Source organism: Pongo abelii, chromosome 14, assembly GCF_028885655.2.
Source record: "Pongo abelii isolate AG06213 chromosome 14, NHGRI_mPonAbe1-v2.0_pri, whole genome shotgun sequence".
NCBI classification, from domain to species: domain Eukaryota; kingdom Metazoa; phylum Chordata; class Mammalia; order Primates; family Hominidae; genus Pongo; species Pongo abelii.
The window spans coordinates 39138164-39210252 of record NC_071999.2 but is presented as its reverse complement, the minus strand read 5'-3'; the positions used below and the strand labels follow the sequence as shown (position 1 = coordinate 39210252).

The following is a 72089-nucleotide window of genomic DNA, read 5'->3' as shown; positions in this document are numbered from 1 at the left end:
GTTTGAATTAAACACACACACACAAAGAGAACATAAAGAAACATTCAACTAACCTGACATGGTAAATTCTGAATTTCATATTGTGACAAAACCAGTCCATTATCATGGGAAAGAGAGTGAGGTCAATGTCCAAGATTTTGATCAATTTCTCACAATTAAAAGACTGACAAAAAGGAGGAAATTGTTAAATTTAATTTGGCTTACAGCTGCCTCCTTTTGTAACAAACAAATTGCAAATGCTCTCTCTCTTTTATTTATTTATTTATTTATTTATTGAAATGCAGTTTCACTCTGTTTCCCAGGCTGGAGTGCAGTGGTATGTTCTCGGCTCACTGCAACCTCTGCATCCCAGGTTCAAGTGATCCTCCTGCCTCAGCCTCCCGAGTAACTGGGTTACAGGTGCATGCCACCATGCCCAGCTGATTTTTGTATTTTTAGTAGAGATGGGGTTTCACCATGTTGGCCAGGCTTGTCTTGAAGTCCTGGCCTCAAGTTCTCCACCTCCCCTCAGTCCCCCAAAGTGCTGGGATTACAGGCATGAACAAACTTTGTTAAGAGTATATTTTCATAAGAGAAAGCTGAGTCTCAGCCAATCACAGGCTGCCAACTGACCACGTCCAAGGCAAATGCTTCATCACACCATGTATAAATAAGGCACATGCTGAGCTGTAACGAATCAAGCTGTTTCTGCATGCCACTTCTTTTGCTCTCAGCCTGCCCACATTGCTGTGTGGAGCTCTCCAAACCTCTTCTGGTTCTGAGTGCTGCCTGATTCATGAATTGTTCTTTGCTCAAGTAAACTTTGCTAAATTTAATTGGTGTAAAGTTTTTCTTTTAACATGGCAAAGCCAGGATCTCAATTAGAATCAAACACTTGCACTCTAGTCAGGGACCGACTTCAATGGCCTGTGGGTTGGCATTTCTTAAGTTGGGTGAAAAAATAAAGGAGATGATTTAGACACCTTGCCTTTATTTATTTTAAAACTGTGGACCAGTACTAAGAATTTATATTGTTAGTATTGTAAATGGCTAAAATTGTGGGATGAAATAGAGCAGGAGGAGAGGATAGAGCAAAGGAGGCATACAGAACAGAAGTGATGCTCCTGTGATTCTGTGAGGAAAGAGCTAAATAGAATAAAATACACAATACTGTGACCTTGGAAATTCTGTTCTGGGAGCAGGAAAAACTCACATGTGGGTGATGGAATCATTTGGCTCCTCTGACTGCCATATTGCATTTGTACAATTAATTGGTTTCAATTCTACCTCTGAATTCTCTCCCTTACTTCTTTTCTCCTGTTCATCTCCCCTGCCTCCAGTCTAGTTCAGCACTATGTCCTTATTGTAATAGACTCTGTAATAGACCCAAATCAAAGCTTCTTAAGAAATGCTCACTTCTTAGTCCATTTTTCCCACAGTTGTCATCGTGTGCCTTCTTCACAAGCCTTCAATAGCAGGCTTACCTTCTGAATGAAGTAGTAACTCCTCACAGCTCTATTTTAGATCCTCAATAACATTCCTAACATAATTTTTGCTTTGTCTCTTGCTATTCGTATGTTTATTTTTGTGCTCCTAATTAAACATGAGTAATGCCACTATTATTATTACCATCACCACTAACCTCTATTAGTACTATTACTTATTTTGATGCTACCACAACTGCTGCAGTACCACTATGTATCTTAATGGTGAACATTTATTGAATGGTTAATATGTGCCAAGTACAGTGCTTAGGCACTTTCATTCAATCCAGTCACCAAATAATCACTGATCACCTGCAGTGTGCTCTGTGCTACAGTGGTTAGCACAATAAAATAGACGGGGATTTACCCCTCACGTTCATGGAGCTTACAGCTCCACACTTCTTATGTACATTAATCCTTTCCATAAACTTCTGCAGGTAGGTATGCTTGTAATCAACATTATTTTGCAGATGAGAAAACTGAGGCTGAATTTACATAACTCACGCAAGGACTTAAGGATAAGAGGTGAAGCTTCCAGATCTCTCTGGTTCCAGACCCACAAGCCATCTACTCTGCCCTTCTCAACATTGTTCCTTCACCTTTCTCTTCAAGCCCACTCTTTGGCCACAGATCCTTGCGGGTAGGGATTGAGTCATATTCTTCTGTGTGCAATGAGTAGCATCTTTAAAGCTTAATACATGTTTTGTGGTTAAATGAAATAGAAATAAAAAGCCTAGTAACATCAGCCCCTAAGGACCTTAATTACTTGTCAGGGTTGCTTTGTACTGAGCAAGAGCCTCTCCAGGAGTGATCAATGTCTCCTCACTGTTTAAAATAGAAGACAATCTGCCTCACCCACAGCGTCTAGTAAAATATTTCATTGATTCATCTGTTCCTGTGCCAGAGAAGCAAGATTAATATTCATTTTAAATTCAACTGATAAGATACTGTTACGAAATTTCATGTTCATTCTTTTTCCAAATGTGCACTACTGCACTCTACTAATGTTCCATCATGTCCTGCCGTAATGCATTAAGGGCAAGATCGGTGACATTTGTTTGGAATCAGACACCTGCTATCAATTTGGAGAGTGGCTTATACATCCTGCTTCAAAATGTCCAGGGGGACAATGGAGATGAATGAGGCTTGGTTAATGTCACTGCTGCTTATTATACAGCTTCCCTTTACTTAGAAAACCATGGAGAAATACCGTGCTAAATATAGTCTTAACACAACCATCATGGAAAGAATCATCTTTAACACAGTCTGAGTTTTCTCATTGTCACCTCTCATAGCACTTTCACGACACTTCTTTCATCTTGCAGCCTGGCCATCATAGAAATCCCAGTCTCCCCAGTTAAGAGATAGAGAGGCTGAGGATGAGTTCTAACAGTATCAAATAACACACAAAAGTCAATGATAATTCCAGAGCATTCCAAGAAAGCAAAAATGTGAGGCAGAATGTTAATTAAACATTCAACAAATATGTATTGAGTGTCTACTGACCAGGAGCAATCTTCTGTGCTGGGGATACCAGATGAACAAGATTTCCTGCCTTCAGGGGCCGTGCAGTCTAGAAGGAAAGTCAGACTAGCAGTCAGCTTCCAATATGCTGTGATAAGTCTTCTGATAAGGAGCACCCCAAAACTATAGAGGTGCCCAGAAGGGGTACTTTGTTCAGCTTGAGAGCTCAAGAGAGCATTCCAGAGTGTTGGTAGCCAGGATATAAGAGTGAGGAGGGTATTCACAGTGAGAGTAAAAGAGCACAGCACTTGAGAAATGCAAATCAGAGGTAAATGATAGACTCAGTATACACAGAGGTTGTACGGAGACTACAAAAAAATCTATTTAAACTATATTTATAATCTTCAATTATTAGCCAGTTGTGCAATTTAATGTATTACTCTTGAACTCAGAGATGCCAAGCAAAGTGCCCTTCATTCAGAATGTGTAATTTAATCTGCTGTCGTGTGCTACGACGGATTAAATTTGGCCACCCGGTCTTTGACACTCCTTCCCTGGAAAAATGTGGTCTACATCTTATCCCTTTGAATCTGGGTAAGCTCTGTGACTGCTCTGAGTTATAAATATAAGAGGAAGTGACCCTATGAGAACTCATAGACCCGAGCCTCAAGAGACTTGTAACTTCCACTTTCTATCTCTTGGAACTTTTGCTTTTGGAATCAAGTGTCCCTGCTGTAAGAAAGCCCAAGCCAACTGCTCATGAAGAGACCAACTGGACCTTTGACAACAGCTTCAGCTGGTATCCCATCAGACAGCCAGAACCTACTTGCCAGCCATGTGAGAGAGTCATCTTGGAAGGTCATCCTCTAGCCCCAGCCAAGCCATCTCAGCTAACACCACCTGGAGTGGATACAAGCCAAACTGTAGATTAATAATTTAAGCCACTGGATTTGGAGATGATTTGTCATGGAACAATAGATAAATGGAGCTAGCACCTACTTTAAGAACCTGTACATGGCGCTTGGCTAGCAAGATAGAGATTGCATTGATGAGCCCATAGAAACATTAGCACTGGTGCACATCTCCCTCTTCTTGGTGGCTCACTCATGAATAAAAGCAGTCATGAAGGAAGGTGGGATTGAGAGGTGGATGTCAGAAAATAACTCTGCCAGATGCTGCCTTTCATGTTCCCCATTGTGATCAGCCGGACAATAATCCCAGCTGAAATGAACACATGTTCTCAATTAGAACCTATTGATAATAATTGGGAACATAGTACATGCCAAGCTTGATCTCTACTAATTGCCATTGAGAGTCTAAGAGATTGTAGTGAGAATGAGAGAGATGCTCAAGAATTTTTAAAATTTTTTTGAAAAGCCATCTTCTATATATTTGGTCCTGAAAACCAGTGCCACCCACCTCACAAAGCTTGCAGGAGGATTAATCGGACTGTGCTTATGAAGTCCTTGGAATCTAGAGATATAAAAATTACAAACTAATAGAAAATGTTGTTAATATTAACTGACAGTACCACTATTTTTTTGTTTTTTTAGATGGAGTCTCACTCTGTCACCCAGGCCGGAGTGCAGTGGCGAGATCTCGGTTCACCACAACCTCCGCCTCCTGGGCTCAAGTGATTCTCCTGCCTCAGCCTCCAGAGTAGTTGGGATTACAGGCGCCCACCATCACACCTAGCTAATTTTTGTATTTTTAGTAGAGATGAGGTTCCACCATGTTGGGCAGGCTGGTCTTGAACTCCTAATCTCGGGTGATCCACCCACCTCAGCCTCCCAAAGTGCTGGGATTACAGGCATGAGCCACCGCGCCCAGCCAGTACTACTATTTTTAAGTGAATAAAAGCAAATATAAAAATGTAATAAGCAAACAAACACATATTGCTAGTAATTTGGTTTGTTTCTGTAACAATCATTATCCTAGTCACCCTGACTTGAAATCCAGGACTCCTTTTAAAAACAGTTGCAAAAATTGCAGATTCACGCTTCACATTTTTTTTTGCCTATGCTCTCATCTCTCCTTCACCACTGCCACTTACCTACTTCAGTATCTCAACACTTATCCTATTGTAAACACCCCAAATTGATCTCCCTGACTTCAATTTCTATCCTTCCCAGGTCAACTTCAACAGTTTCTAGAATCGTTTTATTTAATGTCACTCCCCTGCTTAAAAACTTTCAACTGTTTCCTATTGCCTTATAATAAAGTCAAACTCAGAAAAGCATGTCAGGGTTTCTAGGGCAAATCCAGAAATGTGAGGCCTAAAGCAAAGCCAAATGCAAGCTGAATGCCACAGGGCAAGCAAAGGGTGCCCCTGGACCAGGGCAGATTGGCTCTGTGCTGCAATGATCCGATCTGGTGAGAAAAGCAGAACTAACCACCCTCCTCCACACACACACACACACCCCCCAGAGACTGAGAAGGAGTGTAGCATCTTGTCCAAGAATTTAATCAGGCTTTTACAGGTGGCAAGTCCACAGCTTCTGCTAGGATCTTTTTAGCTGAAGGAGAGGCCATAAGACGTATATAACTGGAAATCTATCCTGTTCATCACTTTAAGTCAAGTAGATGCAATTTAAAAGAAGGGAAATGAAGGTAGAAATGCACATTGCTCTGGAAGATAATGCAAAATACTCACTGAAATGCTAATGGTATTTAGTGGTATGAAGGCCAGGTCAGCCCAAGAAATGTTTCTCTCCTGTGCCTACCACAGAAGTTTCCAACTGGAAACTTCTCCTGGGTTGGATTTGGGCTGGACACTCCTTTAGATCTGCTATGTAGCATTTACTTTTTACATGGGTGTCATATTGAAAGTCTGGACTTGTCATCTGAAAAATCCCCAAATTTTTAACTTCCTCATTAGAAGCAACTCAGGAGATAAAGACATGAGACCCACATGATCAAAATCCACCAGAGCTGAGTGCTGGCTTCCCCATTAGGACAGGGCTCGTTACACTCATCGTCTAGTCTGCTTCACTCTTGGTGTGCTTCCCTCAGGAAGCACTGAAGTTTGTGATTCTCAGTGTAGGCTATTTAGTCTTTAAGAGTTCAGGTTTGTCCTTGGAAGAATTGTGAGAGAGGGAGAGAAAAAGAGAGAGAGTGTGTGTGTGTGAGAGAGAGAATGAGCCATTAGGTGGACACTCAAATGTGTCACATTGAGGCAATGTGTCACACTTGGTCATGGACACCCCCAAGGTGTGCCAATGGCTACTCTGTTTCTCCTTTTTGAGCACCATCTCCACCAGCACCCTCTCTAATTCAGACTCAGTGAAACGTGGTTCTTGGACTAGAGTGTCCTATTACATTGTCTGCACAGGTAAAGTGATACGCCCAGAGAGGAATGAGATGACCAGATTGATTCCTGTGCTGGAGGAGCAGAGCTTCCCAAAAGATAGGAAGGAGATCTTCCCTGTAGTGGCATCTTCTCTGCAAGGGAGGTGGGCAGGGAGCAGCAGAACAAGGTGAGCAGCTGGAAGGCATTTGGGAAGGGCTTAAAATCTTGTGTGTTGGCCAGGCATGGTGGCTCACGCCTGTAATCCCAGCACTTTGGGAGGCTTAGAAGGGTGGATCACCAGAGGTCAGGAGTTTGAGACTAGCCTGGCCAATATGGCGAAACCCCGTCTCTACTAAAAATACAAAAATTAGCCAGGTGTGGTGGTGGGTGCCTGTAATCCCAGCTATTTGGGAGGCTGAGGCAGCAGAATCACTTGAACCTGGGAGGCGGAGGTTGCAGTGAGCAGAGATCATGCCATTGTACTCCAGCCTGAGTGACAAGAGCAAAACTGTCTCAAAAAAATAATGGCTTTTTGTGGCTGTTGTTATTTTTTACTGAGCTTTAGGGAAAGTCAGATGTAGTAAGCACTTTAATATATTTTCTGCTGTGTGTTGTAGAGACTGCTACTGGCTCCTCTTGTTCAGTAAGGGAACCCTGATCTTTGGCTGGGCACATGGTGTCCCTACTCTTCCAGCCTCCCTTGCAGCTAGGCATGGCCATGGGATTCTATTATGGTAAGTGAATTGTGAGCATAAGTTGTGTGTTCAGTTTCCTAGATGTGTTCTGCAATGGACAATGCTGTTCCTTTCCTTCTCTTTTCATCCTGCTATGTACAATGTGACATAATTTAACCTCCAAGTGATGGTGGTAAGTTAGCATACAGGAATCCTAGCTTCCCAGGTGACTCATGGAGCAGAACTGTCATTTCAACTCTGGATTGTCTAGCTCCAACTATTGCATAAAAACAAGTAAGTTTCTGACTTGCTTATACATGAACCTACATCCCAACTAATATACCCTCTTCCAAAATACCCCATGTTGAGGGATTGAAAACTGAGACTGGGTTACAAATGTTGGTGTCCCCTGCCAAGGGGGCAGGTCCTTGAAGGAAATGACTGTGTTTTCTGTGCAGTTGTATTGTCTTCCCTTAGCACCTTGTTTGGCAAGTAGTAGTTGACTAATAAATGCTGCTGGAATTAATGCATGAATAAATAAATGAATAATATACCCTTTATTCTATGAAGCTGGGATTCCAACTCTTTAATTACTATGCTGAGCAAGTGGCTTTAATATGGGAGGATTATATGAGAGCCAGCCCTAAACCTTTTCCCTAATTCCAGATTGAGTGCAGATTCTTTATGAAAGTTAATCAACATTGAACCTTAAATGAAGCTTAAATAATCTTTGACCTGCCACAGCTCAGTTCCCTCCTTCTCTTCCATTCCATTCCCTTCCCTTTCCTTCCTCCCTCCCTCCCTCCCTTCCCCTCTCTCTTTTTTCCTTTCTTTCCTCTCTCACTCTCTTTCTCTTATTTTTTTTTTTTCTGAGACAGAGTCTTGCTCTGTCACCAGGCTGGAGTGCAGTGGCGTGATCTCGGCTCACTGCAACCTCCGTCTCCTGGGTTCAAGTGATTCCCCTGCCTCAGCCTCCTGAGTAGCTGGGACTACAGGTGCGCACCACCACACCTGGCTAATTTTTTTTTATTTTAGTAGAGTCGGGGTTTCACCATGTTGGCCAGGATGGTCTTGATCTCCTGACCTCATGATCTGCCCGCCTCGGCTTCTCAAAGTGCTGGGATTACAGGTGTGAGCCAATGCGCCCGACCTTTTTTTGTTTGTTTGTTTTTTGTTTGTTTGAGATAAAGTTTTGTTCTGTCTCCAAGACTTGAGTACAGTGGCAGGATCATAGCTCACTGCAGCCTTGATCTCCTGGGCTCAAGAAATTCTCCCCCCTCAGTCTCCTGAGTAGCTAGGATACAAGGGCACACCACCACAGCTGGCTAATCCATAGCTCCTTAACCCTCACCTCTCACCCCTGTAATAACTGTTCAATCAGCCTAGCTCCAAGCCCATTTTTTCCCCACTTCTCCTCCTTTCACATGTACAATGCCTTTAGTTGGTGTACCTAAATTGCTGTTAAATAGACTCTTTCCTATTCTCCAGCAGAATTCTGGCTATCCCAGTGTTCCTCCAGCACGGCCTTTACTCATTCTGATTCAATGAGGAATGGGAAAGTTATGCTTTTCATTCTTTCCAGATATTTCTGGACCATTGTGTCATGAGTTACTTTTATGTATTAATTCTCCAAATATTTCATCTGTTAAAATGCAAATTATCCTTTTATACCATGCTATCCACAAATATCTGGGTGAACTTATGCAATAATTAAAATTTATTGTGACTATATGCTAGCCACTTTACACACTTAAATACATTAAATCCTCATGATGATATTATAAGTTACTTATTATTATGCTTTTACCATAGCTGAGTAAACTGAGGCTTGAAAAGGTTAGACAGATTTTCAGTGAAGAGTACCCTAGCCCAGGTACTCTCAGGGTCAAGATTTTCTTACAAATAAAATGAGAGGGTTGTATTGGGAAGTCTTTAAAGTCAGAGGAAACTCTGACTCCATGTCAGTTGGCTGGAACGCACTCTGCACCCCCATAGGAACTGCAGTGGAAACAGCAGAGGCAATACCTAGAACAAGCCAGCCCAGAGAGGCCTCCAGAGCACAGCTTCTTCTCTTCACTTCTAATCTGCAGCCTCTTGGTAACATTCTCTTTTGCTTCTTTCTGTTTCTCCCTAGCCCTTGGAGTCACCCATCTTTGTTGATACCTCCTTTGATTTTCCTCTGCCATCTCTTATGCTGTCTTTCAAAATGAAAGCAGATTCTCACCCACATAGCCAGTTAGAAAATGAATAAGAACTTTTCATTAAAGAAGGATGTATTTGCACATGTAAATTTCTTCCTGTTATGCCAAAGAATAGAAAAATAATGGCTCTATCTAGTATCATCAGTTCCTGGGAGGAGTGGCTGTTTGTTTTGGTTAAATCAACGTGTATTGGTCAGCTAGGGCTGCCATAATGGAATGCCGCAGAACTACTATGTTCTCGCAGTTCTTCGTTGGAAGTACAAGATCAAGATGTTGACAGGGCTGGGTTCTAGTGGGGCCTCTCTCCTTGGCTTACAGATGGCCATCATCTCACTGTGTCCGCATATGGCCTCTCCCCTGCAGGCACATGCTCCTGCCTCTTCCTCTTCTTGTAAAGACAGCAGCTCTATTGAATTAGGGCTCTACCCTTATGACCTCATTTAACCTTAATTACCTCCTAATGGCCCTATGTCCAAACTGAGTCACATTAAGGGTTAGGGCTTCAGCATAAGAACTGGGGACAGAGGAGTGTGCACCTTTCAGTCTACAACACAAAGTATAATACTTAGCTCAATGTTTGCTAAATAAAGATAAAATGCTGTCTTCGAAGCTTTCATAGACAGGGCTAGAGAAGAGAATAGTAAACTGTAGCAATATTAAAAAATAAGAGATTTCAACATGTTTCAAAGTCTCAACTTTTAAATTATACAATATTTTCTATAACCTCTGCAAGTAAATTTTGTAGGTTTCCTAAAAACTTAGTCTGTGTACACTGTTTAAATTTATGATGCCTAAATTGCCTTAAGGTGAATAAAATTTTAAAATGTGTATATAGGAAGAATTATTGATTCTGAAAGAAATTTAATATCTTACAACTGTTACTAAGCTCATTTCCCAGCAAACACATTTATACTTAGATTCCCTACTGATACATGCAAAGAGGCCATTTCCAAGGCTCCTTAATTAAAATATTCCATCAAAGGTATTTTTTATCATATGAAATTTTCATTTTATTTCAATAAAGTGTATTTTTTATTAGAAAAACAAAAAGCTCACTTCAAACATTTTACTTAAGCTTAACATACCTATTTTAAAAGAAGTCTATTTATAAGGGTGGGTCCTGCAATCTCACCACGGAACAGATAGATCTTTCCTGAGACCAAAGGAGGATACACATATTTAAGCACAGAAATGTGGCCTCTTTTGTCTACCTTCAGCTGCCAGTGGATTTTTGCAATGACCCTTGCTTCTCCCAGATGTTCGCACTGTGTATCTGCCTCCTTGCCCTTTGCTCCTTTCATCTTTTCTGCTGTCCATGGAAAGCTGAATGCACCTTTGGCTTCGTTTTTCATCCACCTTTCCTCCCATCTCATTGTCTTTTTTTCTTTCCTTGTTGTTCTTTGACTCCTCTCTCACAGGCTCTGGTGCTCAGTGCAATATGGCAGGGACCCCATTTGGTCAGAACAGTCACTTTCCAATAGGCTATACCAATGCATGTCAGTGCTGTACGTTACCAGAGGGCAGAATTCACTTCTGGAATGAGGGCAAATCTATTCTTTTCATGGGTCTCAATTTTTGGGTAGCTTCACCAACAAGACCCTTATCTTTTCTGGGTCACAAGGATTCCACTTTTGTGTAAACCTTCAGATGAAAATGCTTTTTATCAATACAGACATGATTGGAAGCTGCCGTATTGCTTTGAGATGAAGTTAAAGAAATATAAATAATTTTAAATAGAAAAAAATGACGTTGGTGTAGAAAACAGTCCCCACCAATTAGTAGCATAGTAATTCTTCTTTCCTCTTTGTACTCAAAGAAATGACAGCTCAATACAACCTGCTAGCCATAAGCCAATGAGGCTGTTATCTTTAATAATAAAAGTGTCATAGTTTATTTGTGAGTGTAGTGAGAGTTTTCTGTTTTATCCTACTAGATTTAGCAAATAGGCTGTTACTGATGTGGTGTTTCTTTGCACAGATTTATCTGAGATTTTGCCCAATCCTACTTTCTCAGAATTCTTTAAAAAAAAAAAAAAGGTCAGTGGGGTTTTTATACTGGGATAAAAAAAATTTTATAACAAAACCCTATATTATGTTAGCACATTCTCTACTTTACTGAGACGTAAGAACAAAGTCTTTCTTGTAAAACCGCTATGGGAAAGTATTAGGTTTAACATGTTTAAGGGACTTACTATCTGCATGACACAGCTCCAAACACTTCACATAAATTAACTCTAATCCACACAATAATCACAGGAGTTAAGTACTATTATGCCTACTTGATAGACGAGAAAACAGAGGGCAATTTATATATAGTACATTCCAGAGCCAATATTCACACTTGGGTAGTCTGGCTCTAAATTCTGTGTTTCAAATAGTGGTTTCTAGATTGCTTCAGACACATACATACTCATATATTAAAAGAAAGGCGAGGGGGAGTAATTCACTCACATATTGAAAGAAAGGTAACGGGGAGTAATTCTGAAGGCTGGAAAGTGTAAAGTATATAAGCTTTTGAAAGTTTAAAGAGACATCATTTTGATTAAGACTTCTGCCTTCAAAACAGTGAGTGCTTTAAGGTTCACGGCTATTAAATGTTGTAAGATATATTTATCTTCAATATAAGAAAAGAAATGCAAATTAAGGCTGTGAAATTCCATTTCTTCCTTAGTAAGCTGGCAAAGAATCAGAAGGCTGAGGAACAATGTTTTGCCACAGGCTTGAGGACACAAACACTCTCACTGTGGGTGGGAATGTAAATATATTAATAGAAGGAAGATTGATGCCGGGAAACAGAAGAGCTTTTAGAATGTCCAGCTCCTTTACTCAGTTAATTTCAGAAACTTCCTAAATCGGATTATCACATGAGGACCAAAAGATATATGCCTAAGCATATTTATCCCTGGGATTCTCAGAAATTATCACACAGCTGAAGCAACCTAAATATCTCTCAGTGTGGGACTGGTTGAATAAATGATGGCACGTCCACCAAAGCAACCACGTAGCCGATAGAAATCATGCTATTAGTCTATGCTTATGCTGAGGAGTTCTGTCCATGTCATACGGGTGAGTAAGAGCTGCTGTATGGTATGTATGATATTAGTCGATGTATGTCACTTTGTACACATAGATCTATATGTGTGAATATGCATGAAGCAAGAACTAGAAGGCTGTCCACTAATAGGGGAAGAGAAAATATTTCTTTGTACAGTACTTTTTACAACAGTACTTTTAAGAATAAAATTACATCCCCACAAAGAAGGAAACAAACAAATAACTGGCAAATATTTGGGAAGTTAAGGGGGCAAATGTCTGTCCGGTTGCTGGGACTTGCTCACCGTGGTCCTCTCTCTCCTCTGATTACCTCCCCATTGCCATCAGATCTGGGCTCTGAAATCTCCTCCATTGCGTCCTTAGCCTATTGTCGTCAGCTGGCTAAGCTCGTGGACTTGATTATTTACCCAGTTCTGTCTGAGACAACCTCTAGGGCCCCAGACCCAGCAGCCTCCCAGGCCTCAGACCCCAGTGGGACTCCAATTTACTTCCCAACAGCTCGTAGAACGTTTACTGGAGACTGTGGGGTATGAGTTGAAAACGTAGAAGAAATTGCTCTTTCCTTAAAGAAAAATGAGTCAAATCAAAGATCCAGTTTCTGTGCAGTGCCTAGAATGGTGCCTACAGAGAGATGCATGATTAATTCCAGTGCACTGTATCTCAGCAGAGCTCCACTCACCTGGGCTGTCTCACCTTGATGCATTTCCTTCATCCTCCTTGGCACATGCATATTTATCTGTCTCTCACGTAGTGCTTAATATGTGCTAGGACCAGGAACTTAATTTTTAAATAATTCTTTATTTTGATATAACTTCAGATGTGCAGGCAAGTTGTGAGAATAGCACAAAGTATCTCTAGATGTCCCTCATCCAGACTTCCCAAATGTTCATATTTTACTATAGTTGCTTTGCTTTCTCTGCCTGTGTCTCTCAGAATAAGTTGCAGATAGAATATTCCTTTATTTCTAAATGCTTCAGGCATATTTCCTAAAAACAAGAATTAATTTACATAAGCATAGTACAATTATCAAAATCAGGGAATTAAAATTATGATAACACTATTATCTAATGCAGACTTTATTTAGAAATTGCTAATTATCACAATAATATCTTTAATAGCAAAAGAAAATTCAAGAACATTTATTGCATTCAGTTGTTATGTATCTTTAGTTCTCCTTAATCTTAGATATTTCCTGTATCTTTCTATTTTATTTCATGATATTGACATTTATGAAGAGTACACATGTGGTATCTTGTAGGGCGTTTTACCTGATGTTTCCTTATGATTAGATGAGGGCTATGTGTTTTTTAGCCAGACACATATAACCCTCAGTTTTATAGATCCTCGTAATAACTACTGCTACCATTTTACAGATGAGGACTTGGAGATACAGGGAAGCAACTTCCCCAAGGTCATGTAACTTACAATTGGCAGAACGAAGATTCACACCTTGAGCATCATTCCAGAGTCCAGGGTCTTGACCCTTCACCGTTGCTCTTTCACATGGGCAGGAGACTGAAGTTATTGTATAATTAATATATAATTATTATGTGCCAGAACCTCTCTTTGTGGCTTTCACATGTGGTGTATTATTTAATCTGAATACCACCCCACAAGAAGGTAACATCCACTCCACTATAATGGAGTGAATATTTATATTTATAGTGGAGTGGATATTACCTTATTGTGGGGTGGTATTTAAGATTTAGAGCCAAGGCCGCACCCCAGGCCAATCAAATAAAAGTCTCTGGGCTGAGTTCCAATATCTATGCCTCGCTTGATTTTTTAAGCACCCAGGTGAGTCTAATATGCATCAAGATTGTGAGTAACTTACAGGATTATAAACCTTCTGTGGCTCCTGGTAACTTCTTAGGAAGTTGGCTAAAAAAAAGATTGTTACTATGGTTTTCCTTTTCAGAAAATGGCCACGTGGAAATGTTATTTTAAATCAGCCCTTCCGGTAACAACATGAATATTCTGTTTCATAATCTTTACATTGGCTCTTTCCACATGCAGTCTACAGTCAAATCAGTCCAAAATTCCAGCAATATCACTAAGCTCTTCATTCACTCTCAGAATTTCTTGTGTATAGATTTATGTCCACTAGCAGATTGTGACCCTCTATGAGATCAGAGACTATATCTTATCTCCTAGTGCCCCCAAATCAACTTTAGCAATACTTCATAAATAATAGGCACTCAATAAGTGCTTGCTAAATGACTTCATTTTAATTTTCCCTTTTGCCCATTTAAACCCTTGAAGGATTTTGTTGTAATTACCTTGAAATCAGTATTTAACCTTGAAAGTTTTAGTATCAAATGCAAGGTTGAAGATTTCACTGTGCACTTTCTTTCTGTATTATTTTTAGCAATAGAACATATGATATGTCCTGCATGAATCCCTGGAGGCCTCAATGTCAATGAATCTTTCTCCTAAAATATATGTGTTTATCCCTGATCTTTGTCTTGTTTCTAAACAATGTCTTCCTAAAATGTGTAAAGAACAAATTTAAAGATCTTGTTGTATACAACCTTGGAAAAAGCTCATAATGGGACTTTAAGACTTCTATCTGTCAGGTCTATTTTGTCCACATATTCATCTGCCCCTCTACCTCTGTAACACTCTAATGGGTTGACCAGTTATCATTTCTCCTTAAATTACCTTGCCTTTTTTTTTGTCTCCATGTTAGACAAATTGCCCACTCACCAGGCTAGAATGACCAAAGAGGTCTACTAGGATGTTTCTAGTGATGAAACTTACATTGGCTAATCCCCTGCCCTGTAATAAAGAGGGTTTTCCATTGACTTGTAGGTCCTCACCTTGCCCTTGAGTGCCTTCTAGTTCTCAGGATGTGGTTAGCTAGCTCTGATGATTCACGTGTAGTCTGTCAGTCAGGTCTAGAGTGTGCTGTTTCATTTTGTTTTTTTTTTTTTTAAAAAAAAAAAAAACCTTTCTGATCTAATCACTTATAAGACCTCCGCTTTGAAAGACAATTTTGTAGCAGGAATATCCCCAAAATTGTCCTTACTAGGGAGAAAATAATACATTAAGCCCTCTCACCACATTTCCCCCTTGAGTTTACTTCTTTAACAGTGAATATCAAGAGGTAGCCTTGATTCTCTAGCCAGAGTGCTAACATTGATTACCTTAACAAACTTTTTATTTTTGTTTTGGAAGTTCATAAATTCCTTAAAGTATTTCTTAGTTTATTTTTGCCTGATGACTTTTCGTCCTTAGAAATGGCTTACTTTGGGGGTCCCTTCTCTTCATGGAAGACATCTTTCCATTTTTCCAGTGATGCAAGGAAGCATTTCCAGAACTGGAATGTTGAAAGATACTTTGTTTTTTAATAAATGCAACATTCAAATAGGCTCGGGAAAAAATATATCTGGTGGCTACATAAAATTCAACTTTCTTGAGGGAGGCTTCCTGGGGCCTTTGAGGTACAAACCTGCTTTGTGAGTCTCTGAAAAATAGAATTGATTTCACATGCCCCAAACTTGTTTGATTTTGAAACCCTTTTTCCTCCTGTCTTGCTCTGCCACAAAGAAGTGATAAGCACCACTGAAGAAGGAACTATCATTGTAAGAGACTGATAACAGAATTTTGGTTAGAGCTCATGAATCCTCTGATCTTTGACACTTATCTGAGGTTCCCAATGAGGTATTCTTTTAAAGCTGCCAAGATTTGTGTTTATTATTGGCTCTTAAAAACGTCCTTTGCATTTTTGACCTAAATAATGCTAAAGAAGTTTTGGTATTAAGTGGTAGGCAGAATTATACCCCTTCCTCAAAAGACGTCCATGTTCTGATTTCTGGAACCTATGAATATGTTAGGTTACAGGGCAAAGAGGAATTAAGGTTACAGACGGAATTAAAGTTGCTAATCAGCTGACCTTAAGGTAGGAATATTATCCTAGATTATTCAGGTGAGCCAATGCAACAACAGGGATCCTTACAGGTGAAAAAGAAAGTCAGAGAGAGACTGGAGGACCATGTGAGTATGGAAAAATGGTCAGAGAGATGCACATTGCTGGCTTCAAAGATGGAGGGAAGGAGCCAAGAGCCGAGAGATCTGGGCAGCCTCTAGAAGCCAGAAAAGGCAAGAAAATGAATTCTTCTCTAGAACTTCCAAAACGGAAGGTGGCTCTGCTGACTCAATTGTAGCCCAGTGAAGTCCTTTTCAGACTTCTCTAGAATCATGAAATTATAAATTTGTATTGGTTAAACCCCTAAGTTTGTGGAAATTTGTTGTAGCAGCAATAGAATACTAATAAAGTAGTAAACATGAGTGCAACCCAATAAGCTTTTTTATTTTTAATCAGAAAATTAAATACTCTAGTCCCAGCTACTCATGAAGCTGAGGCAGGAGGATCGCTTGAGCCTAGGAGTTCGAGGCTAGCTTGGGCAACATAGCAAAACCCTGTCTCTAAACAAACAAACAAAAACCAAAGAAACAAAGAAAAGAATAAAATTCAATAGAAATTGTCATTTTGGAATTCTTCTCTGGTACTTGTTACATGGCTCTATGAGTTGGGGCAGGTTACTTAAACTTTGTGAGCCTTAAGTTGTTGTTTTTAATGTAAAATGAGAATGAAAGTAATTCCTGCATGGAGTTACCCTACAGATTATGTAAGGTCATCTCTGTAAACCAACATGGAGCAAATTTTATTCTCTTAACAGATAGTACAATATTTCTTATGAGGAAGAGATTGACTTTGTTTTGGAAATGCTTTTATAGGGAAGAGAAAAGGAAAGCATTCAGGAGTGAGAGGGAGACAAAAAAAACGTGATGGAGAGAAAGATAGAAAGATACTGTATAGTGGGTTAAAAAAATCTTAGTGAAGTTTACAGAATTCTAAAATGGATGATGAGAGTTGATGTTTTGTGAAAATTGGTAAACAGGCAGATTTCTGTGTGGTTGATGCTGAGTTGGGCGAAGCAAAGACAGCACAGGTGCCTGCAGGAGTATGGGCAGAGAGGCCCCTGAGACTGTTAGGCCACAGGACTTCCCAAAATTTTGAGAGGATATTAACTATGCTTAAGCTGTGTGGGACTTAAAGTGGATGGAGTATCAAAGAAATTTCAACTGCAGTTTAAGGAGCAGGCTCAGCACAGTTGACATCTGAGTGAAGCATATGAAGTTATTTGTAGAGTGCCAACCACAGATTATTACTTTTTTTTTTTTTTTTTTTTTTGGAGGTGGAGTCTCACTCTGTCACCCAGACTGGAGTGCAGTGGCATGATCTCACTCTCTGCAACATCTGCCTCCCGGGTTCAAGCGATTCTCCTGCCTTAGCCTCCTGAGTAGCTGGGATTACAGGTGCGTGCCACCACGCCTGGCTAATTTTTGTATTTTTGGTAGAGACGGGGTTTCACTATGTTGGCCAGGCATGTCTTGAACTCCTGGCCTCAGGTGATCCACCCGCCTCGGCCTCCCAAAGTGCTGGAATTACAGGCATGAGCCACCACACTCGGCCAGATTATTACTGTTACAGCATTCATTGATATACAGTAGCCTGTCCACTTATGTATCAATTAACCATATACCACTTCTGGTCCATTCCTCAGCATCACGTCCAGTAGACTTTCTTTCCCAGTGAGCTCAAAAGTCACTTTAACAGGAAGGAGCCATATGTAAAATCCATTTGTTTATGTAAAGCCTGTTTGATGTACCTTCACAACCCCTTGGATGATTGAAAGCCCCTGTTATCACTAACAGACCAAGCTGGTGTTTTTGAAAGGTAATAAACTTCATTCTGTTGACATAAAGCCATGAAAAGAAGGTCCTAGGAAATCAAACTCTCCGGAACCTGGACAGGTTGTGAGCAGTGTTTGCTTCTGTGACTGCACCTTGGCTCTAATGATTGGAAGACAGTTCCAGAGCTACTTAATGGCCATGTCAGGCTGGGTATGCCCGGAGCAGCCCTGGCACCTCCCTCCAGCCTCTAATGAACAGTGCTGCTGGCAGGCACTGGTGATTCTTTGGGCTCCTGTCTCATTAGAATGTCAACCAAAGCTCAGCTGTCTCAAGCCCCCTGTGGAAGTAGGCAGGTTGAAATTATAAATAAATACAATTGCAAAAGGTTTGTGCATACAAACTAACTCTTCTTTCTCTGAATGAAAGGGGCTTTACTCTTTCTAATATATATGTCATTTAGTACCAACTTCAAGTATGCAAGAAATCTGACAATTTTTTTCTATAACTGAACTTAATTTCTATTTTGAGCCCACATTATTTCAAGTTCTAAACATTTTCCCTAGAGTTGCATCTAAATGATGAAGTGTCTAGAATAGTAGTGACACATGGAGAGAAGTGTCTGCTTATCAAATGTTGCCACTGCTCCACACTGGGTCATCCTCTGAGGTGTTTTCATTCCTGTCTTGTCTTCAGGCATTGACCTATGCAAGTCCTTGTCCCAATAGCAAGGCTTTGAAGTGTGCCAATAATCTGAGCTATGAATGTCTGTCTTCATAAATATGCTACTGCTCTCCTCACCCCCATCCAAGGCACATATATAATGAGACAATCTGAAATTGATCCAACCCATCTGCCTAGGTACTTCGTGCAACAGACACTGTTCACCCTGTTCTATAATAGTTTGGATTATAGATTAATTGAAACTGATCCTGGCTATTGAAAAGAAAAGGGATATACAGGTTGAGCGTCCCTAATTTGAAAATCCAACATCTCAACTGTTCCAAAATACAAAACTCTGTGAGCACTGACAGGATGCCAGAGGTAGAAAATTCCATACATAAGTATTTAATACAAACTTTGCTTCATGCAAAAAATAATTTAAAATGTTCTATAAAATTACCTTCAGGCTATGTGTGTAAGGTATATATGAAACATAAATGAATTTCATGTTAAGAGTTGGGTTCCATCCCCAAGATGTCTCATTATATATGTGCAAATATTCCAAAATCAAAAAATCCCCAATCTGAAACCCTTCTGGTCTCAAATATTTCATAAATCTGTATCAGAAGTTTAGCAGGTGGCACACTAAATTAATGGATAACAGGAAGAATCACATGAAGGAAAATTGGGCGAATTTGGGGAGGTGAGGCAGAAAGCCCCACAACCACAGAGACTTGCTGGGGAAGGATCAGACTGGCTATGGCTAGGTCATGCGCTCTTGTATGCTCTTGTATTGTCAGCCAAATGGGATTATCTCCCACTTTACCTTCTGTAAAGGGAGAGAAGGAACTACTACTCTCCAAATGTACACAGTCTAGGGTATTTCCCCCAAAGCGGAAGGAAGTTGAGATGCTGGACTGAAAAAATATGGTCCATTCTATACACCAGCTATGGATGGGATAACTCCAGGGATCACATGGTTCCACCCAGGTTTTGAGCCCTGGGCCCTGGCTCTCAGGCCATAAACTTGAGGGCAGAATCTGGACTAATAATCATGAGATGACCTTGAAGAATCTACATAAACCCTTATGGAAAGTGAGGAGCGTGATTACTGGTAAAACCAAAAACAGCATGCATATGACACATATGACACAGAAAACTGGTGGCCATTTAAAAGTCATGAATAGGACAAGAAAGCAACACCAGTGACCTGCTGAGACAGATGGCTAAGAAATGGATAAGTATGCAGACATCTTATCACATGCCAGTAATGATTTGAAACAAAGATAACCAGAGGCCTTCCTTACCCCAGCACCTCAGTACCATTGAAGTCCTACCCTAGGAACCTAGAAGTAACACTAAGGAAAGGAGAGAGACCCTGGAATGACTGAGATGTTTCTGTTCCCCAGTGAGGTAGGGCATCAAAATAAAAATTAACTCTAGTTAAAAAAAAACAGAAAGAAAATTGAATCTATTTTACCCATAGAATTTATAACAGAATGTCAAAATTAATTATTAAATTGTGCAGATTTGAAAAGTAACTGCTAAAAAGAAAAGTAAAAGGTAGCAATTCTGTCTATCTATTGACTAGGAAAGGAGAGGGGCATGATTCATGAAATGTTGTCCTTATGGAACCCTGTGGGACTACAGAACCAAGAAAGGGAAGAGAATTTTCAGTCTCTGACAGAGGCAGGCCAGTTCTGATCAGGGAAGAGGGTTTGACTGACACCGACATAGCGTTAAAATGCAGATGATACAGGCAGAGCACTTCATCAAATCCAGAGTTATGAATTAACCTTTACAAAATGAATGGCTTTTTCAGTGCTGAATAAAAGTCCCAGCGAAACAGAAGAGAAAAATGCTGGAACCATGCTCTAAATCTGTGTAAGATGGTGACCTTTGAATTCTAATTGCTTGCAGCTACCTTAATATGACGTTTGGCATTTTTTAACCTTGCACATGATAAAATAACAAATTCTTAGAAAAAATGTTGAGGTTAATAAGCTTTCCCCCAACAAAACTAGACTCCCTCTAGCTGAATAATATAAAAATTAAGACTATACTTTGGCTGTTTGACTTCCACCATGATATAGATTTTAAACTGGTAAATGGTTCTGGACTATGAAAATGTCTTATTAAAAGGGCATTCATTACCATTTCTTTATTCATAAGACCAGAGTTATGACAGAGTAAATTTACCAGCTTTCTGTCATTACTAAAACCTTAAACAAGAAAGCATGAGAAACAGTGACACGTAGGAGAAGGAGCAAAGGACTAGGAGTCAGAGCTCCCAGGGCCAAGAGCTGAATATACTATTCATATCAGCATGTTCTTAATCTGTCTGAGTCTCCATTTCATGTTCTCTAAAATAAAATGCTTGCCCAGATTATCTCACAGGATTGTCTATGTTGATCAAACTAGACAATGCTTGTTTACATATTGGCTGTATCAACTCCATATAAGGAATTAAATTTATAATAGCTTAGAATTCATGGCTTAGTAAAAAGGGCACAGATTTAAAGTGCAGCTTTCCATCTTAGTAGCTGTGTGAGCTCTCTGACTCTCACTTTCCTTATTTACAGAATGGGAATAATAATCACTACACTATAGAGTTGTTGGTGAATGTTGGAAATATAAAGTGAGACTACTTCACAAGCTCACATTTACCAAATAAATGCATAAATATCCTTGAGTTGACCACATAATATTTTCCTGTTGTATGCAAGGTGTTTCTTCTAATGCATCATTATGTGCTTAGGGCTTGTTTGTGGGATAGACAAAGTATCATGCAAAGACTCTGGAGTAGACAATAACAAGTCAAACTGAAAAGATGGCTCTGTGAGGTGAGAAGGTGATGGGTAATCCTTGCATCCAAACTTGTCTTGTATTTTAGGGAAATATAGGGAAATAGCTTACAATGGAAACATACTTAAACCTACTTTTCATCTTAAAAACCTTTGGTTTGGGCCGGGCGTGGTGGCTCATGCCTGTAATCCCAGCACTTTGGGAGGTGGAGGTGGATAGGTCACGAGGTCAAGAGATCAAGACCATCCTGGCCAACATGGTGAAACCCTGTCTCTACTAAAAATACAAAAATTAGCTGGGCGTGGTGGCGCATGCCTATAGTCCCAGCTACTCGGGAGGCTGAGGCAGGAGAACCGCTTGAACCTGGGAGGCAGAGGTTGCAGCAAGCTGTGATCGCACCACTGTACTCCAACCTAGTGACAGAGCGAGACTCCATAAAAAAAAAACAACAACAAAAAAAACACCTTTGTTTGGGGAACTAGTGTGCTTTTTTTCTTAATTCATGTGTTCATCCACTCACTCATTTATTATTCAATCAAAAAATGTACTGCAAGCCATTGTCTTTTCTATGAAGAATAATCTCTTTCTATCTACCAGGAGGTTGTGGGTATTTTAAAAATTGGGATAACAACTAGAACAAGTAAGCTAATTTACAAAAACAGAGCTTTTAAAAAAATCACCAGATGGCTGAGCATGAAAAATTTAAAACTCCAAATGAACTATATTCTGTAAGGTGACAAACTCTCCATGGCTGCTTTCCTTGTTAGCAGAATGATGGAAGCAGAAAGAATGCTTTATAGAAGGGGATACAAATAAGTCAGTCTGGGGACTTTAACAAATTTTTAACGCCAGTTTGTGAAATACCATACTGATCAAAATTCCCAGGAGCCATAGATGTACTTTTCAACATACCCAAACTCTTTCTTCTGGATCTTCTCTGAGTTGATGGGGACTGTATGCCAAAAGCACAGGGCAGAGAAGGAGAAATGAGAGAGGCCCTCTCAGGCATTCCAGGTCTTACTAAGTGCTTTGCAGTGGCTCTACAAAGACAAAAGAGTACAGCAGGGTGGAGAAGTCTTGCAAGATACAGAAGGCTAGAGAGAAAAGAGCTCTCAGCGACCCAAAAAAGCTGATAGCCAGGCCACAAAGCAGAAATGATATTTTGAGTCTTTTCCAGTGCTCAGATATCAAGCCTTTATGAAAGTGAAGTCCTGATATCTCCTTAAAATATTTGAAGATGTAGTCAACTGTATTAAACTAAAGCTGCAGCAGAGCCCAGAAGCAACTCAATTACAGACTACATTGATATAGCACAACCCCCTCCCAACACATTCTGGTACCCTATCAGGACTTTTCCTGCTCTTTTCTGGGGTTAAATATTATTATAGCATTTCTTTTATACACAAAGTCAAATATACAATAAAAATTTATAGGACACCTGTGGGAGCAAGGAAATGGGAGCCATAGTCAAGAGAGGAAGTAGTTAGTAAAAGTAGACTCAGAGATTCCCAATATGTTGCAATCTTCAAAGAGGACTTTTAAATAACTATAATAAAAATGTTAAAAGATATGGTGAAGTGAACATGCTGAACTGAGGGGAACTGCAACAGAGAGGAAGTACTAAATAAGAGAGATTGAGACCATCCTGGCCAACATGATGAAACTCCATCTCTACTAAAAATACAAAAATTAGCCAGGCACGGTGGTGTGCGCCTGTAGTCCTAGCTACTCAGGAGGCTGAAGCTGGAGAATCGCTTGAACCTGGGAGGCAGAGCTTGCAGTGAGCCAAGATCATGCCACTGCATTCCAGCCTGGGTGACAGAGCAAGACTCTGTCTCAAAAAAAAAAAAAAAAAAGAAAGAAAATGGTAGAAAATATATCATAAATTGGATTAATAACATACTAGTCAAGCCAAAGCACATTTGAGCAACTGAAAGATTGATGAATAAAAATTACCCAAACTGAAAACAGAGATAAGATTCAAAATAAGAAAACAATATAGCATCTGAGAGACACAGGACAATATCAAATGGTGTATCATATGTGTAATTTGAGTCCCAAAAGTAGATTAGAATGAAAATGGGCTGGAAACAATTTTTTAAAGATTAAAAAATTATTGGCAAATATAAAATTTTGCCAATAATTTTCTCTAATTGACAAAAGACATACATCCACAGATACAAGAAATTCAGTGAACTCCAAGTGAGAAAAATGAAAAGAAAACCATATCTTGTTGAATTATAGTAAAAAATCCAACTATGACTTTTGCTAAAAATGAAAAATTAAGAAAAATATCTTAAAAGCAGTCAGAAAAGGGTGTACCATTTTCAGAGGAACAAATAAAATTTAAAGCCGATTTTTCAGAAACAACAGAAGTTTTAGGACTACAAAACTACACCTCTCAAATGCTGAAAGGAAAAATAAACTGTCCACAAGTGACAAAAGTAAAAATTGACAAATGGGATTGCATCGAACTACAAAATTCTACATTGCAGGGAAACCATCAACAGAGTGACAAGACAACCTGTGGAATGGGATACAATATTTGCAAAACATATCTGGTAAGCTGTCAATATACAAAATTTACAAGGAAGTCATACAACTCAACAGCAAAAAAATAAGTAAACTAATTTAAAAATGGGAAAAGGACTTGAATAGATGTTTCTCAAAATGGCCAATAAGTATATTAAAAATTCTCAGTATAACTAATCATCAGAGAAATACAAATCAAACCCACAATTAGATATCACCTCACACCTGCCCACAAGGCTATTATTAAAAAGACAAAAGTTAACAAGTGTTGGCAAGAATGTGGAGAAAAGTTAGCCCTTACATGCTGTTGGTGGGAATATAAATCTGTACAGCCATTATGGAAAACAGTATGAAGGTTCCTCAAAAATTTAAACATAGAACTGCTATATGATCCAACAATTCCACTTGTTGATATATATTCAAAGAAAATGTAATCTATACATTGTTAAAAATATATCTTCACTCCCATGTCATTGTAGCATTATCCACAGTAGCCAATATATTAAATAAGCCTTAGTGTCTAATGCCACTTAAATGGATAAAAGTATTCCATAAAAATTCCACATATGCACACACACACACACACACACACAAGAATATTACTGCCTTAAAAAAGAAAGAAATTTTGTCATTTGCAACAACATGAATGAACCTGAAGGATATTATGCTAGGTGAAATAAGCCAGACACAAAAAGACAAACACTGTATGATCTCACTTACAGGCAGAATATAAAAAAGTCAAATTCATAGAATCAGAGAGTAGAATGGTAGTTTTCAGAGGCTGAGGGAAATGAGGAGATGGTAGTCAAAGCCTACAAAATTTCAGTTAGGAAGGATCAATAAGTTCTGGAGATTTAATATTCAGCATGATGACTATAGTTGATAATACTGGATTATACACTTGAAACTTGCTAAGAAAGTAGATCTTAAATGTTCTCAACACACACACACGATAACTATGTGAGGTAATTGATATATTAATTAACTTGATTTTGGCAATCATGTCAAATGTATCAAAATCAGAACATCACATCGCAGGCTAAATATAAACAATTTGTGTTTGTTAATTATACCACAATAAAACCAGAAAAAAAACAAATGTTAACCTAGAATTTTACATACAATACAATCACATTGAAAAATTAAGACAAAATAAACAACTTCATTCAGACAAACAATGAAATAATACGCTGCCACAAAAACTGTACTAAAAAAATATTCAAAGAAGTTTTTCAGGGGGAGCAAAAGTGATATCAAAAGAAGCTCAAAGGGTGGGGCCAAGATGGCCGACCAGAAGCAGCAGCACTAGGAGGCTCCCATTGAAAATAAAAAACATAATAAGCATGTGAATCCTTCACTGGTAACCAAGGTATCCAGGTTTTCTCATCAAAATTGACTAAAAGGCTGGCGTGACCCATGGAGAGAAGGAAGAGCAGTGTGGTGAACCCACAGATCAAAAGATCCCACTCATGAACCCATGCTACAGGGGCCTAGCATCCCATCCCTGGAATGCACAGATTCTTAAAGCCTCTCAGCTGGAGTCTGCTTAAGCCTACCAAACTCCCAGAGGAAGGGGTGACCAGCACCCACTGCCACTGCCTGCTGTGTAAGCCTTTTGGGCTCCTTGGGGGAGGTGCAGCAGCAGCCAGCACTGGGACTCACAACTGCCTAACACAATAAGCTCTCTGGGCGGGAGTTAGGGCAGCACCCATTTCTATAGCTGTGCTTTTCCTCTGCTAGAGCCAGGGAGGCTGGACAGCTTGGTCCCAAGACTTTTCCCCACAGCACAACACACCAGCTGTGGCAGTCCACGGCCAGAATGCCTCTTCATGCCTAACCCTGACCCATTCTTCCTCAGTGGATGGGGCTTACTTGCAGGATCTCCAGTAACTCCAACCAGAGGCTCAGGGACAGAATTCAAATCTCCCTGGGCCTGAGCCAATTGGCCTGAGCCAATTGGGACAGTCTTCACAGAGCAACAGACTTAGCCTCTCCTCCTGGTAGTTCTCTGGAATTTGGGCAGTCCAGACGAGTGGGTTTCTCCCCAGGAAAACATGCCCTGTCCACTAAAGGACAAAGCACTTCGTTAAATGGGTCCTGCTCCCCATGCAACCCAACTGGGTGAGACCCTCCAACAGGGATTGTCAGACACCCTATACAGGAGCAATGCTACTGGCATCAGGTTGGTGCCCCTCAAGGTCAGAGGTCCCAGAAGAAGGAGCAGGCACCCATCTTTGCTGCTCTCCAACTGCCTTGAGTGACATCTCCAGGCACGGGAGCAAATCAGATGAGCAGGCCCTGAAGTGACCTGCCAGAAAATTGCTGCAGCCCTACAGAAGAGGGACTGACTACTGAAAGAAAAACAAACAAGCAGAAAATGGCAACAACAGCATCAACAACAACAACAAAAAGTCTCCACAAAAACCCCATCCAAGGGTCAGCAGCCTCAAAGATCAAAACTAGACAAACTCACAAAGATGAGAAAGAATCCACAAAAAAATGCTGAAAACCCAAAAGGCCAGAGTGCCTCTTCTCCAAATGATCCCAGTATCTCTCCATCAAGAGTGCAGATTTGGATGGAGGATGAAATGGACGAATTGACAGAAGTAGGCTTCAGAAGATGGCTAATAAACAACTATAATGAGCTAAAGGAGCATGTTCTAACCCAATGCAAAGACGCTAAGAACCTTGATAAAAGGTTAGAGGAATTGCTAACTAGAATAACCAGTTTAGAGAGGAACATATGCGACCTGATGGAGCTGAAAAATACAGCATGAGAAAGTTGTGAAGCATATGCAAGTATCAACAGCTGAATCAACCAAGCAGAATAAAGGATATCAGAGTTTGAAGAAAGAACACTTTCCTGAAATAAGACATGCAGACAAGTATAGAGCAAAATGAATGAAAATGAATAAACAAAGCCTCCAAGAAATATGGGACTTCATAAAAAGACCAAACCTATGATTGATTGGAGTACCAGAAGGAGATGGGGAGAATGGAAACAAGCTGGAAAACACACTTCAGGATATTATCCAGAAGAACTTTCCCAACCTAGCAAGACAGGTTAACATGCAAATTCAGGAAATAAAGAGAACACCATTAAGATACTCCATGAGAAGATCAACCCCAAGACACATAATCAGCAAATTCTCTAAGGTCAAAATGGAGGAAATATTGTTAAGGTCAGCCAGAGAGAAAGGCCAGGTCACCTATAAAGGGAAGCCCACCAGACTAACAGCAGACCTGTCAGCAGAAACTCCGCAAGCCAGAAAAGATTGGGAGCCAATATTCAGCATTCTTAAGGAAAATAATTTTCAACCCAGAATTACAATTTGATGGAAATTGAACAACCTGCTCATGAATGACTCCTTGGTAAATAATGAAATTAAGGCAGAAATCAAGAAGTTCTTTGAAACCAATGAGAACAAAGAGACAACATACCAGAATCTCTGAGACACAGCTTTAGCAGTGTTAAGAGGGAAGTTTATAGCACTAAATGCCCACATTAGAAAGCTAGAAAGATCTGATTAACACCCCAACATCACAATTAGAAGTGCTAAAGAGACAGGAGAAAACTAATCCAAAAGCTAGGAGAAGACAAGAAATAACTAAGATCAGGGCAGAACTAAAGAAGATAGAGACACAAAACAAACCTTTCAAAAAATCAATGAATCCAAGAGCTGGTTTTTTGAAAAAAATTAACAAAATAGATTGACAGCTAGCTAGAATAGTAAAGAAGAAGAGACAGAAGCATCAAATAGACAAAATAAAAAATGATAGAGGATATCACCACTGACCCCACAGAGATACAAACTACCATCAGAGAATATTATGAACACCTCTATGAAAATAAATTAGAAAATCTAGAAGAAATGGATAAATTCCTGGATGCATACACCCTCCCAAGATGAAGTTGAATCCCTGAATAGACCAAAAACAAGCTCTGAAATTGAGGCTGTAATTAATAGCCTACCAACCAAAAAAAGCCCAGCTGAATTCTACCAGAAATACAAAGAGGAGCTGGTACCATTCCTTCTGAAACTATTCCAAACAATTGAAAAGAAGGGACTCCTCCCTAACTCATTTTATGAAGCCAGCATCATCCTGATACCAAAACCAGAAGAGACACAACAAAAACAGAAATTTTCAGGCTGATATCCCTGATGAACACCGATGCAAAAATCCTCAATAAAATACTGGCAAACCGAATCCAGCAGCACATCAAAAAATGTATCCACCACGCTCAAGTCAACTCCATCCCTGGGATGCAAGGCTGATTCAACACATGCAAATCAATAAATGTAATCCATCACATAAACAGAATCAAAGACAAAAACCACATGATTATCTCAATAGATGCCGAAAAGGCCTTTGACAAAATTTAACATTCCTTTATGCTAAAAACATTCAATAAACTAGGTATTGGTGGAACATATCTCAAAATAATAAGAGCTATTTATTACAAACCCACAGCCAACATCACATTGAAGAGGCAAAAGCCGGAAGCATTTCCTTTGAAAACTGGTACAAGACAAGGATGCCCTCTCTCACCACTCCTGTTCAATGTAGTATTCGAAGTTCTGGCCAGAGCAATCAGGCAAGAGAAAGAAATAAAGCGTATTCAAATAGGAAGAGAGGAAGTCAAGTTGTCTCTGTTTGCAGATGACATGATTTTATATTTAGAAAACCCCATCATCTCAGCCCAAAAACTTCCAGCACTGATAAGCAACTTCAGCAAAGTCTCAGGATACAAAATCAATGTGCATAAATCACAAGCATTCTTTTACACCAACAATAGGCAAGCAGAGAGCCAAATCATGAATGAACTCCCATTCACAATTGCTACAAAGAGAATAAAATACCTAGGAATACAGCTAACAAGGGATGTAAAGGACCTCTTCAAGGAGAACTACAAACCACTGCTCAAGGAAATAAGAGAGGACACAAACAAATGGAAAAATATTCCATCCTCATGGATAGGAAGAATCAATATAGTGAAAATGGCCGTACTGCCCAAAGCAATTTATAGATTCAATGCTACTCCCATCAAACTACCATTGACTTTCTTCACAGAATTAGAAAAAAACTATTTTAAATTTCACATGGAATCAAAGAAGACCCCGTATAGCCAAGTGAATCCTAAGCAAAAAGAACAAAACTGGAGGCATCACGCTACCTGACTTCAAACTATACTACAAGGCTACAGTAACCAAAACAGCATGGTACTGGTACCAAAACAGACATGTAGACCAATGTAGCAGAAGAGAAACCTAAGAAATAACACCACACACCTACAACCATCTGATTTTTGACAAACCTGACAAATACAAGCAATGGGGAAGGGATTTCCTGTTCAGTTAATGGTGCTGGGAAAACTGGCTAGCCATACACAGAAAACTGAAACTGGACCCCTTCCTTATGCCTAATACAAAAATTAACCCACGATGGAGTAAAGACTTAAATGTGAAACCCAAACCATAAAAATCCTACTAAAAATACCTAAGCAATACCATTCAGGACATAGGCTTAGGCAAAGACTTCATGAAAAAATGCCAAAAGCAATTGCAACAAAAGCCAAAATTGACAAATGGAATCTAATTAAACTAAAGAGCTTCTGCACAGCAAAAGAAACTACCATCAGAGTAAACAGGCAACCTACAGAATGGGAGAAAAGTTTTGCAATCTACCCATCTGACAAGGGTCTAATATCCATAATTTATAAGGAACTTAAACATATTTACAAGGAAAAAACAATCCCATCAAAAAGTGGGCAAAGGCTATGAACAGATAACTCTCAAAAGAAGACATTTACATGGCCAACAAACATATGAAAAGAAGCTCAACATCACCGATTATCAGAGAAATGCAAATCAAAACTACAATGAGATGTCATCTCATTGTAGCGATTATTAAAAAGTCAGGAAACAACAGTTGCTGGCAAGGCTGTGGAGAAATAGGAACGCTTTTACACTGTTGGTGGGAATGTAAATTAGTTCAACCATTGCAGAAGACAATGTGGCGATTCCTGAAGGATGTGGAGCCAGAAATATCATTTGACCTAGCAATCCCACTACTGGGTATATACCCAAAGGATTATAAATCATTCTGCTATAAGGACACATGCACATGTATGTTTATTGCTATTTACAATAGCAAAGACATGGAACCAATCCAAATGCCCATCAGTGATAGACTGGATAAAGAAAATGTGGTACATATACACTGTGGAATATTATGCAGCCATAAAAAAGAATGAGATCGTGTCCTTTGCAGGGACATGGATGAAGCTGGAAGCCATCAACCTCAGCAAACTAACACAGGAACAGAAAACCAAACACCGCATGTTCTCACTCATAAGTGGGAGCTGAACATTGAGAACACATGGACACAAGGATGGGAACATCACACACTGGGGCCTGTTGGGGGGTTGAGGGGTGAGGGGAGTGAACTTAGAGGATAGGTCAGAAGGTACAGCAAACCACCATGGCACACGTATACCTATGTAACAAACCTGCACATTCTGCACATGTAGCCAGTTTGTTGTTGTTGTTGTTGTTGTTAGAAGAAATAAAGAAAATAAGAAAATGAAAGGATCTTTTTTGCAGGTTGGTGTTTTTGCCTTGTTGTTCTAATTAAAAGAAAAAAGAAAGGAAGCCCGAATCTGTAGGGACAAATACAGAGCACCAAAAAGGGTAACTATGAGGGAAAAGATTACAAATTGTTTTAAAATTATTAATTAAAAATCATTTTAAAAATTTAAAACTTTATACAAATGCACACACATATATACACTGGTATATATTTTTAAGAGATTATTTACAGTTTAAAGGAATATTATTAATGTATCCTGAGTTTTACAGTCTATATATATGTAAATTATAAAACAAAAAGCAAAAAGGGCAGGAAAGGGATATAGAATTGAACTGCTGAAAGATTCTAAATTTTTTATGAAGTCGTATAAAATTATTTGGACATAGACTGTGAAAAGTGAAAGTTGCATATTGTAGTCTCTACAGAAACCAGTAAATAAATAAAGTAACACAAAATGTTATATCTGGAAATTCCACGGAATATATAAAATGGGATATTAAAAATATTTCACTGGCCCAAAAGAAGGCAGAAGAGAGAGAATAAAAGACACAGAGCACTTGGAACAAATCTATATGAAATATACCAATGATATCAATGATTAGATTAAATGTGAGTGGATTAAACTATAAAGCATTCTGCAAATATAAGCTTCACTAATGGTGAAAATAGTGGCTAAGATTTTTTTAGTGTTTATCACATGCCAGACATTCTGCTAATCCAATTAAATGTTTTAGTTTGTTTAATCCTCACAAGAACTCTGAGGTCTAAGCATTATTTGTACCCACATTTTGTGCATGCGAAAACTCAGACTGAGTAGAGTCATTTTTCCAGTGTTACACAGCTTAAAAGGCAGGGTTCAAACCCAGAAAGTATGATTGCTGAGATTATAACACTTACTTATTCTGAATGTGTTGTTGATAATGGATAATGATGATGATGATGATAATGATGATAAAAACAGTAATTACTGCCAGGCTGTCCCTTTGGTGCTTGAAAACTCATAAAAGGTAAAATATTTGACATGGTGATTCTTATTCTAGGAATGAGATTAGTCTTGAGGCCCATAATAAAAATATAAGGTGTTTAGCAAATATATTTCATCATGCAGTATGTACCAGTGTGTGTGTATGTGTGTATGTATGTGTGTGTGTGTGTCTTGGTTTGATTTATGATTTTTGTACTTAAGGATGTTGAAAAATGATACACATACAGTAGAAACCATATTTTGAGTATACATACGAGCACATAGTTTATCACTTTCAGCACAGTATTCAATAAGTTACATGAGATATTCATGTATTATAAAATAGGCCCAGTGTTAGATGATGCTGCCTAACTGTAGGCTAATATAAGTGTTCTGAGCACATTTAAGGTAGGCTAAGATAAGCTATGATGTTTGATAGATTAGTTGTGTTATATGCAATTTCAATTTATGATATTTTCAATTTATGAAAGGTTTATCAACATGTACTCCCATCATAAAGTGTCAAGGAGCATACACACACACACGTACAAATGTGCAGATACATTTATATACATATATATATATATATACTCATTGATCTTAATTCCACCTATTCAGGATCAGAATAATACTAGATTGTATACTTGAAATTTACTAACAGAGTAGATCTTAAATGTTCTCACCACACACACACACACACACACACACGATAACTATGTAGGGTAATTGCTATGTTAATTATATGAATTAGCTTGATTTAGGCAAGCATTTCATAATGTATCAATATCAGAACATCATAATGCACATTAAATATATATCACTTGTGTTTGTTAATTATACCATGACAAAACTGGTTAAAAAGGAAAAAAATTGTAGACCTAGAATTTTATATCCAATAAAATCAAGTTGAAAAGCTAAGGGAAAATAAACAATTTCATTCAGAAAAACGATGAAATAACACCTTGCCAGAAAAACTGGCAATGAGTATATATGATAATATATAATTTATATCTGACAATGAGTATATATGATAATATATAATTTATATCTGACACATATTATGATATATATTACATCACTATATATTATATACATAATTGATCATTATATATATTATATATATCATTATATATAATATATAATATATAATATAATAATATATAATATATTATATTATATATATTTATATATAAATATATATTATATATAAATATATAATATAATATATAACATGTTATATATATTACATTCATGATATATATATCATGAATATAATATATATAATGATATCATTATATATATTATATAGTATATATTATATATCTTACATATATAATATATAATATATCATATATTATATATGATATATAATGATAACATATATATAATGTTATCATTATATACATTATATTCATGATATATCATATATAATATATGATATATCATGAATATAATATATATAACATGTTATATATATTATATTATATATATTTATATATAAACATATATTATATATGAATATATTCTATTATATTATATATTTATATAATATATTAGATTATATAATATATAAATATATTATATTATCTTATATTATATATATTAGATTATATATTATATATTATATATTATATAATATATTATACATTATATAATATATAATATATTATACATTATATATTATATATTATATAATGTATATAATATATAATATATCATTATATATTATATATTATATACATTATATAATATATAATATATATAATGATCAATTATATATATAATATATAGTGATGTAATATATATCACAATGTGTGTCAGATATAAATTATATATTATCATATATACTCATTGCCAGTTTTTCTGGCAATGATATATATAATGATATCATTATATATATTATATAATATATATCTGATATATATGATGTTATATATGATATATATATCATGTTATATATGATATATATGCTATATATCTAATATACAGTACATATCTAATATATATCATAATATATATCATAGATATCATATATGAATATGTAAAATTAAGATATATCATATATCATCATATATATGATATTTATGATATATTATATCTCATATATGATATATATGATATATCATATATGATATATACATATATAGTATATATTATATATCATGTATATCATATGTGATATATAGTATATATTATGACATATCATTATATATTTGCAGAATGCTTTATAGTTTATATATAGTTTATATATATAGTTCATATATACTATATATATCATGATATATATATTATATATCATAATGTATATGATATATCTTAATTTCACCTATTCAGAATCTGACACAGGCTAAGATACAATGCCATATACGAATAACTGTGAATAAAGGATTTTGCTAGAAGAATTGGTAAATGGCTCAGAGGCTTCTTTGGTTTCCTTTTCTGAGACATAGAGACATTGCTGCACATGTACCAGAATTACTGTCTGGGCTCTGCCCCTGTTCCATGGAGTCTGGTTCTAATTTTGTTGTAGCCTTTCAGTCACTGCTGTAGCTTTAAACCTTCCCTCCTGGTTCAGCAAGACTGTAGGCTATAGCCAGGCTGTAATCATCAGAGATGAAGGAGAAGCAGGCCTGGGTGTATGGCTCTGAGCTTCCCTATGTACATGAGGGCTAGGTGGGCTGCAGGGGGAAGTTCAAAATGAGTTGTCAAAGGCAGTAGGCAAAAAGAAATGTGAACAACAGAACACTTGCAGATATAGGGAAGAAGTGAGGAAAGTTCAGACATCTGATTCCTCTCAGGAACAGGAGAAAGGGGAATTCACTATTCAGAGTTCTTTAGAGAAACAGAAATAACAGCCAATTTTACATGTGTGTGTATATGTAAGGAGAAATGTATTTTAAAGAATTGGCTCACATGACTATAGAGGCTGAGAAGTCCCAAGATGTGTAGTTAGCAAGCTGGAGACCCAGGAGAGCTGATAGTGTAGTTCCAGTCTCAAAGCCAGCAGCCTTGCAACTGAAGAAGAGCCAATATCTCAGTCCAATCCAAAAGTAGGAAAAAAATAATGTCCTAGCTCACAAAGTCAGGTGGGAGTTTTCTCTTACTCAACCTTTTGTTATTTTCAAGCCTTAAACTAATTGAATAAGCCCCACCCATCTACATTAAGGAGGCCAATCAGCATGACTCAGTCTATTGACTCAAATATTAATCTCATTCAAAATACCCTCACAAATACATTCAGAATAATGTTTGACCAAATATCTGGGCATCCTTTAGCCCAATCAAGTTGACACAGAAAATTAACCATCACAGGGAGGAAAATTTTTGATGCCCTTGTGGCTTTGCCCTCAAATGAGAAAGTGAGGAAAGTTTGAAGTCATGTCTCCTAGACCTATATGGCTCTCTTGGTATTTTTTTTTTTTTAATTTTTTGAGTCAGGTTCTTGGTCTGTCACCCAGGCTGAAGTGCAATTGTGTCACCACAGCTCACTAGCTCATTGTAGCCTGGACTTCTTTGGCTCAGGTGATCCTCCCACCTCAGCCTCCCAAGTAGCTGGGACTATAGACACGTGCCACCACATCTGGCTAATTTTTTAATTTTTTGTAGAGATGGGGTCTTACTGTCTTGCCCAGTTTGGAATTGAACTCTCAGGCTCAAGCAATCCTCCTACCTCGGCCCTCCAAAGTGCTGGGATTACAAGCATGAGTCACCATGTCCAGCTTCTCTTAGCATTTTTATTAGTAACTCTTTGATCTACACAAATGAAGATATTTGATACATATAAATTATGAAGCATATTCACCCCTCCCAACAAATAACAAGTGTAAATGTCAACTCACTTATAGATATGCATTACTAAGCTCCTAATGTCATATTATGGGGGAAGAAAAACATCACCAGTAATTCTCATATTAAGCTTTGAAGGCCACAAAAATTTGATTTAGGTTTTGGGATCTTTGATTTAGGTTGCAGGATCAGAATTCCCAGAAGATAATAAAATATTTGTTTAGATACCTTAGAGACAAGCTTAGAGCAGTTTCCTGGAAACCAGGAGTTCACAGCATCAGTTATCACCTCTCTGGTAACTCCATGGACAGTCATGCGATGCCATAGGGTCTCCTTCTTGTACCACTGAGTGGAAAATGTGCCTACTCACGTGATTTTATTGATCAAAGCTAGCCTCAGTCGTCTATTAATAAATGTAAAGTGTTGGAGCAGTGCTAGGCTACATAGTCAACACTTTCTAAATGCTTACTCTTACTATCATTATTTTGCTTGAATACAAATATCAGGCAGAGGAAAAAGGTCCTTGCCAAGGGTCTTTATCCAGGATCTACATTTCTCTACAGAGGAAAGACCATCAGAAAATATGTAATGTGCCCTTATTTCAGGTAGCTGCATGGTGGGGGTGGCTGGGAAGAGAGGAAGACCACATTGTGAAGATATCTGCAGTAGTAGTGTACAGTTTCCCAGGAAAGCCATGGGGATTTAGAGCAAGGTGCTCTGCCACCTTTGTGCAGTTACAGCAGGTTTTCAGAGCAGCACACAAGCTGGTGACCAGACACTCAATAAAATATTTGCTGGAAAAAAAAAATGAATGAGTTGAATTTTGGAAACTTCCAAAGTGTAAACTGCAAGTATTTAAAGTTTCTTACTTTCTCCCACACTCGCCACGTCAACTCAAACTTAAGGCACTTGGAACTTGAGAAGGGATCCAGAAGTTTGAAATGTAGGTCCATTAAGAATTATATTTAAGTACGAGATAAGAGAGTCAGGGCTGATTTTCCTGCAACAGTGAAAATGTCCATCATATCATATTTGTGATACACAAATATGTGGATAAGCTAGAATATTTGAAGATTCTCTGGTTTTGAAATGTTGCTGCTAAGCGATGCCACTTTCTTTTAGCAATGTGATTTTAGAAGTCTCTTCCCCACTCTCATTTCACCTCACAAATACCTCTGAAAGTTACTAGGAGAGACTGCTTTAGAAAATACCCTTCTCAAATGGTGATAGTATACTAAGTTGCCTTATATTTTCACCCCTTTATAATTTTTAGAGCAGAATTTTGCAAATAAACTGTGAAAACATTCATGAAAGATTGAATTGGAATTATTTCTGAAATGGATAGACAAGCCGAGTATTAAGGCATTTATCAGTTATCTCTTGCCTTGTAACGCACCATGTCATTTATTCAGCACACAAGTGTGTAGCTCAGTACCTTGGAGCTGAACTCAACTGGGCAATTCTTCTGCTCTGGGCCTGGCCTGGCTGTTCCTAACTGGGTTTATTGCTGAGACTGATGAGTTGTCTAGAGCTGGCTGGTTTATGAAGGCTTCAGATGGGATGGCTGGGATGATAAGGGCCTCTCTATGTGGTCTCTCATTTTAGAGGAGTTTATTCCAGGCTTATTCACATGAGAGTCACGGAGTTCCAAGAGAAACAAGTAAGTAAGCCCCAACCCACAAGCCCTTTTCAAATCTCTGCTTGAATCGTATTTGCTACCATCCCAGCTCCGAGTCAGTGTGGAAAGGATTACCTAAGGGTGTGGATACGGGGAGATGTGGACAAATCGGGGGCCATTACTGCAATAACCTGTTTCGAAGTGTGGTCTAAGACATATGGAGAGCCAGAAGGCCCAGGTTTGTCACTGCGAAGGCTTCCCATCAGAAGCAGAATTATGACGCAGGAGCCTGTCCTTCCAGGGACTCAGATATGCCTGGTACCGTACATCCACCCCCACAGCCCCCTTCCGCCCCTCCACTCCTGAGTCTCTTCTTTAGCTTCGTCACTGCCTGCTTTCAGATATTTTTCTCTTCAGGCAGCCCCACAAGTGCCTGGCAAGGATGCCAAATGAGCTGGACTTCCGCGGCGACGTGACTGTCCACAAACACAGCCTGGAGCATGCACAATGCAGCGGTGTCCACGGCACAATGCAAATGCCGGAATGTGCTGTGGGGTTGGACAGAGGTCATTGCTGCAGAAACAAAATGCAGTTTTAGATTAGCATTCTAGGCTATAGATAGCTTTGCTTAATTAGAGGAATAAGCAAATAAGTATCCTGAGCAGCTTCTGGATTGTCTCAACAGAGGAAAATGTATAAGTGAACAAGTTGCACGTAATTAAATAAAATTCACTGTGATCTGGTTGTCTGGCTTAGTTCACTCAATTTACATATAAGTAATCAAAGAAACAAAAGAGAAACAGAAGCATGGGTTGTCATTATAATTCTGATCAGTGACTTTGATCAAGGAAAGCTTTTTTACCAAACGGACACTGAGCTCCTGATTACCTATAGATTTATTTACAGGGAGAAATGAGCTCTCATTAATCTCATTACAATCTTGCTAGATTAAAAAATCAACTAATCAATGAAAAGTGCTGATTACACATGGTATAGTAGAGATAAAATAAAATTATATAGACCTTTTTCTCAAAGATCTGACATGTAAGCAGATCACATTGGTATAAAATGAGTAAACAGGAATAATACTGAAAGCAACAATAATAAAATGCAATATTCAACATTGACTAGATACTAGGGCTGTACCAGATGCTTTACATATATTATCTACTTTAATCTTTAAAGCTAATGATGAGGTGGTTATCGCCATCTTGAATTACCAAGGGTGAAAACTAGATCTCCAATAGGATCTGCAAGTACTCAAGGTCGTAGAGGTGAAAAAGTGTGTATTCTGGGCTCAAACTCAGGATTGTTTGACTCTAAGCTTTTAACTAGAGCATGCTTCCTCTTACAATAAATAGAGAGTACAAAGCAAATATTTCAGTGACTCATGTGAGTGCCAACCTTGATCCAAGCATGGATGCTGGGGATATAGAGAGTTGATCCTTAAGAAGCTCTAGTCTAGAGAGAAGGACAGACAGAAATGCAATACTGTATCATCATTGCAGTGTTATTCACCGTTGAGGGTGACACATATGGAAGACATGTGAGCAGAAACAAAGAGTAGCATAGACAAGTGAGTTTGTTTCTACTTCTGACTTCTACCCTGACTACTCCCTCCAGCCCTTTCTCTAACACAGACATGAGATCTCCTTCCAGGAAAAGGCTTGGGATGGTGAGCTGTGTTACCCAGGCATTAAACAGGACCAATCCCAGAGTTCTTACTGCTATTGAAGCCAGGAGAAAGAGGCAAGAGAAATTAAAATCAACCACTGTGACTATTTTTAAGATGCCTTCTAGTCTTACATTTATTTCAGTTTTAGAACTTTAATGACTCTTGCCTCATTTGATTCTTTTACTAACTTGTGATGTTATCAATACTTTGCAGATGAGAAAACAAATATAGGTTAAAATTTTCAAGGTAACTGTGTTACTGCATTGGGTGGCTTAAACAACAACGAAGAGCTATTTTCTCACAGTTCTGGAGGCTGAAAGTCTAAGATCAAGGTGTTGGTGGGGTGGGTTTCTCTGAGGCCCATTTCCTTGGCTTGTAGATAGGTGCCTTTTCCCTTGAGTCCTTACATGGTTTTCTCTCTGTTCCTGTGCATTCTGGTGCCTCTCTCTGTGTGTCCTGATCTCCTCTTCTTGTGATGACACCAGTCAGATCAGATTGGGACCCACCCTAACAGCCCCTTTTTAACTTAAACACCCTTTTAAAGGGCCTGTCTCCAAATACAGTCATTTACTGAGGTCCTGGGGGTTAGGACTTCAACATATGAATTGGGGGAGGGAGACATAATTCATCCCATGACAGTAATTCAGATATAGCATGTTGGAGCCAGAATATGAAACATTTCTGATTCCACCTGAAGTCATCTACCCACTTAAGCAAACCTCAGTTATTGTCTCTTCTCAGCCTTTCCTCAGGGCTTTCCTGTAACCTTGGTGTCTCTGAAAAGACTTAGACCACCTTTCCTTTCTATCTTTATGTAAAAATGTACCCATTTCATCGCACAGTTGAAATAATAATACCTTTTTTGATAAAGCCATCTGATTCTGCAGTTGGAAACTAGTCTTCCCTCATGGGAATTGCTGCTAGCATTTCCAGTCTCTTGAAGGACTTTCTACTTCTACTTTATAGAATAAATATATATTTTATCTCTCTTATTCTAAATTTATAAGCTCCCAATTATGTTTTCCTATGTCTTTTTGAGTGCATAGTGTGAGACATAGTCCTAGATGCTGATGTAAACCAGACACATGAGATTCCTCCTTTCTCTGCAATTTTTGTTCCACCTTGGAAATAAGCAATATATAAGTAAGTAAACTAGACTATTTTAAATAGTGGCAACTCATAAGAAGAAAATAAAACAGAGGAAAAAAATAAAGGATGACTGTGGGTGAGTTTGGGAGGATCCAGTTCCATTGGCCATGAGCTCTAGAGTTGAGTTTCAAGACGAATCTTAAATGATAAGAAAATGTCAGCCTCAAAAAGAGTGTTTCAGACAAAGAAAAGGCAATATGAATATCTTGAGGTGGGAAAAAATATTGGGGTTTTTAAGGACAGAAATGATGTAGCTGGAACAGATCAAGTGAGAAAGACAAAGACAAAATTTAGCAGGCACCAGACACCTAGGTCGTGGTGGGCCCCAAGAAGGGTGCTGAATTATGTTCTTTATGTCACGAGAGCACCTGTTGGATGAGATAGGTATTTACTAAATGTCTTTGGGCATTAATTAAATTAAGCCTGCTTAGGATTTGATTGTTCTGGTAAACTGGGTGAATGAATCTACATGAAAACAAAAGATTAATGGCTAATTGCACCATGTACTCATTGTTCAAGTTAAAAACTTTCGATTTTACCCAGTTTCAAGGATCAGGATCAAATAATTTCCCATGTCTTTTACAGGAAGTCTTGTTTTTCATTAGTGCTAAATCACTTAACATCATCATATTTTTACTAATGAGCTGAAGATTTTGAGATAGCAAAATCTTAAGATATTAATCCTCTTAAGATAGCAATAAAATATCTCCTAAATACCTGATGGCAACTAGTAGGCTCTCTCTCTAGTACAAGATGTGAGTGCATGACTTCATGCAACACTTTTTTATAACTGGAATAGCCGATGTGATTATCCATCTCTGGAATTGAAATAGCTTTGGTACTTGACGTGACCTTCATTTCAGGCTGGGCTGAAATTCTGTTAGGGAGGGGAATGCAGATGCAAAGTAGTATTTGGGGAAATAAATAGCAGCATCTTTTCTATTCTCTTAAACACAAGATAAAATATATTGTGCAGCAGGTGTAAAGTTCTCTATGCAGTACGAGTAAAGCTAGAGAAAAATAATTTCCACGTTGGAATTGAAATGATTCATCATTTTCCTCATGAATCTCATAGAAATGTTTTGCCCTGAATATCTTCTCTAAGCAAAGTTGCAGGGTTAGTAACAACTAAAATTCTTGAAAATGAAGCTCATTTGTTCTGAAAATTAGAAACATATCTTCATCCATTCACATTTCCTGAAAGGAAATTTGCACATTATCTATACTTCACTGTCCTTAGCACAGAAATCTTTTTTTAAGCCAATAAAAAAAAAATTGAGTTGAGAGACAAAATACGTGAATGTTAAAAGACATTTGATTTTAAAATTTCATTTGAATTCCTTAAAAACACAGCTACTAAACCATATAAAATATTTTTCATTCTTTGCATCCTTTAATTTAATTACCTCATTTTTTAAATTCTACAATTTTATAATTCTATTTGGATGGAACTGAGGAAGAGTAGGGTGATCTCTTTTACTATAGGTGGTGCTGAAGGTGGACCCAACTAATTGATCACTATTTAAGTCTGCAGAGGCTCTTTCAGCAAGTAAAGATTGCTTCATATAAAAGAGAAACAAAAGGGAAATTAGAATGTCATAAAAATCCAATGAGATTGACAAATTAAGGGCATATGTGAATAATGGCTACAAATGGTGTTATTTTGGGTTGCTGTTTCATAAATCTTGCTATATTTAACAAGCCTGGCTCACTTCCCTCTTTTTTTCAATACCTTTCTCACGTCCAAACCAGCCCATTTGTTGGGACAACCTGGTTTCAATGTCCACATCTACCAATGTCCAATTACCTGCCACTGCACAGGTCCTTCCTTCTGCTACAATACTCCAGCCCATGAATGTAAGAGTAAAAGCTAGGTACTCATCAAAGAGTGTCAAAATGAAAACAAGAAAAAAAGAAAGGCAAAGCTTGCTGTGTCCCAAAGACTGTTAAGCTTGAAAGTACGATCCTGCACCATATGCAACTTTGGCACAGGGTATCAATGTTCAGCACCGTGTTCAGTCTACACAGGGGCTCATCATCCTGTAGTGTCTATAGCAGGTTAATCACAATGTGAATGTAGAATGAGTTCAAGTGATATTGAGTAACAGAAAGCACATAGTCTTGGGAAGGAACTAGGATTGGATTTAGGTTCTACCACTCACCAGATATACGGGACCAAGCAAGTCACTTAGCCCTTCGTGATCTCAATTATTTCATCTGTGAATGGTAATACTTCACAGAGCCCATCAGGGTACTGTGAAGATTTGATAAAGTTAAGTGTGTTAAAGTACCTAGACAGCATAATGATTCTTCCTTTTTTTTTCCTCTGTGGTAATTTTGTTCTTGGCCATGCCCAGAAAAAAAAGATTCTCTTCACCTACCTTCCAGAAAGAAATAAGAAACCTAGAGAAGATCTAGTGAAAAGCAGTCAAGAGAAAGAGGTGGTTCCTAAGGGGGTCAAATGTAAAAAAAAAAAAAATTAAAACTTTTCTGACATTAAAGGTTGAGTATGGTGTGGTACATGATCTGAATTCAATAGCATAATACCGGAAAAACAGAATTTTGAAGCATTCCTTTAAACTTTAAGGAGATAATGCAGAAATAAATAAAATATACAAAGTTTACAGAAGTAAAACATGAATTTAGAAAACAGACCAAACAAAGAAATATGAGTAGGTTTGGGAAATGCCAAAACAAATAAATAAATGTTGAATCCATAATGAGGTGACATAATTATTAAAGCATAAGTTTCAAAAAGGTAACATCATGACTTTCATACAGATATAAAGTAAACATGTGTCAAATATATTCTTTAACACATTAAAGAGAGGACCAAGGGCCAGGCGTGGTTCCTTACATTTGTAATCCCAGCACTTTGAGAGGCCTAAATGGGAGGATCACTTGCCCCCAGGAGTTTGAGATGGGCCTGGGCAACATAAAGAGACCCCCATTTACAAAATATTTAAAAATTAGCCAGGCATGGTAGTGTGTGCCTGTAGTCCCAGCTACTCTGGAGGCTGAAGTGAGAGGATTGCTTGAGCCCAGGTGGTCCAGTCTGCAGTAAGCTGTGATTGGTGATTGCGCTACTGCACTCCAGCCTGGTGTCAGAGCAAGACCCTGTTTCAAAAAATTAAATTAAATTTAAAAATAAAGAGAGAACCAATACAATGTAAAATCCAGTCCAAAAGCATTGTAAAAGCTAGAATTTCTAAGGTAACTTTACTGCTATGTTTGATACAAAACTGATTAAAGTCTCAGAGAGCAATAAACATACTTTTGGGAATATTTGAACAGAAATTAGTTATATTTCTACTGGACAAAAATCTATCAGTTGACTCTTGTTTCTACGAGGTGTAAAATAATCCAACAATAGAAAATCAAGCCCAGAAAGAACATATGGTGATTTCTTTTGCTTCTAAGCTTCAGATAATTGTTTTTTAGATACTATAAATTAAGATCATCTGGGATTCCTCACTTATCTCTCAAAGTAGACTTTGTAGTCTGTGGGAAGAACAACTACCTCTTCCCACAAAAATACCTCTTGGTCCACTCTTAGTCCATGGGACTTCCCATGGTTTAAATGTGTTCCCCAAAAGCTCATGTGTTGGAAATTTACTTGCCATTATAACAGTATTAGGAGATAAGGCCTTTAAGAAATGATTAGGTCATAAGAGCTCCATTCTCATGGAGTAATTAAAGACATCATTGCCATACTGGGCTAGTTACCGTAGGAGTGGACCCTTGATAAAAGGATGAGTTTGATGCCATTTTCTGCCTATGTCTCAAGCTTGCTTGCCTTGTGATGCCTTCCACAGTGGGATGACCCTGGCCAGGTGTTGGCATTATGCTCTTGGACTTCACAGTCTCCAGAGCCATATGCCAAATACACTTCTGATCTTTATAAATTACCCAGTCTGTGGTATTCTATTATAGCCGCAGAAAACAGACTAAGAGACTACTAGTCACTATACTTGGCCGCATGGCTATGAACTCAGGTAATGGTGACAAAGCTGAAAACATCTGGTAAAAGTTATTTTAATTAGTTTTCTCTCATGCCTAGAAAAGTCTTTTGGGTATCAGAGGCCCATAACAATGTTATTTTAACTTGTTAGTTTGACAGGAGTGGGATCCCCTTTGAAACTTAAAAGTCAATCCCTTGAAAACTCATCAACATATAATTTATCTGAAAGAAACTATCAAAGTAGAGCAATGAATATGGGGCATATATGGAGAATATATGGATATGAATATAGGAATTTGGAGTTTAATGGTAATTTTGTTACATTATCACACAACTTATGAAAGAAAAATCATAGAAGGAAATAAAAAAGGAACAAAAAAAATCATAGCTGGAATAAAAGGTTTCAAAAAGCTCCCAGAAAGCATAAGAACAAAATTCTTTCTCTCTATACAAGTCTGATAAGTACTAAAGCTGGGATTCACTACTGCTCTGATAATAATAAATTTTATTTATGTTGAAAATAAAAAATAAGCAGGCCTGTAATTTAAGTTGTGCAGAGACATAAAGAATATCATTTCTCACTGGAACATTCTAGGAAAGAAAGACTGACTGACAGCTAATAAAACTATATCTTAATTTGTCAGCCTTTTAAAATCATTTCTGTATTACATAAAACAGGCTAATTCTAAATGCTTACATTTTCGGGATCACACAGAATTCCTGGAACAATTAATTTACAGAGAAGAGAAACAGGATTTTTATTCATATAAATAACTCGAATTGACACTGGCCTTTTTACCTAAAGAAGTTATTGAAATGGCTAGAAATGGAAGACTCAACTGATTAAAGCCTCTCCACCTTTGTCACTCTGTGCCAACCAGTGGTGGTGCGCTCAACAGAATTTGGAAGGAGAGAGAACAGCATATGGCAGAATGAGTTTTGAGCCCCATAGAAATTTGCCTCCATTCCCACTCCATCTGTGCATTGTGTGGGATCTCTCCCCATCGCATAAAGATGCTGAGCTAAAGACAGTAGAAATGTACTATGGGAAAATGCAGAAACAGCTTTCATGTCATGCTAAGCATTAACAAAACACTTCCGTTCCACAGTACACATCTTAAACTGAGAAAGATGAATAGTGTTAAGTTTATCTGAGGGCACTCAGCGATTCTTCAACTTCAGTGCACAAAGAAAGCTTCCTGGATGGAGGCAATGTGAGCTGATTGCTGGAATATGTCAATGTTTGGCTTTGGAGTCTGGGGAAGGATGTGTTGTGCAAATCATTGGCCTCCTGGGAAACATAAGAAATACATTCAGGAGGCCAGCGAGTCCCAAGAGGACTCACGGTAGGCAAACAGTTTGGGTATTTCTCATGTGCACCTCAATGCAAACAATTTTGCTAATAGAAGCTGAAAAAAAGAAAAATGAAGCCAGTAATTTGTGTTTTATTATTAGTTTTTTTGTGTGTTTTATTATTAATCAGTATCCATTGTTTCTTAAAATTTGTAGGGAAACCTAGAAAAACATTCCATCCATTACTCTCTCTGTACCTATCCCCTTTCCACAAATCATGTTGAGGGCTCTGATTCCCTCCCCATCTTGATTAGGGGAGCCATTGTCCTGCGCCTGTGCTTCCAGCACAAAATGGACATGGGCCAAGGACAGGGAACAGGACAGGAGGCAGGATCTGGGGAGATGCCAAGCCCGTTGTAACCGTTCACCTCCCTTTTCCTCTCTCTCCTGTTAGACACACACACACACACACACACACACACACACACACACACACACACACACACACACACACACACACACATCAAGAAGCATTCTTCAGCCATTGATGTAGGACAACTTCCTGCTACCTCCATCAGAATCTACTCCTAATACTGGAAGGCCTGATTAAAACTCCAAACTGATCAAGAATTCTTGCTTAGTTTCCAAGCTAGAAATCCTGTTTAGTTAGAACATAGTTAACTCTAACCGAATGCATCCTTTTTACTGTTATAATAGAAAGCCTTTGGGTGTTTCAGTGAATGCTACACAGGATACAATTAATGGAAGGGCCTAGCTTGTGCCCCCTGCACCCTCTTGGCCATGTTGTATTAGAAGTCACTAAACCTTTTGATTTTCCTTATTTATTTTTCTGAAGCATGCTTAATACATTCTTCCTATTTATTTCTGAAGAATTTCAGAGAAATAAACTGGTAAAAAAAACACTGGAATGATTTCCAAATATTTGGGAAATATTTTACGTATTTCAAAAATACATTTCTCTAGACTCACATACTGATTTCCTAACTTGGGCTGTAATTTTACATATGTAAAGTGATGAGAAAAATTCTCTAGATTATAACCAAAGGCAATATCCATGGCATGATATGCAGGAAATCCTCAGTAGATCTGGGGTGAAGGCAAGAATCTTTGTTCTCAGACCATGGCCCAGCCATATGCTTGCCTCCTTCCCAAGCTGTGGTGATATGGTTTGGCTGTGTCCCCAACCAAATCTCATCTTGAGTTGTAGCTCCCATAATTCCCACGTGTCATGGGAGGGACCTGGTGGGAGATAAGTGAATCATGGGGGTGGTTTCCCACATACTGTTTTCGTGATAGTGAATAAGTCTCATGGGATCTGATGGCTTTATACGTGGGAGGACCCCTGCACACGCCCTCTTGCCTGCTGCCAGTAAGACATGACTTTGCTCCTGCTTCGCCATCCACAATGATTGTGAGGCCTCCCCAGCCATGTGAAAATGGGAATCAATTAAACCTCTTTCCTTTATAAATTACCCAGTCTCAGGTATATCTTTATTAGCAGCCTGAGAACAGACTAAAACATGTGGCAGAGAATAAAGATGGAATTTCAAACCTTAAACTTCTGTGCAGGGCCATTGAAAACTTACCCAGGTGGAGAAAGAAGTGTAGTTTTTGCTTTAGTGAAGTGAGGCATAACTCAGGGAGACCTGGAAAGAAAGGTAAGGCCTGTACACATGCTGGAGAAAAGTGGGCAGTGCCTGTACATCACCATGACTGCCATCCCACCCTGAGATGCTTGCAGGTAGGTCACCAGGACAACTGTTATTCTTAGAGATAATAGGTGTAGTTGAAAGTCCATAGACTTTGAAATCAAGTAAACCTAGGTTGAAATCTCAACTCTGCTACTGACAATCTGAGTGAACTTGTATAAGTTGAAGCCTCTCTGAGTGTTAATTGTATCTTGGGGTGGCAGAACCCTTATTCCATGAAAACATAAAAGAGAGAAGAAAATAAGTCCCAGGTAGTTCACCTAAGTGGGCATCTCTTCCACTGGAATAAAAAAGTAGAAGCAAGTACTACACTAAGTATCAAGACACCTTGCCACTGAACATGGCACTCCTGAAGGAGCAAGTCACTCCAACTCTCTAGATTTCCACTTCACCATCTAAAAAACAATCAACCCTATGATTCTATGGATGAAACACCTCCACTCCACACAGAGTCTTTGTATGTTAGTGGCAAAAAGGTCTTTGAATGTTAAAAGGTATTTCAGTGCTAGCATTTCTTCCTGGTCTTGTTTCACTTTGGTTTGAGCCTGGAGAGGGGAGTAAGGGCTGTTGTAGAGAGAGGGTTTTCTTATCTATGGAAGAAGAGCACAATCTCACTTTCTGTTTAGCAAAAGAAGAGTGTGATTGCTAAGCCATGGATTCCGGTCATCCCTGAGCTCTCCTGCCCTGGGAACGTTGTTCATTAGAGTTCAGTAAGGCAGCCCAATATCACTACGCTTCAGAAGTATGTCATGATAAATAGTGCCACCTCCAGCATCTTTATTTAGCCTTGAGGACTTTTCATATTAAAACTCTTATAGAGTGACATAGTTAGAATATTCTTTAGTGACATTTCTCCTGCAAGCTTGGATAATGCATATGCTTACAGAAGAATAAATGAAAGCAGGGGGCTGGTGAGTCAGCAGTATCCCTTAACAATGTACTGTGTGACTTTGCAGAAACTCATAGGAGTAGTTTTCTTTCTATGGAACTTCTTTGCTTTTCCTTGATCATTGTACTCTATTAAATCAGAACATTGTACTCTATTAAATCAGAACCCAAGGGTATAGTAATTAATCCTTCAAAGACAAGAGACCTTTCACAATGTTACAATCCATTTCTTACTTTTGTACATAATTCATTCCTGAAAATATGTATATATGAATGTTGAATATAAAAAGTAGATATTCTCATGAGTGATGTTTCCATACCTGTAACTCTAAAAATATAAGAAAATCCCCAAGTGTCATACAATATTACATGATTATTTAAAATATAACTAATAAATCGAATGTTAACATCCACAATATAAATTAACTTCCCAAAGTTAATAAGAGGTGAGATTTAGGAAACATACCAGCCCTCATTTTGCCAGAATAATGAATACATTTTCTTATGCTGAAAAATGTTGCTAAAGAAGGTTGAATACTGGTCTTATATTTTGTATCAAGCAGAATCTTGATCAACATTTCAATGGAAATTTACTCTGTGTCTGGATCATAGAAATTTTATATAGCTTGGTTTTAACTTATCATTTTTATGACATTTGATAATATGTTTCCACAATCATATGTTTCATGTGCGTCTTTTAGGTTTTGTGAGTTCCCTTCACTAAAGAACAACTGGTCAGGTAGTTGAACTCAAATGAACACTGACTCTAAACATGGGCTACTCTCAGTATCCCCTGATGACTCCTCTTCTGGAATAGTACCAACCTGAGACAGTCACTGTTAAATATTTAGGAATTATGTGACCTGATTGACATCACAATGACAACTTGAAATCAACCACAGTGAGAATATTTACACCATGGGAGCTGGTAAATACTACAAATCAAGGTGTCCTTCCCATCCTCAGAGAATTGCTTGTTGAGCATTTACCCGCATACAACTGGTAAGTCCATTTATCAGACACGACTAGGATTAGGGACTGGTCTGTTAATAAACACAGTTGATTAAAGTGGTGAAAAATAGCTTGAAATGAAAACCTACATTAACTTGCCAATCTTTTGGTATAGAGCCAAGGCTTTTCGTTGAATGAATTCACTTTGTTCCTAAATCATATCTATATTGCACCGCCACCAACCATTTCCAGTTTCTGTTTCTTTAAAGAGCAGCCGGAACTTAAAAATACTTGTGAAGGAAACTGCATGCCAAATACTTCTAGATTATCTTTCCAGTTTTTTACAGTTGTGTCGCTTTCACCTAATTTGATATTATTTTAGTGACTTGTCTATATTCTTTTCAAAATATTCCATTTATTTGTTATACAAATAATACTATTTTTAACACTCACAGATTACAAATTGCATAATATTTGATTAAATTATGTAATTATAATGATAATGAACATTGACATAAATAGGTTTGTGAACAAACACCACTGATTCTTGATATGCAGAATTTTAGATATAGCACAGGCCAGCCTCAGCCCTAAACATCAGTCATATTACATCAGTCATTACAATTGCAGTCAGCATAGAGAGTGATGATTAATCTCATTAAGTAATTAAGCAGAGTTTAGTTGAAATTTCTACTGTATTATCATTATAAGCATTTTATTTTTCTGGTATTTAATCCCTTAAAAAATAAAAACGACAAACATAAAATATATTTGAAATATTGTGTACAAAATGACATATTTAAAAAGCCTTATACGAACGCTGATATAATCAAATTGAATCAAAGGCCACAAGATAACATGAAGTGTTTGTTATTTGATTCAAAGAAGCCAGAGTCTGACATAAAGAAGGCCAGAAATTGGCATAGGAAATATAAATTATGAGTGTTGAGGTATCATTGTCACTATCACAGCAAAAACAACTACCATGATAATAACTAAGGTTTATTGAGCTCTTCTTATGTGTCAGCACTGTTATTCTAAAGAGATTTACATACACTTTGTCCGTTATGGTTTAGGTGAGGAAACCTGAACACAGAAAGATGATGTAAATTGCCTAGGAACACATGGCTGGTAGGGATTTGTGCTAGGTTTTAACTAAGATAGCTCTGACTCCAGAGCCCAGGATCTCACAATACTATGTGCTACAAGCTGTAGGCACCAATGGGTGTCAGCGGTCTCTAAATTCTCTACTATGTCTTTCAGGTGTGTTTATCTGAGGCTTGTTCTCTGACCACACTTGTGCTAGATGTTCCCATTCACTTGTGACTAAGGGAAGACGGGAGGGAAACAGGAAACAAGGAGGCAAAAATCTCTCAAATTTATGATACATTTTCATTGCCCCTACTGCTTTAGTTATCTATAGCTACAGTACAATTTGCTGCACAAGTTAATGGTGCAAATGATAATTTGTGATTATCCCCATGGTTCTGTGGAAAACCTGGGCTCAGCAGAGCAGTTCTTGCTTGGTGTTCTTTATGCCATGTCTGTCTGACGGTGGCTGGGGCAGAGTCAGCTGAAGGCTTGACTGGGCTGGATGTCCAAGGTCGCTGGACTCACTTACATGGCTGGAAGTTGATGCTGACCCTTGGAGCAATTTCACCTGTTCACAAGAGCACCTACATGTGGCCTCTCCATGCGGCCTGGGATTCCTTGGAGAAAGATTGCTTCAGCTTAATCAGTGGTTCCAGAAAGCAAGGTGGAAGCTTTTGATCCTCTTAAGTGCTAGCATTGAAACTAGTATAAGCCTCACTTCCTCCATACTTTATTAATCAAGCATTTCAAAGGTTAGACCAGATTCAGATAGAGGAATATTGGGCTCTTCCGCTCAGTGGGAAAACTAGAAAAGAATCTGCAGCCATCTTTAAGTCACCATATCTACCAGTGTCTGCCAATCTAAGACATCCTCAGAGCCTGGATCATGGGAAGCATCAAATCTTACCCAACAGGCTTAGGAGTTTATCAATGGACACAAAGAAGAAAATTGCCTCTGAGGACTAAGAAAGCCTGTGGTAGTGCACATGGCTGTACTTGGCCTTAAAATTTAAAACACATTTTGTTAGAGACCATTCTCTTTTTAGTGCAACTCACAAAATGTGCAAATAAAGAAAATGCATATTTTGAAGAAGACTTTTTTCTTATTTTCAAAAAAGCAAAATCAGGAAAAATTTTGCAGTAAGCACACATCTTGCTTTCTGATTGGCTATAAGTTGCCCTAGACACATAGTGGACCACCAAGGTTTGCATCCCCAGATTCTGTACGTATTCAGTTGCTTACTACAAATTAGTGCATTTTCAGCTTGAGAATACCTGGCATTCTAACAGGGCACAAATTTCTTTTTCACATATAAAAAATACTCTTCTGTAATGCATCAGTCTCTTGGATAAATCATGGCTATTATGCCTATTTCAATTCTCTTTATAAAAACTCAGTATTTAATGTCCTGGGACATTTTAACGCTGTATGTCAAGCTAATGTGCAAAATACAAACCCATTATTACCTATTTACTTGGGTTATTATTCTGGCTAAGGTGTAATTTTCCACCAGGCATTTGTTTAGAAATTTGGCAGCACACAGAGACTATTTCCATACTTAAAAAACATCCAGAATTTAGAATGACATCCAGCGATATTAAGCAAGTGTAGATAATGCTCTCAAACTTCATCAAATATTCATGGTTAATTATAGTCATAATATTTATGTTGCTGTGAAAATTAAGGTTGTGAGCCTCTTGTACACAGGCTAAAAATACAAGCTTACAGGCTGTGCTGTTGCTTACCCCTTTCATTACCGGAATTTCTCGTTGTCATTAAATACAAAGAATGGCAAGCATGGTGTTCTTTGGCTGTCTAATTCACACTGCAGATCTGCTCACTCCCTAGAGAGACCTGAAAAAACATGAAGAAAGAACCACTCATGTGATACTGCAATACTTGTGTGATTTGAGGCCCAGTGACTACTTTTCTGGAAAAAAAAAATCAGGACACATAGACTGACAAGTCTGAGAATACTTTGGGCAGCCCAAGATAGATTATTTGAAATTCAAAGATTCTTGGAAAAATATGAGACATATGGTCATTACATCTGAAGGGAAATAGGATCACATGGTACAGAAGAAGGAAGGGCTTGAATCATCTCCTCTCATCTATTTTCTACTCAACCGTAGTTGAGAATAAAAATGTAGTTGTAAATTTTAAAGACAGTTATGGGAAAAATCTTTCCAAAATATATCTCTGTTGTTAGTGCCTGTCTCTAAAGACTATCACTCAGAAGTAAAGTTCAAACTTCCCAGATAAACTTTCACCACTTCTTGCTTCCCCTCCTGCTGCTTGCTCCGGATGTTTGACTTGCCAGGTCACAGCATTTGTAATTCTCAGTCGATCACACCTCTGGGCCTTTCTTATTCTATTTCTTCTTTTTTCAGTATGATCTCTCTGGAGAAGTTCATCTCCTCTTTACTGATAAACATCAATATCACCTTCTCTGCAGTTCTTGAACCTTCTAGAATCTACAAGGTGAGCCAGATGCATGTTCCCCAAAGTTCCTCTTATCCCTGTACATAGCTTCCCTAACATACTTGTCTCACTTACACCCAATTATAGGCTTATATGTATGCCTCCCTTATTGAGTCATAAAAGACTCATCAAAATTGCAGATATGCACATTTTAGATGACTAGTGAATGTGTTGGATGATGAAATTAAGTTTCAAAAAAAAAACCAAATTATTGAAATGATGGACCAGGATACATATGATGAACTTTATTGGAGTAAATGAAACATTCTTCATTCAATTTCAGAATACAACTGTATAGTTTTAGTATAGACTTAGCTGAATAGCAGAAGGAGGGAAATAAATTGTTTTTGTTCATTGTTAAGAATGAAATAAACCTATAGTAGTAATGAGGCACCTTAAAAAATACACCCAATCCTCAATTACCCTAATACATTTACATAAACAGAGAGAGAGAGAGACAGGCTGTGTTCACACTTTGTTGGGCTCATCAAGAATATAATATATTGTCTAATCTAGAAACCTTTTTTTTTTTTTTTGAGACAGAGTCTCACTCTATTGCCCAGGCTGGAGTGCAATGGCACGGTCTTGGCTCATTGCAGCCTCCACCTTCTGGGTCCAAGCAAGTCTCCTGTCTCAGCCTCCCAAGTAGCTGAGATTACAGACACCCACCACCATGCCCGGCTAATTTTTGTATTTTTAGTAGAGACAGAGTTTCACCATATTGGCCAGGCTAGTCACGAACTCCTGGCCTCAGGTTGTCTAATCTAGAAGCCTTTCTTTTAAGATAGTCACAGCAAAGTTCTGCTCATTGAGAAACACTACTAGTTGCCTATCAATATCAATACTTATTCTCCTCTTCTCACGTACAGTATTTTCAAGAAGATAATGTGCCCAGCTAAAATATGATGTTTCCCAATATCCCTTGCAACTCCGTGACACAATTATGTTCAATCAAATGTTCGTGAAACTGTGATCCTTCTGAGAAAGCCCTTTCAAGAGAGCATATTTCACAGGAACATACATTCTTTTTGTTCTTTCTCTTCTGGGATGGGATAGAAATGCTTTTCTCAAGGCAGATTGGCCATGTAGAAGCCATGTGACAGCAATGAGAGGAGAAAAGCCCCATAGTAAGAATAATGAGAGGAGCCTGGGTCTTTGATGGCACTACCAGGACAGCCTACCTCTGGATTTTTTTACATAGAAAAATAAGCAACCATCTTGTTTAAGTCATCGTTGTTATGCTTTCTGATACTGGCAGCCTAAAACAACACTGACCAACACAGATGGTGACTGGGTATGGTAGACTGAAAAAGGCTGTCAGTGAAAAATTGACAAGTAGAGTTCATTTAGTCTGCAGAGGAGGGGACCAAATGGAAACCCTCTCACTAGCATTAACTATCTGAAACACTATTACATAAAAGAGACAGACTTTATCTCATAACTCCAGAGGGCAGAACGGGGCCTTGTGGTAGAAGTTAAGGGAAGAAGATTGGACTCATCAAAGAAAGACTTGTCAGAGAGACAAAGCTACCTAAAAATAGAAACAGTTAAAACATCACCACACAAGAAGTGGGGATTACACTGTTGGACCGAAATTTAAACCAGATGGGGAAACTTAGCAGACCTACATTTCTATTTGCATTTCAGAACTTATCTATAAATTGGCAAACATTTCTGGAGCACCTGTTTTATTCCATATCTTCTGCAAATTTCAAAAAAAATAAGGATTTAAAAATTGTGTCCTTATTGACCTTACTGTTTAGTAGCTGAGACATATGTATAAACAGATCACTTCGATAAAAACATTAAATGCTAAGATACAGATATTCACAAAGTGGAGAAGGGAATAAGTTTCCTTAAAATTGAGGTTTTCAGTAGGGGGGAAGTAGTCTGATGAAAAAACAAAGGGGAAGGGAATTTCAGGCAAACAAATGGAATACACAGAGGCATCCTCCAGCAAAACAGAATGTTGTGTGTGAGGAAATCAGTGGCGTAGAAATATTGAGACATAAGTGCAGAGAGTTGTAGCAGGAGAAGCAGCCACAGAAAGAGGTACAGGAGGATTATAGGGGGTTTTGCGTGCAGGCTGATGAAGCTAGACTTTATCCTATAAACAGTAGTTCCCTGACTTCCCAATTTCAAAGCAATACTTTTTAAAATGTGAAATGGACAGAGATTATTAATTTTGCCTTTTTCCAAGTCAGACTATTAAGAAAGCATGAGCCATAGTGTGCTTTAAATATAATTTCCTAACAGAGCATGTTTGCACCAAAAGAATAGAAAGAATATACTCTTTAGAACAAAACAGTGTTTTAGAAGAAATAATTTTAGTTTGTGTCAAGCTCATTTGTTCTATCTCAATTTTCTTCATATTGCCTAGAAAAACTCGCCAAGGAGTTTTTACCAAAACTTTGGGGGTATAAAATATAGCAAATATTTATTATCTCTGGTGGTATGTGGGACAGGAATTTGGTGGCTCAGCTCAGCAGTTCTAGCTTCTGTCTCCCATGAGGAGGTTGCAGCCAAGTGGCGGCTGGGGCTAGGGTCATCTCAAGGGCATTTTCACTTACATCTCCTACCAAGAATGAATAATGGCCGCCAAAGATACCCAGATCCTCGTCCCTGGAATCTGTGAATTTAACTTACAAAACAAAAGAGACTTTGCAGGTATGATTAAATCAAAACTCTTAAAATGAGGGATTATCCTGGATTATCTAATTGGGTCCTAAATGCAATCACAACTATAAAAGGGAGGCAGAAGGAGATTTGACATTGAAGAACGAGGTAATGTGGCCCCTGAAGCAGGATGCCATGCTGCTGGCTTTTAAGGTGGAGTAAGGCACCACATGCCAGGGATTGCAGTTTTAGAAGCTGGAAAATGTGTCTAGGCATGGTGGCTAATGCCTGTAATGCCAGTACTTTGGGAGGCCAAGGCAGGCAAATCATTTGAGGCCAGGAGTGCGAGACCAGCCTGGGCAACATGGCAAAACCCCGTCTCTACTAAAAATCCAAAAATTATCTGGGTGAGATGGCACACACCTGTAATCCCAGTTATTTGGGAGGCTGAAGCACAAGAATCACTTGAACCCAGGAAGCAGAGGCTGCAGTGAGTCAAGATCAAGCCACTGCACTCCAGCTTGGGTGACAGAGTGAGACTGTCTCAAAAAAAAAAAAAAAAAAAAAAAAGAAGTTGGAAAAGGCAAGGGAGCCTCCAGAGGGAGCATGGCCCTGCTGACACATTGACTGAGGCCCAGTAAATCTAATTTCAGACTTCTCTCCCAGAACTATATGAGCATAAGTGTGTATTGTTTTAAACCACAAATTTTTTGGTAATTTGTGACAGCAGCTATAAGAGAGCAATACAAATGAGAGGAATTAGACAGCTGGGGCTGGAACTGCGAGTGAGTCTCTAGACATCTCCCCCATTTCTGTGTGGTCTCTCCACATGGTCTCTCCAGCAGGATGGCCTCCTTATAGCCAGGATTCTTATGTGGTGGCTCAAGTATGCAAAGTCACTTGTCCCCTAGGAACCAGGCAGAAGTTATTTTGATTTTTAAAAAGCTTGCTGTAAAAGTCACAGAGCATCACTTCCAGCACATTCTTTTCATTAGAAACAAGATAGTAAGTCTGGCCCACATTCAAAGGGAGGGGAATCAGACTTCACCTTTTTAAGTGAGGAGTGTTGAAGAATCTGCTGAGATATTTTAAAACTGCAATTATTAATACAGGTAGTTATTTAACTCTAGAAGCTTCAGTGCTTGACCTTTTATATTTGAGTCTATGATCCAACTCAAACCATCTTTTATGAATAGTGTGAGGTAGGGATCAGAGTTTATTTATTTTCTATATTAATTATCTAATTGACTCAGTGTTATTTATTGATAAGAAATCCTTTTTTCTTTTTACAGCTCTAACTTGGTTAAAAAAAAAAAAAGAGATGACTTTATATGTATGGGTCTGGTTTTGGACTCTTTATTCTCTTTTATTGCTCTATTTGCCTGTCTTCATCCAATACCAATTACATTAGGGTTATAGTAAGTTTTAATATCTGGTCATTTTAAGTTCTTTATCTTTGACTTCTTCAATATTGCCTTGGCCAGTCTAGGTTCTTTGAATGGAACTGACATTTTAACAATATTGTCTTCCAATTCATGATATGTCTCTATGTTAATTTATATTTCTTTTAATTTCTTTCAGTATGGTTTTGTGGATTTTTTTTTGCATTTTTTCACTGGAATTATTGATACAGGAGCTAGATATAAATTATTTAGACAGATAGTGATGGTAAGAGAGTCTTCAGTAAGATTTCTTTTAATAAAAAGCAGCCCCCCAAATCATTTCTTTTCAAACAAAAAGCAGCCTGAAAAATCAAGCTGTGAGCACAGATAAGCAAGCTAAAAGCTTGCATAGGTAAATGCCGGCAGCTGTGCCAATAGAAAAGGGATACCTGGAAGCCAGGCATGTTCAACATGGAAGCTCCATCTTCCTTTCTCTTTGTCAACCATGTGTTCAGTAAAGGAACAAGCAACATGGCACTGGCCAGGTAGACACCTCATCTGCATAATAAAAGATTAGGGTGGGATGGCCAGCTTCTTCATGTGCTATGCAAACAGCACACTTGGTCCACCCAATCTCTCATGCCCTATGTAAATCAGACACCGCCTCCTCAACTGGTCTATAAAACCTTGTGCATTTTACCATGGAACCAGAAGACACCCCTCAGGAGCCCCTCTCTCTCTTTAGGAGGGAGTGAGCTTTTCTCTTTTCTCTTGCCTATTAAACCACTGCTCTTAAACTCACTTCCTGTGTGTCTGTGTCCTTGATTTCCTTAGCATGAGATGATGAATCTCAGGTATTTACCCCAGACAATGATGCCACTTCATTATCTCCAAATATTTCATCTTTTAAACACTATTGTGAATGATTTCCTAAATTTTATTTTTGATTATTTATTGATAGTAAACAGAAATACAATTTATTTTCATTGTATTAAGAAAATACACTTATTTATTCTAATGGCTCCTATATTGTTTTAGATTTTTAATATACACAATCATGCCATTCACCAAAGAAGAGTTTTACTTTATATATCCCAATCTTCATACCTTTATTTCATTTTCTTTTCCTGCCTTATTGCACCACCTAAGATTTCAGGAACAATGCTGAATAGAAGATGTGATAGAAGACACATTTTCCTTGGTTCTAACCACAAGAAAAAAAGTGTTCAATACTTCACCATACAGATGATGTTAAATTAAATATTTTCTTGACAAACTTTACCAGATTGAGGAATTTCTATTCTTACTTTACTGATTTTTAAGAACCTTGAATGAATATTACATTTTATTTAAAAATTCTGTGTCTATTGAAAGAAATCGTATTTTCCTTCTCTTTTGTTAATATAGTGATTTTCACTGATTGGTTTTTAAATATCAATCAATCTTGTATTCCTGGGGGAAAAAAAGCTCATTTAATCATGTTATATATAACATATTTCATATATAACAGGATTCAGCAATATTTACTCATACTTTGTTTAGGATTTTTGTGTTTATGAGGAATATTGACCTGTGGAAAGTGTTATATTCCTCTGTTCTCTAAATAATAATTGTATATTATTGCTATTACTACTTTATTTTTTAAATTAAGGATTCTAGTCTTTTAACAAAAATTGGACTATTCATTATTTCTGTTTCTCCTTACTTTTCAGTTAGTCTATTCAATTTGAGCTATTAAATTTATTGATGTAAAATTTTTCATAATATTCTTTTTTAAGATCTGTAAAATTATCATTAATGTTTTATTTTATATTTCTAATAATGTTATTTTTTGCTTTCTATTTTTTCTAAATTAATCTTGCTAGAAATAGATCTACTTTGAAAGTACAAACTTCTGATCTTGCCCATTTTTATTAATAATTTTGTGTTAGGTTTCCATTTTATCATTTTCTACACTTATTTTTCTAAGTTCCTATTACACTTTCTTTGGGTTTCATCTGACTTTTTTTTACAGAATTTTGAGATAAAATCTTGAGAATGACCATCGATTTTCTTTTCTAATATATTTTTTGTAGCTATAAATTTGTATTCTGAAATTTTCTAGTTATCTTTATATTAATGGTTTCTAATTTAAGTACATTTTGGTCAGAGGATGCACTCAGACAAAAATTTTCCAAGAATTGCAATTCTTGAAAATGTATTAAGACTATTCTTGTATCCCAGAATAGAATCCATTAATGTAAATGTTTCGTGTGGATTTTTAAAATGTGCATTCTATAATTATTGTTTATAATGTTTTATCAAAATCAACTAGGCCCAATTTTTAATACTATTGTTCAAATTTTCTTTATCTTTGCTAATATCTTTTTCCCTTATTCTATCAATTACTGAAAAATAATAAAATCTCCAACTATGATTGAGGGTTTTTTGTTGCTTTTTAAAGTTCTGTCAATTTTTGCTTTGTATATTTTAGGTCTTATTAATAAGTTTATATGAATTTAGAATAGTTATGCCTTCCTATTGACATTTTCCTTTTGTCATTTCTAGCATCATTCTACCCTGAAAATTTATTTTGTCTCATAAAGCCATTACAGAGTGCTTTTGATGATTGTTTGTATAGTGTGTCATTTTCTAACCTTTTATTTTAGCTGTATGCCCATACATTTATAGTATCTTTACTGTAAACAGCATTTGATTGGGTTTGGCTTTGTTCTGGTTTTGTTTCTGTTCTCTAATAAACTTTGCCTTTTAGTTGGAGTGTTTAGTCCTTTTACATTTAATGTTATTGATAGAGTTGGGTTTAAGTACACTATCTTACTTTTTGTTTCTCTTCTCTGTTCTTTGTTTATTACTTCCCTTTTGACCTATATCGGATGAGTTAATTGTTCTTTGTTTCTATTTTTCTCATCTTTAGCTATTTAGTTTGCTATTATTATATTAATTTTATAGTGACTATACCAGACACATCAACTGCATAGCAGATTTGTAATGGTTAATTTAGCTTAGTGATTTTACCACTTTCTAGTGGTAAAATAGAATATAGCAATTTAATGCCATTTAGCTCCCTATTGTCCTTTGAGCTAATGTTGTCACATATTTTGACTTCGACATAAGTCATAAACTGCATAAAACTTTATTATTCATAATTTAGAAACACTCAATATTCCTTTATGTTTATCCAAATGTGTGCCATTTTCAGTACTTTTTAATTCTTCAATTTATTCCATGCTTCCATTTGGGATCATTTCTCTTTAGCATGAAAACTTCCTTCACTATTTTTTATTATGCATGTCAACTGATGACAAAATTGTTCTACTTTTATTTGCCTGAACACATTCCTTTAAAATTCCATCTTATTTTTAAAGACTTTCTTAAACCAGGAATAAAATTCTAAGTTGGCAGTATTTTTTGTGGGTTTTTTTTTGTGTGTGTGTACTTCAAAAATGTCTTTTCCTAATTACTGACTTCCATAGTTTGTCTTCTGTTTTTTTAATCATATGTCACAAGTTGTGTATAAAATAATGTAGAAGCCCCAGATAATATTTTTCACCAATGAGTATTTCTTACTTCCTCTGTTAGGCAGAAAGTGTGAGCTACTGATCTCACCTATCTGATAAAGAACAGATTGGAGATATCGCTGAAAAAATTCAGTTTCTCTTTAGTTTTTCTTGTTCTTTGGGAATTCCTGCTTCCCTAATCCCTATCTAGTGTTTTTTATGTCTTTGTTTGCTTGTTTTGAGAACTTCATGGATCTTCCTTATTTCTACCCTGGAAGTTCCATCCTTTGGAGATTTGAACTGAAGTCTCTGGACTCCTACTTTTTATAGATTTAAAATCTGGCAAATATTATGAAGGGGACATGGTGCTTTTCCTAAGCACCATGAACTGCAGGAAATTTCACTAGGCCTTTCTGATCTGAAATCCTCCATGAATATGGCCCTCCAAGGCCATTGAAAGCCTGGTGGAATTTGTCTCCTCTACACTGAACATTCTTTTTTCCAAGATTCTGAGCTCTATTCGTTAGGCCCTGGCTTCAAATATGTTCAAAATATGTTAAGAGCATACCAGTTATATGTTTCTTGCTGACCTTCTTCCTTCAGAGGAAGTTTTGTCTCCTCCACACCACAAAATTGAGGTAGATTTTACACGGCCTCTCTAGCATAGCTCTCTCCCTCTTGCAATGCCTAAGAACTCAATAAAGAACTGTGGGTAAAATTAGCCTTGTGATTGGGGCTTCTCTATTGTCTAGTTTGTTCTGCCAGCTCTGCTTGATATGCAAATGCTTTTCTGATTGTTCTCATTTCTGGCAGTAGCCCTCTGCCTGTGCCAAGTCTGAGTCAGCCTAAACTCAAAATTATCACATGACTTCATAGAAGAAGACAGTCAGAAATTACTAACTTACTTAGGAATGAATTTTCCATCTCTGGAATTTTAGATTGTCTAATTCTTGTTGATTTCAAAGCCTTTTATATGACCTTTGCAATATATCCAGTATTTTATAGTGTTTGCAGAAGGAATGTTTACCTACTATTGCCCAATGCAACCACCCTACAGCAAAAGTACAGAGCTGACGTTTTTAACCTACCTCTCTTAGTAACTGATAGAACACAAAGACAAAGACATTAAGAAGAATATAGAAATTTGAACAAAACAATTTACATTTTATCTCACTTGTATATAAATATTTTATATATATTTATTTACATATAGAGGGCCTACACCAAACAGGTGTCAGATATTCAGGTAAAGAATATCTGATGATTTATTTGCTTATGGAACGTTAAAAAAACCGACAGTATGCTAGGTTGTATAAACCATATCCCAGCACATTTCAAAGGGTAAAGTTAAATAATATTTGTATGTTCTGTAATAAAGTTGAAATTACAGTAACAATCAAAAAAAGATAACCAGAGGGAGATGAAGAGGAAAGTTGAGGCTTAGTATAAGAATTTGGTTTACTAACCAGTTTACCAGTCTCTTTGCCATTTCTTCTTGCATCTTAGACTTTCTTTCTGGTTTCAATTTCGTCCTTCAAGTATATTATTTAGAGTAACTTTAATAAGCCATTTATTGGTGGTGGGCTATTTCAGTTTTTGTTTTTCTGAAAATGTCTTTATATCGCTATTTTAAATGACAACATAGCTTAGAATATAATTATTGGTTGGTACTTTCAGCAAATTAAAGATATAATTCTACTGTTTCCTGGGTTTACTGTTACTAGTGAGAATTCTCCTGTTAAAATAATATATTCTTTTAGATATTTTGCTCTCTCTGGTGCTTTTAAGATCTGATTATGAAACAGGTTCACTGTGCACTGGTTACCAACTTGTCTAAATCCGGTAAGACAGAACACATTTATATGTAACAAGTTACATGAAACAATTTTATTACTTACAACCAAGTAGCAGGGGACAACCAAAACTGAAAACTCATTGTGAGTCGGTCCCCCAAGGTTCAGAATGCTGCACAGGGTGGATGGAGTCTTGACTGTGTGTGCCCACTTGCACTGCAGATGAGGGACCCTGAAGGCAGCCCTTTGAGGTTATGTTTCTGATAGTAACATGACTCACTGGGCTAGAGTATTGAAGAACTTCCTGTTCTATGAGAGGACTGGAATAAAGCCCAGGCTGTTATGGCCAGCTCCCCCTCATCTATGGATATTTCATCTCAGCACATTCTACAGTCTTTATTGAGAATTATTAAAAGTAATGGCAAAAAACGCAGTTACTTTTGTACCAAGCTAATACATGCAAGAAAATGGGGAGTACTGGGCTGTTCAAGGCCACCTGGAGAATTGTGCCACACTCATTGTCTTTCGTGTTCTGAAATTGCACTGTGGTATGTCTAGTTGTAAACTGTGTTATGTCTCTTGAATCAGAATATTAATTTAATCAATTCTAAACAATTCTCAACATATATCTCATCAAATATTACCTCTTCCTAATTCTCCCTGATCTCATCTTCTAAAGGTAATTTGATGTACGTTAGTCTTTATTCTACTATCCATGTCTTAATTTCTGTTTCTTATTTTGTGTCCCTTTGAGGTTTTGTCCTATTTTCTAGAAATTTTCTCAGATCAATCTTCCAGTTCTTTAATATTATCTTATCCTATTGAGGTCACCCATTAAATTTTAAATTTCAATGACAATGTATTTCATGTCTAGAAGTTCTCGTTCTATTTTTTATATTACTTTGCTTTTATAAATCTTTCTCCTTTTTCTATTTTTTCCCGTAATTTATTAGGCATTTCAATATATCTGTTTCATGATCTGTAACAGTTTCATCGTTATTGAATAATCTGATGATTTTTAAAATTTTGAATATATTAAATTATATTCTGTCATTCATTGTTTTTGTTTAATCTTGATAATATCTAATTTATTTCCTATGATCTTTGTGATTATAAATTATGAGCTCCTGCTCATCTGTGATTCATATTTATGGGAGTTTTGAGCAGTCTGTGTTGAAGGCACACCTGTCAAAAAGTATTTGGATTGATTTTTCCCTGATACTACTGTTGCTCTCAAACAGTGTCACTGTTTTCCACCATCTTTTCTTTTTTTTAATTGTGCAAAAACATAACATAAAATTTACTATCTTAACCACTTCTGAGTGAACAGTTCAGTAGTATTAAGTATATTTATATTGTTGTGAAATCGATCTCCAAAATTTTTCGTCTTGGAGAACTGAAACTCTATGCCAATTAAATAATTTATCTTTCCCCAATTCACCCCTCAGCCCTGATAACCACCAGTCTACTCTTTCTTTTTATGAATTTGATTACTTTAGATACTTTAAATGGAATTATACTATATTTGTCTTTTTGTGAGTGGCTTATTTCACTTAGCATAATATTCTCAAGGTTCATCTGTATTGGAGCATGTGTCACAATTTTCCTCCTTTTTAAGGCCGAATAATATTCTGTTATATGTATATATGTTATGTTTTCTTTATTCCATTCATTTATCAATGCATGCTTGTGTTGCTTCCACCTCTTGGCTATTGTAAATAGTACTGCCACAAACATGGGTGTGCAAATAGTCACTTTTTGTTTTGTTGTGTTCTCAGCCCAGGGTTTCTTAGCCCACTTAGGAAGTAAGAACTTCCAAGCGACCATGTTGGTAGTTACAAACTCTCTTTGGGGAATTTTTTCACCCAGAACTCAGGCATAATCTAACAAGTTTCTGTTACACCCCTACATCAAAAGATTAAATTTTTTTTCTAGTCCACCCTTTCTCTAGAGGTGTAAATATCAAAAGTCTTAGATTTATATGTCATCATCATGTGAACCTCTACCAGGAGTGGTATGACAGCTCTATCTCCTGTCTTTCTGTGCCAAAACAACAACAACAACAAAAATATCGGCCAGGCCCAGTAGCTCAGGCCTGTAATCCCAGTACTTTGGGAGGCGCAGGCAGGCAGATCAGGAGGTCAAGAGATCAAGACCATCATGGCTAACATGGTGAAACCCTGTCTCTACTAAAAATACAAAAATTAGCCTAAGGTGGTGGGTGCCTGTAATCCCAGCTATTTGGGAGGCGGAGGCAGGAGAATTGCTTGAACCCGGGAGGCTGAGGTTGTGGCGAGCAGAGTTCGTGCCACTGCACTCCAGCCTGGTAACAGAGCGAGACTCTGTTTCAAAAAAAAAAAGTCTTGTTTTCCAAGGTTTACAATCAACTCCAGGTAACACCACTTCAGTTTTTTTAGCTTGGCTTTAATTTTCAGCATCTGGAGAATACCCTTACCTTCTTGGGAACTCAGCTATGCATTTGAGAGGATGTTTGTTATTTTTCACCTATGTTTTGTAACAATAGCTATTTTTCTTAATTTATTTCATATATATTAACTACCTCAAGACTATGCATAAGCTAATCATTTCGTTTTGAATATTTAATAAGTTTATCATGTATGCGTGATATATATACTACATTTCTATACATATAAGGTCTATTTTTTCAACTAGTAAGTTCTTATACTGGCTCTGTCAATTCTGGCATCGGTGGCATCATTACCACAATAAAAATTTTTATTCTGTAGCTTTAGAGTACATTTCAATACCTGACAATTCCCTTGTTATTATTCTTTTTTTAGGTATTTTATTTGCTATTCTTTCTAGATGATTATCTCAGATAAACCATACCTCTCCTAACCATGTCCTAGTAATACACTAGATTGATAACTACTTATGTTGCATGGGAAGTCACATATATTTTATTTTTTAAAACATCTACAGATATATACAGACCAAATTTTTAGAAGAATTTCTACTGATCTACCCAGCTCTCAGATACCACCTTTCAGTCCTTTCTTCTTTTTAAATGAATCACTGTCCCCAAACCAAGTGCTCTTGCAATCTCATCCTTTTTATCAAAATGTGCCATTAAGAAAGAATCCGACCCAAATAATTTGTAATAGGCAAGATGTTTCCTCTCCCAGTAGTAGCTGTGAGTTTTGCCTTAGCACAAATAGTAGAATAAAAAGATTTACCCTCAAATATCATGTTAGTGAGTGAGAGAGATTCTTTCCCATTCTTGAATTTCTGAAAGTTTAGCTCCACTTTTCTGGTACATAAAGTACATTCCCACAGAATGCAGCCTTAAGCATGGCCATAAACATTTCTTGTTATTATTCATCTGCCTGATTCTTCTTCCCTTTGCCATCTGGAGATTTGACTTCAAACTTCAGCTGAAAGAAAATTGTCCTCTGTATCCCTCTCGGATTCACCCTGATGCCACGGCTGCTCATGCGGGATCACATTGTACAGCCATGGACATGTGAGTGCTGTTTTGCAGCTGCAGGCTGCACCCAGACTAGGCCCATCCATGGACCTGTCCTCTCCCTCAGTGCCCACCTGGTACACAATCAGTCTTCCTACTCCTTTTTTCAACTACCATAGAAGATTGTAAAGATAATAACATAATCTATTCCCAAATATTTAGTACAAGAGGAAAGAAAGAAGAAAGGAAAATTTACTTCCATATTTAAAAAAAAAAAAAAAACCTATGGGGAAAGAGATCCAGTGGAACATACCAGTTTAATTGGGCTTCCTAGACAATTATACCTAAGGTGATTTTGAAAGTTCACTGGGCAAAGATAGTAGCTGAATCTATTCAGCAGCATCCCATGAATGCTTAAGAAATTATGTGAATGAGCCCTTCCTGTGACCTTTAGAACTCAAGGAAAAGGATTGCAGAAACATCAACATTTTTCAGTGGTTCCAAAATAATTCATTTATGCTGTGAATTGGTGCTTCTGTGTACCTAGACTGACCAGTATTTGATAGACTGTCTTGATATCCATTAAAGGAGGAATTATGTTTATTAAATGGGGTAGTTATCACAGGATTTCAACTCTTTGGCCTCATATTTTCTTCCCAACAAAATAACCTCCACTTTTGAGAAGACAGCCTTCTATTTCATCACTTTTTCTTTACAATTTTTAATATCTATGAAAGGAAAGACAAACTTTACATTTGAACAATTTCTTTTTTAAAAAATGATACAATTTATCGAAAGCATTTTAAGCAAGTCCAAACCATGTATTATATAGATAAGAGTACAGAAAAATATGTGACTTGTTCAAGGGCACAGAGCAGAGCTTTAACTTGATATATCCTTTTCCACGTGTTCATCATCTGTGCTGCATTATGCTGACCCTGTTAATTTTCTCTGATGGTTTCCAGGAGGCTACTTAATGGACTGCCACTCTATTTTCACTCAAAATCCTTACGTTTTGTAATTGTCTTAAAATAATTCATTTGAGAGAATATTTTATCTATAAGATACGTAAACAGTAATATTTCAAAAGCAGGCATCAAAATATGAATATTAAAATTCACATATTCCCATTTAGTTTTGCCTTTCAAAGTGGTTTTTCAGATAATTGAAACTCTATTGATAGTTTCTGATTATTTATAAACTACCACCTTGGCCAAATAGCAATTTTAGTAGCATGACCCTATCCTGCTGTGATGACTGTAAGGTGAATGATTACGAGGTGGGATAATAAATATCTGGAGAAGATTTGGACCAAACAATAAAGGGTTGATCAAGTAATAGATACACACAATTTCCTGAACCAGAAAGCCTCAGAAACTTAATTTTGTAAGGAAGGAAGAGATTTTTCTTCATATCAAGAGATTAATTGATGAGAGATAGTGAGTTAAGAAAAAACAGCCTTCTAGTTAGCTCTCTCTGTGCAGTAAATGAATTGGTGGTATCATGACACATTCATTCTTTGGGAGACACTTTCACAGTTGATGGAGATCCCACTGCAGTTGATAGCTGCAGAAATCATTATGGAAACCAGATAAACTCACTAACTTGCTAAGAAGCTTCCGTCAATTCAAAGTCTAGTCTTAATCTTATCATAAACATTATCTACAATGTGCTAATAAGATAAATAATTATGATCATTTATTTTGGCAACTTACAGTTCTCATGGGGATTTCAGATATGTAAATTACTCTTTCCTTTATCCACTCTTTTTTTCTGGATAACTGGCATATCTCTATTTGATACTAAGAGACAAATGCTTATTCTACAAGATCATTTATTACTAGTCTTAGAGACAAAAAAAGGTCCCTCATTTTGTTACATATAACTTGATAGTAAAAAAATAATAAAGTTGAGTTTTAGCTAACTAGCTACATTTTATAGGCTCTACTGATAAGGTGATTCTTTGTCTCAGGTAGCAATCTTGTTGACAGCCATTATGTCATCTCAGATAAAGTGTTGAGCTATTAAATATCTTCAGGGAGTATCAACATATTCGATTCAGCTTTACATCTTATAACTACTGCAATATGGCCCTACTCTGTCAAAGTACATCAATTCCAGGAAAAGTCACCAGGGGAAGCAAAAACCTCTCAGCACGAGTGTTTTAATTAATGTTGTAAGCCAAAAATTATGGCCAATTGAAAAGCTAAATTACTAGGAGGCATCTAGACTGACTTTAAAAGTTCTATTTCGTAATTTGATGAACACTAGGTCTCTCTAAAATCTGAAACATCAAAACATTTTACACCCATTCATAATTTAAATACGAATTTATTTTTTTGAAGTCAATTCTAGGGGAGGAACTAATAATGAAAGTGCAGTTTCGGCAACGTAACAGGCTCTGATGAGATAAATCTTTTATGTTGTTTCTAATAAGGTAAGTTATTAATGGACAAATTTATATTGTTTATAATACCAAAGTTTTTTCTGTAGAATCAAGCAGAACAACAATATTGGGTGTTTATGATGAAATAAGTTGGGATTTTGAAGCAATAAATTAAATTTTTTAGATCTAAAATATCTCATGTAAGAAAGAGCAACCAGGAATTTGAGTAATATCAAAATATCAGCAGTCCAAAGGGGCACGTGTAGGAGTTTTGGTGCTTTGCTGCACCATGAGAGGCAAAATAATTAAAATATTTTGAAATCAGTAAGTATATTTTTAAAGCTTTATGTATAGTGTCTTGCACAAATAAGTGATTGATTCATGATTACTGAATTGGTTTGAACTGAATTGAATTAAAGAAAAAAATTTTTTTTTTCTGGTTTTGAATATATTTATAACCAAGATGGTGAGAATAAACAAGAGCTCTTAACATACATTCCTATTAATGGGTCAAGAAGAACCGCAGAGGCCTACTTTCTTATTACTCATCAGAAGAGCGGAAATGCTTTTTTAAAATTCATTACAAGCATTTAAAGCTTAATGATTTAAAGTCAAATACTTAAGAGTGAAAGTCACATCTTCAGTGCATGTTCATACTTGTTTAGTGGTTTCTAAATCTGTGCTTGTAAACAAAATTATTCTTAGTCCTTTGACAACGGCTATTTGTCCTGTAGGAAAATTACTCCCTAAGGAAATGCAAATTGTTTGGTGGTACTTGATGGCTTTGTAGTAATTACCATGCTATTAGATAGCTCAGAATTAAGATAAGTCTTGGCATCAAAATTCCATATGGTTGATTCTAAAATAAGATGCTTAGATGGGCAGAATACTAAATGACATGCGTTGAATAAGTAAAATCCTGGGCCAGGTTTATTTCAAACCTGGGGCCATCACAAGTTGTATCTGAGATCAAACAAAGGTCAGTTGAATGCCTGTAACGTTTAATAAATAGTTGACAAAGTTGTACTTTTTAAAAAAGAGCACGTCAGTAACATTACTTGCTGCACAATTACTATTACTATAATTATGATAGTCTATAAGCTTACCAATCACAATTTATTACTGTGAGAAATGATAGGAGGAAGAATAACTTAAATATTTTTGAATTTTCTACATCTAATCGATGAAAACTACAACGCTAAACTAGCCTTTCTCTATACATTCCCTCATGTACAGAGATAATTAATTCCCATGTACTCTACCATCATTTTTATGGGAAACATTTCTAACTCTAGTTCTGTAGATTTGATACTTTGCTTAACAATAATCACTCATTCCTTAAAGAAGTATTTATTCAACACATTCGAGGCCCTGTCCTAGCTGCTTCTTGGATTTTATCAGAAAACAATAGAGGAAAAGCCTTACTTTTTTAATTCTTACTTTTTATTTTCAAATAATTTCAGAATTAGAGAAAAATTGAAAAATTAGTACAAAGAATTCTTGTGTATACTTTTCAACCAGATTACTCAAGTATTAATATTAATTACATGTGCATTACCATTTTTTCTTTACATGTATTTTAATGATGTTCTAAAATATACAATTGTATATATAATGTACATACAACATATGTAATATGATATACATTTATTTCTGTCTTATGAAGAAAATACTTAGGTTAGATAAGATTCATTTAGGCATGAATTATGATTCAGTTGGCCATGAGTCCAATGTTGATGAATCAACGATGTATATCAAATAAGGTGTCTTTAAACAAAAGCACACATACAACAATATTATGTATTAATTGGGGCTATGGCTTGGCTATGTAACCTCCAAAATTCATGTTGAAACTTAATCCCCATTGTTGTCATATTAAGAGGTAGGCCTTTTGGGAAGTGATTAAGTCATAAGGGCTCTGCCCTCATGAATTGATTAGTGCCTTATAAAAAGGTTGGAGGGAACAAGGTTAGGCCCTTTTTGTCCCTTTACTCCTCCACTCTCCTGCTTTGTGAGGACACAGCATTTGCCCCTTCTGGAGGATAAGAAAGAAAGCACCATTCTGGAAGCAGAGAGCAACTCTCACCAGAGATGGATCTGCTGATGCCTTGATCTTGGACTTCCCAGCCTCCAAAACTGTAAGAAGATAAGTTTGTGTTCTTTATAAATGACTCATCCTTGGGTATTTTGTTATAGAAACATAAAAAGACCAACACAATGGGTTAATTAAATTGTATAATCAGAGACTCATGGGAATCTAACCCTGTATTTCTCCTAGAAGCAATGGTTACAGGAGAGTATTCATCAACTTAGTATTTTTCAGCAACTTTATATAACACAACTACTGTGAAAAACAAGAATTGACTGTAAGTTACAGTAATAATACCCCTTTATTCTTAAATCCTTTGTGTGAGTTTCCTAAAATTATAGGTATTATTTTACATAACCACAGTAGAATTATCAAAATCAAACCACTATAACTGACATAGCTTATTTATATCATCTATAAACCATATTCAGGTTTCCCCAATTATCTCACTGATGTCCACTGAAGCAAAATAAAAATATGTACTTTTCTTCTTGGTCCAGTTCAGCATCGTACATTGCATTTATTTACCCAGTTTCCTTAATTTCTTTTAACCTAGAACAGTTTCTTCTTTACAACCTTGACTTTTTTTTTTTTGGCCTTTTTAAAATTATTTTACTCTAAGTTCTGGGATATATGTGCAGAACATGCAGATCTGTTACATAGGTATACATGTGTCATGGTGGTTTGCTGCACCCATCAACCTGTCATCTACATTAGGTATTTCTCCTAATACTATCCTTCTTCTAGTCCGCCACCCCCTGACAGGCCCCTCTGTGTGATGTTCCCCTCCCTGTGTCCATGTGTTCTCATTGTTCAACTCCCACTTATGAGTGAGAATATGTGGTGTTTGGTTTTCTGTTCCTGTGTTAGTTTGCTGAGAATGATGGTTTCCAGCTTCACCCACGTCGCTGTGAAGGACACAAACTCATCCTTTTTCATGGCTGCATAGTATTCCATGGTGTATATGTGCCACATTTTCCTTATCCAGTTTATCATGGATGGGCATTCGGATTGGTTCCATGTCTTTGCTATTGTGAACAGTGCTGCAATAAACATATGTGTGCATGTGTCTTTATAATAGAATGATTTATAATCCTTTGGGCATATACCCAGTAATGGGATTGCTGGGTCAAATGGTATTTCTGGTTCTAGATCCTTGAGGAATCGCCACATTGTCTTCCACAATGGTTGAACTAATTTACACTGCCACCAACTGTGTAAAAGTGTTTCTATTTCTCTACATCCTCTCCACCATCTGTTGTTTCCTAACTTTTTAATGATCACCATTCCAACCAATGAGATGGTATCTCATTGTAGTTTTGATTTGTATTTCTCTAATGACCAGTAATGATGAGCTTTTTTTCATATGTTTGTTGGCAGCATAAATGTCTTCTTTTGAGAAGTGTTTGTTCATATCCTTCACCCACTTTTGGTTGAGGTTGTTTGTTTTTTTCTTGTAAATTTGTTTAAGTTTTTTGTAGATCCTGGAATTAGCCCTTTGTCAGATGGATAGATAGCAAAAATTTTCTCCTATTCTGTAGGTTGCCTGTTCACTTGACATTTTTGAAGTGGTTTAGCTAGTTAGTTTGTTTGAATTTCCCTTAATTTGGGTTTGTTTGCTGTTTCCTCATGATTGGATTCAGGATGTTGGGGCAGGAGTAATGCAGAAGTGAGGTAGTGTTCCAGATGCATATCAAGATCTACATGATTTATCTATTTGTTCCAGCACTTGCTTACTTTGTTAATGCACTGTCTGTCAGGTTTATCCACTGAAAAGCTACTATATTTCCATGTGTAATTAAGTAAATGTCTTTTGAGGAAAGTGTCCAACAATCATGAAATTATTACTAAAGGAAAAGGAAGAGAAAGAAATGAAGAAGATAAGTGTAGGCACTGGTAGTCTGTGAAGAAAATCAGTTAAGATAGTAGAAAATATGTGTATTCAAGGGCAGAAGTCTCTCTCTTTTTGTCAAATAGTTGAACATAAATTCTACATTAAACAGGAAAAAAAAAGCATTTTGAACCTTTGGAAGGATGGCAGCAAAAGTGTGCTTTTTAATCTCCTCAAATCCCCACGTAAAAATAGAGCAATTAGAATAACCAAACTGCAAATCCATGCCAAACACCTACAAAAATCTAGGTAACAAAATATGCTCATGAACCCCAAAATATGAGTAGGTAAGAGCCAACCAGTGACAGATACATACTTGTATAATATCAGCATCTTCATAGGTGAAAGCAGAGCAAGTCAACATGACATCTGACGGACCTGTTAAAACCAAAATAAAATACAGATCTTCATTGCAATGCTCAGGGAGCCAATTTGAGAACAGAAGCTGAAACTGGGAGGGATTTCACACACGTCAACATCAGATAAGAGAAAGAGGTCTGCAGTAAGGTTTGAAAGAGCTATGGTTTTGACCTCTCAAAACTAAAGAAACAAAGATTCATTCAAGGAGAGAGCTACACACAGCTGCAAAAACTGGTGCAAAGAGACTCCAAATTAAGCAGAACTGGGTTAAAAAAATAAACTAAAGAAAAATAAGTTTAAATAAAATTGAGAAGAGAAATAGAGATGTTAGAAATACTAGAAGCTCTAGAATATGATGTTAAAGAAAAATCCTGAACCACGCCTTCCTCCTGAAAGATTAGGAAAACTGATTTTATATAAAACTAAGTAACAAAGAAGAATTGAAGTCACACTCCATACAAAACTATGAGGAAACTAACTGAAAATTTTTAAATGCCGGAAAGGCACAGCATAAAAGATGAAAATTACAACCTAATATTTGAAAATAAGCTAAAATATATTAAGAAAATTATACACAATATAAAAGAACAAAATGAAAATTACTCGAGTGTGGTGGTAAAAATCAGA

The 72089-nt window shown here is 37.2% G+C and overlaps 1 long non-coding RNA gene across 1 annotated transcript; it reads right to left on the bottom strand.

The window, feature by feature from the left end:
- Positions 1-37180: 37180 nt before the first annotated feature.
- Positions 37181-71480, bottom strand: LOC134759848 (uncharacterized). Its single transcript, XR_010136694.1, has 3 exons — positions 71419-71480; positions 51286-51394; positions 37181-37373 (listed from the first exon to the last, which is right to left on the bottom strand). It is a non-coding gene; the product is annotated as an uncharacterized LOC134759848 (long non-coding RNA).
- Between the last annotated feature and the right edge of the window lie 609 nt (positions 71481-72089).